General features: G+C 52.2%; 3 protein-coding genes and 2 pseudogenes across 5 annotated transcripts; all 5 read right to left on the bottom strand.

Moving 5' to 3' along the window:
- Nucleotides 1-2786: 2786 nt before the first annotated feature.
- LOC309684423 (olfactory receptor 14C36-like) lies at nucleotides 2787-3753 on the bottom strand (annotated as a pseudogene). The gene has a single exon. The product of its transcript is annotated as an olfactory receptor 14C36-like (transcript).
- Nucleotides 3754-18316: 14563 nt separating this feature from the next.
- On the bottom strand, nucleotides 18317-19252 carry LOC309684424 (olfactory receptor 14I1-like; the record flags this gene model as incomplete). Its single annotated transcript, XM_082500343.1, has 1 exon — nucleotides 18317-19252. The coding sequence occupies one exon, from the start codon at nucleotides 19250-19252 to the stop codon at nucleotides 18317-18319; it is 936 nt and encodes a 311-aa protein (XP_082356469.1).
- A 16590-nt stretch (nucleotides 19253-35842) lies between these two features.
- LOC309684425 (olfactory receptor 14J1-like) lies at nucleotides 35843-36778 on the bottom strand (the record flags this gene model as incomplete). The annotated part of the gene is made up of 1 exon (XM_082500344.1): nucleotides 35843-36778. The coding sequence occupies one exon, from the start codon at nucleotides 36776-36778 to the stop codon at nucleotides 35843-35845; it is 936 nt and encodes a 311-aa protein (XP_082356470.1).
- A 15957-nt stretch (nucleotides 36779-52735) lies between these two features.
- On the bottom strand, nucleotides 52736-53704 carry LOC309684426 (olfactory receptor 14C36-like; the record flags this gene model as incomplete). The annotated part of the gene is made up of 1 exon (XM_082500345.1): nucleotides 52736-53704. The coding sequence occupies one exon, from the start codon at nucleotides 53702-53704 to the stop codon at nucleotides 52736-52738; it is 969 nt and encodes a 322-aa protein (XP_082356471.1).
- Nucleotides 53705-63052: 9348 nt separating this feature from the next.
- On the bottom strand, nucleotides 63053-63988 carry LOC309684427 (olfactory receptor 14J1-like; annotated as a pseudogene). Its single transcript has one exon. The product of its transcript is annotated as an olfactory receptor 14J1-like (transcript).
- Between the last annotated feature and the right edge of the window lie 211 nt (nucleotides 63989-64199).

Genomic DNA, 64199 nt, shown 5'->3' on the forward strand with positions numbered 1-64199 from the left:
CTGTGTTCAGTTTTTGGGCCCTCACCACAAGGAGGACATTGAGGCACTGGAGCGTGTCCGGAGAAGGGCATCGAAACCGGTGAGGGGTCTGGAGCACATGTCTTATGAGGAGCGGCTGAGGGAAGTGGGGTTGTTTAGCCTGGAGAAAAGGTGGTTGAGGGGAGACCTTATCGCTCTCTAAAACGATCTGAAAGGAGGTTGCAGAGAGGTGGGGGTCCACCTGTTCTGTCAGGTAACAGGTGTTAGAACAAGAGGAAATGGTTCAATTTGCACCAAGGGAAGTTTCAACTGGATATTAGGAATAATTTCTTTATTGAAAGGGTCATCAGGCATTGGAATGCGTTACTCAGGGCGGTGGTGGAGTCCTCATCCCTGGAGGTGTTTAAGGGTTGTGTAGATATAGTGCTGAGGGACATGGTTTAGTGATGGGCTTGTCTGTGTTAGGGTAATCATAGAATCATAGAATCATAGAATTAGTGAGGTTGGAAGGGACCTTTAAGATCATCAAGTCCAACCGTTAACCTACCCTGATAAAAACACCACCACTTCTAAACCATGTCCCTAAGCACCTTTTCTTAAACACCTCCAGGGATGGTGAATCCACCACCTCTCTGGGCAGCCTATTCCAATGTTTAATAACCCTTTCAGTGAAAAAATGCTTCCTAATATCCAATCTAAACCTGCTCTGACATAACTTGAACCCATTTCCTCTGGTCCTATCACTTGTCACTAGGGAGAAGAGGTCAGCTCCCATCTCTCTAAAACCTCCTTTCAGGTAGTTGTAGAGGGTGATAAGGTCTCCCCTCAGCCTCCTCTTCTCCAGGCCAAACAACCCCAGATCCCTCAGTCGTTCCTCATAAGGTTTGTCCTCCAGACCCTTCACCAGCTTTGTAGCCCTTCTCTGGACACGCTCCAACACCTCAATGTCCTTCTTGTAGTGAGGGGCCCAAAACTGAACACAGTACTCGAGGTGAGGCCTCACCAGTGCCGAGTACAGGGGGATGATGACTTCCCTAGTCCGGCTCACCACACTATTCCTGATGCAGGCCAGGATGGTGTTGGCCTTCTTGGTTGCCTGGGCACACTGCTGGCTCATGCTCAGCCGGCTGTCCACCAACACCCCCAGGTCCTTTTCTGCCAGGCAGCTTTCGAGCCACTCCGCCCCCAGTCTGTAGCGCTGCATGGGGCTGTTGTGACCCAAGTGCAGGACCCGACACTTGGCCTTGTTGAACCTCATACCATTGGCCTCAGCCCATCTGTCCAGCCTGTCCAGATCCCTCTGCAGAGCCAATCTACCCTCAAGCAGATCAACACGCCCATCTAGCTTAGTGTCGTCTGCGAACTTACTGAAGGTGCATTCGATCCCCTCATCCAGATCATTGATAAAGATATTAAAGAGAACAGGCCCCAGCCTGAGAGAGAACAGATCCCTGGGGGACACCACTTGTCACTGGACACCAACTGGATTTAATTCCATTTACCACCACTCTCTGGACACGGCCATCCAGCCAGTTTTTTACCCAACGAAGAGTATACCTGTCCAGGCCATGAGCAGCCAGTTTCTCCAGGAGAATGCTATGGGAAACGGTGTCAAAAGCCTTGCAAAAATCCAGGTAGATAACATCCACAGCTTTTCCCTCCACCACTAAGTGGGTCACTTTGTCATAGAAGGAGATCAGGTTTGACAGGTTTTAATGATTGGACTATGTGATCTTACAGGTCTTCTCCAATATAGGAGTTTCTGTGATACTGGGATTCTGTGATGATGGCCCTGGGGCAACCTCGCCTGGGTGTCCAGTGGGCACAGGCACAGCCCAGACCCTGCTCGTCTGGTCCATCATGTCTCTCGCAGGAGCCCGGCTGTGCCAGGACACTGCTGTGTGTCCCCACCCTGCACACTCCCACACTTCAGCTCTTCCCTGGGGTTGTCCTCTCTGGGGCACTTCCCATCCCCACCAGCCCAGACACTCCCTGAACCTGGCTATCTCCTCCCTCTCCCCAGCACAGACCAGCGGAGCAGCCCCATTGGGACTGGTCCCACAGCAGGATGTGCAGGCCAGTGAGGCTGTCCACCCAGCCGGCATGCTGAGGAGACCTCCACCCCAGGCAGCTTGCAGCCCCAGCTGCCAAATGTCCTCCCAGGATGGCATGAGAGAATTGGCCCAGGGCACCCTCAGGAAGGTACTTTGGCCCCACGGACAGGGCAGCCTGCCCCGAGCTGCCCCACCGCAGGTAAGGGTTCCTCTTGCAACGGCTGCCCTGCACACACTCGGTGCCCTGCTCTTCTCCCGCCACAGACCATCTCCCCTCACAGCCTTTTCCCGAGAGAGCTCATCCGTGCTGGCCTGGCCAGCCGTTCCTGCACCCCCTCCCCAGGCGTCCCACAGCCCCCGAGCTGGTGGTGCGGCTCTGCAGAGCCGGGGGCTGTGGTGCCCAGGGCCATGCTGGTCAGGCTGGGAGGCAGACCCAGCTCAGATGGCTCCTGCCCCCTCCACCTCAGCACACAGATGAGGCCCCTGCAGCTATAGAGAACATCTTGGAGAATGGGTCTCAGACAAACAAGTCAGTGCAGGGCCCTTTATTTTGTTTAAACACACAGAGAGAGCAGCTCCTTATTTACAGAAAGTCTCTGCCTCACACAAGACAGGCAGATGCTGACATCGAAAAAGGATAAAGGATGGCTCTGTTCTTTTGTTGACAGCATTCATACAACCATGAAATCCAAACACCAAAGACACAAAAGGAAAAACTCTACCAAAGAGAGTCTGGGCCTGTAATGAGTTACATTATGAGTGATATGCAGAACAAGATGGGCAGTTCATTTCTGCTTCTGAAAAGAAACCAGTGATCCATTTACTTAGGGCATCCTTGAGCTCCTGGTTCCTCATGCTGTAGATGAGAGGGTTCACTACTGGAGGCACCACTGAGTACAGAAATGACACCAACAGGTTCAGGGATGGGGAGGAGACAGATGGGGGCTTCAGATAGGCAAATATGGCAGTGCTGACAAAGAGGGAGACCACAGCCAGGTGAGGGAGGCACGTGGAAAAGGCTTTGTGCCGTCCCTGCTCAGAGGGCATCCTCAGCACAGCCCTCAAGATCTTCACATACGAAAAAAGAATAAAAGCAAAACAAATGAATCCTAGTAAGATGCTAACTACCAGAAGCCCAGCTTCCCTGAGGTAGTCTGAATGAGAGCAGGAGAGCTTGAGGATGTGGGGGATTTCACAGAAGAACTGGTGCAGGGCATTGCCCTGGCAGAGGGGCAGTGAAAATGTATTGGCCGTGTGCAGGAGAGAATTGAGGAACCCACTGCCCCAGGCAGCTGCTGCCATGCGGACACAAGCTCTGCTGCCCAGGAGGGTCCCGTAGTGCAGGGGTTGGCAGATGGCAACGTAGCGGTCGTAGGACATGATGGTGAGAAAACTCTGCTGACATGAAGAAGCCGAACAAAAAGACCTGAGCAGCACATCCTGCATAGGAGATGGCCCTGGTGTTCCAGAGGGAATTGGCCATGGCTTTGGGGAGAGTTGTGGAAATGGAGCCCAGGTCCAGAACAGAGAGGTTGAGGAGGAAGAAGTACATGGGGATGTGGAGGCGGTGGTCGCAGGCGATGGTGGTGATGATGAGGCCGTTTCCCAGGAGGGCAGCCAGGTAGATGCCCAGGAAGAGCCAGAAGGTCAAGACCTGGAGCTCCCGTGTGTCTGCGAACGGCAGGAGGAGGAAGTGGGTGATGGAGCTGCTGTTGGACATCTGAACCCTTTGCTCATGAGGTTCTGCCAAAGCAGGAAAGCACACTCAGAAGTTAGGACTGCTCTGAGCAAATCTCTTCTCATTCCGTGTGTCCCATTCTCCCCTGTCCTTCCCAAACACACATTGCCTTCCTCCTTACTTTTAGGACTTCCTTTTGACTACCCCAAGTTCTGAGCTCTGCTTTGTGCTGGCCAAACACGACATGAGGAGGAGGCTTCTGCCCATGGTCTCCGGAGCAGTCACCCCTGCTCGACAGCAGTGGGCATCTGGGAAAGGTGGGGCAGCTTCTGAAAGTCGCCGTTTGCCTCATCGGTAATCCCTGTGTCATGAAGACAAGCTGGTCAGCATTTTCCAGCAGGAGAATGCCAGGGAAACTCCCACAAGTGCTCAAAGTGCAGTGATCTCAGCAGAGCCAGCTCACCCCCCAGCTCCACACTGCATTTTCCACAGCCCCACAGGTTTGGGTGGTTTGAAGGACTTTGGTCCCACGGACACAGCTGCATGGCAGTGTTGGCGTGTGAGCCACACCTGAACCCCCTCTTACTAGAGAGTATGGATGTAAGAACAAGAGCAGCATGGACAGGAGGGGAAGGTGGAGAAATGCTCCTGCTGAGAGAAGACAGAGACCCATAGAACTAAGGAGTTTCTCCTCCTTGGTGTGTGGCTGCTGAGGAGGCACCTCAGCCAGAAACCCCACAGCCTTGATGTCAGAAGCTCTGCTGGGCGAGAGAGGAGACCAGTAGAAGGCGCCCTCATTACAGGAGATGGCAGGAGGTGCCCGAATCACCCTCCCAAGGCACATGGGAGCTGCTCCCTCTCTTTCCCAGCCCAGGGCTCTGCTGCCTGGAGCTGTCCCTGCTGGGAGCTCTTTCTCTGGCAGCGCGTCTCCTCCCCAGCAGTGCACACAGAACCCATCACAGACGCTGTGTGCTCAGCTCTGTCCCGCAGACACCTCCTGGCAGCAGAACACTGCCCAGGAGCATTTCTGTGGGTGCAGGCTCTGACAGGAACATCTGACCAACGCTGATAAGGCTGGAAAGGTGATGCTGGGTGCTCTCTGTAAGCTGTAGCATATGGATTTTTCTTACTCCCTGATTTATTCACCTCTAAGTGAAAAAGGAGGCTCTGTGCCTTCTGAAGAACGGGGAGACAAATCTCCACGTCTCACTCCCCACACAAAAAAAAAAAAAAAAAGCAGAAGACTGAAAGCACAAACTCCTTCGCTTTCAGGTAGCCCCTGTCTTGAGGTTCTTCTTGAAAAGTTTCCTCTGCCACTGCCCTTCAGCTGTGAGCAGCCCTGACCCACGCAGTTCTCTCTCGGCAACACCAGGACCCTGCCATGCAAGGAGTTGATCCTTCCACACACACCTTCTCCCCACAGCACCTCCGTGGGAGGGGGAGAGCTGACCCTGGCAGGCGGCAGAGTCCCTGCCCCGGAGTGCAGGGACCCTGCTGGCAAGGACAGCCCTGCCCACCCCTGCCTGCACACCCACCTTCACACATGGCAGTGGTCCTAAGGAGAAGGCAGCCATCGTGCCCTGTCCCTCTGGAGGCACAGCAGGGTATCCCTGCTCTGGAGCACATTCTTCACCTCTACACTAGAGGAAGTGTCGGAGTCCTCCTGAAAGATCCCATAGACCATGGGAGGAGCAGCTTTTGGACATCTTTCCAGGAACTGCAGCTACAATTGCCCTAACCCAGAGACTTACCATGTCAAGGGCTATAAAGATTTCTCCCCCACAGTGAGCCCTCAGCATCCTCCCTCTCCAGACTGCCCTTAACCTCTCTCTGCCTCCCTGCTCTGCCCTCGCTACCTGCAGGCAGTGCCCTCAGCCCTGCTGCGCTGGGCAGAGGAGCTGCTCCTGGGCAGAGCTGTCTCTCTGCAGCGCTGCCCGCTTGCCAGGAGCTCCCTCCGGCCCAGCAGCCCAGCCCAGCTCAGCAGCAGAGGACCAGCCCACGGTGGCACTCTCTCTGTCCCCTCTGGGCTCCCTGGAGGTGTCCCTGGGGCTCCAGGGGAACCGCCTGTGAAAAAAACTGTTGCAATCTCTGATGTTCCCTCCCTCAGCTGCGCAGAGACACTTACTTCCAGCAGTGGTATTTCTCTCAGCAGAAGAAGAGCTGGCCATGAGTACCCCCTCTTCTTGTCCTATCAGTAGCACACACTGGGTCTTGGACTCTTGGTACCAGGATTCCTTATGGCAAGTCACCGCTTGACTGGTGCCACAGCTGGGGGGCTTCAGCCCAAACGTGCAGCAATGATCTCAGCCAGGGGCACAGAAAGGACAAGCTGGAGCCGTTCCTGTGGCAGACAGAGCTGTGACATGGTGGCAGAGCTCAGTCCACCTGATCTTCAAGGACAGCCTCCTCCAAGCTCTGCTATAGTCCAGCTCATAATTCAATCTAACCCCCAAAGGCAATTCAAGGGCACCAGAATGAGTGTTTACTCCTTCAGGAAGAGTTTGAGGAGAAACAAAGCCACTGTGTGGCCACTGCTGAGTTTCAGAGAGCGGGTGGAGCTATATGGGAGATTCTCTACATCCTCTTTGCCTCATTCTGCCCCAGCAAGGTCTCCCAGGGCTCTGAGACTCGGGGCAGGAATCTGGAGGAACGCCACCAGCAGTGGATTGTTCCCAAGTCACCTTAACTAAGACAATCCTTACCAGTCTATGGGACAGGAGGGGTGGCAGCTGAGGGAGATGACAGGGTAAGCCAATGTCCCAGCATGTCCAATGACACTCCGTAACCATTGAAAGGCCATGGAGGTTGATGGAGGGAACTCCCTGATGATTGGCAGCATCCAAATATGGCATGCTCTTTTAAAAAAATGGCCAGCGGATAAACAGGGGAAGTTGTGCCCCAGAGTGTGTCCGCTCAGAACCCATTTGTGGGTGTCTGAAACCCTGGATTTACCCAGGGCAGCTTGTGTCCCACCGTTCTCTGCTTCCTGTGATGGAAGAACAGGATTGCTCAGCGCAGGGAGAGCAGTGCTGGTCTTTTAAGTTGGAAGTCAGCAAAGTTTTCAGCATCTTCCCCCACAATATGCTTGTGCCCGAATTAGGATGTCATCGCTTGCATGGGTGCATAAGGAGATGGGTAACTAACCAGACGGCTGTTTCGGCTCAGAGGTCTGTGGTCAATGTGTGGTACTCTGCATTGAGGCATCTAGCTTGAAAGCTCCTGCGAGGGTCTGTCCTGCCACCTGCCCTGTTTAACATGTTTTTAAGGACCTGGAGAAGATGCAAGTGTTCTTTTTCATAGGATTTGCAGACATTACCCTGGCGGGAAGAACTGCCATGCCAAAGGACATAGACAGGTCAGAGGGATGGGCCAAAAGTAATATCATGATGTCCGATAAAGAGAACTCTGAAGTCCTGCCCTTGAGGTGCACTAACCCCGTGCAATGACAGAGGGCAGGGGCGGTGTGGCTGGGTGGCAGCTTTGCAGGAAAGGCTCTCGTGGTCCTTCAGTTTCATTAGGCCAAACAGGAGCCAGGGGCAAAGAAGGCCAACAGCATCCTTTGCTTCTCTTTCCATTCCCTGAAATCCCGAGTGCTTCTCTTTTATTCTCCTAATACCCTCCCAAAAGAACAGCCCACCTGTGCTGGTTTGAGGTGAAACTGAACCCATTTTGTGTTCAGTAATTTGACTTTGCAGCCAAGCCTCCTCGAACTAACTGAACTCTCTCAAATTTAATGCATATTGTCCGTAAGCTGTTGGCTCTCAGAGTGACAAAACCTGATTATCTATAATTTATGCCAAGGCATGGTATGCAGAGAGGCTCTTGTTTAGACTTTTTGCTATAACAACCAAGGGCAGCTCACTTTGTTATATGCCCCGTTGGAGGGTCGGAAGCCGAAAAGTGTAGAGGGGTCGCACCTTCGGATAGGATCAGAGAGGACAGGTGACCCCAAACTGACTAACTTATCTAAACTGACAAGTCCTTTCTCTCTCTCCCTCCTCTCCTTGGAAAGAGAGGTGAGGGAGAGCATCTGTCGTTTGTCGCAGTGGCCAGGCCGGCCCAAACCACGACAAGAGTGAAGGAACTGCACTGTTGGACTAAAGGCAGTCCTTGCTCCTGCACACAGAATTCCAGCCACAAATAGCTCTGTGCTCATTTAATATTTGGTTGGCTGCCTCGAGGAATTGTCCCCAACACATCCTTGGCTGGGCTCAAACAGCATTTTGTCTGGGAAGCTCTCCTAATGAACAGCCTCATCCCAACTTCATTGCCTGGTCTGTAAACGGAGAGGCAAGCCCTGCAGTCAAAGTGGAAGGTTTGTGGGTGATGGTGGTGACTGAAATGACCCACACTGCATCTTTGGTGTGGCTTTCTGAGTTCTCAAAACCAATGGACCTCTGAAGGAAAGTCAATCTGGAATTGGAGCTTACGGAAAACACATTTAAAACTCTTTTCTACTGAGTCGCTTGGAGCAGCAAAATTCCTGTTAGTGTTTGCCTGTGTAAAGGCTGTATGGGAAGTGCACAGCATAAAACAGACCACGCAGCTTGAGCTAAAATATATGTTAAGGAGGAAAAGGATGTTACAAACTCAATAAGCAGGTGATTGAACCAGGGCAATGCCCTAGGAGATCCCACTGTCTTAAAGTAGCAGATCCCACTTCTCCAGCCTGTCAAGTTTACGTTAGTCATTGCAAAGTGAAAAAGGAAGCCGGTGCCATTGGAACCCTGTGGTGTGCCATGTATGATTCACAGGATCTCCTGAGAGAAATGGATGACGAGGTAAAGAATGTGAAAAAAAGACACCCATAAATTGAAGGAGGAGGAATTTCCCAAAATAAAGACAATCATCTTAATCAAAGTTTGAGAGGAAGATCTCAGGGTAAACAGGCATAGACCCTGGTTACAAATTAAACAGCTGGACTTAGAAGTTGGACAAGCACAAGATTTAGAAACAGAACTAAAGGTTTTAGAAAATGAGCTACAGTAAGCTGGAACAGCAGCTCAGCTTCCAGCAGAGTAACATATAGTCATGAACAGAAGTCACAACCAATGCAGCGTACTCCCATCAGTCTGGGAATTCAAGAGTATGTCTTGGACAAGATCCATAGGGTCTACTGGGAAGGCCCAGGTTCTTGTGGGCTGGCACCAGGGATCCTGGAATGCTTGCCAGCAGATTCTCACACATCGGAAGTGGCCATTGGGAATAGGAGAAACTTGGCCCTCTTATTAGCGGACACATGAGCATGCACAAACACTCTTCATGTATGGCAAACTCAGGCTGAATAACTCCAGAGTAAGACACTTGGAGTAGCTGTGAGAGAGCCCATCGTCTTGACCCAAGGTGGGAAAATGTCATCTTCCAAGCAGGGCAATGAAAGGGATTAATGTGAAAAGACCCATCAGGTCAACCTGCAACGTAAGGGAAAGCAAATTTCCCTTTTCTAAAACGGACAGAAGCCCCTCCCCCTTTCGAAACCAACATAGTTGCCACCACTGCCATTCTGCAGTTTTAACTGCTCCACACCGTAGAGTCTGATCTCAGCACTGACTTTATCACAATAACTATGCATGAGCACTGCAAAGCTTAAACATAAGATGTGCCACCCTGTCTCTGTCAACCCGTGGGGCAGAGGAGAGGGAAAAGCCAGTAACGGGGTTTGGATGTTGAAGGTGGGGTCCAGCAGAGATGAGGAGTCAAGGGAGTGGATGGGGAGAGATAGGCAAAGGTGAGACAAGTTCTGATTTGATTGTGAGGCCACTACTGTTGTAGTAGCATGACTGGCCAGCAGCTGGCCCCAGCAATTTGGGGACAAGAGGTTTATCACAAAACCGCTCTTCCCAGCAGAGCCAAGATAGGGTCAGAGGGAAAGGGGAGTGGCAGGCCAAGGGGAGATGGCTGGCATGGTGATGATTCTGAGGGCACTTCCACAGCAGCAGCCTGGTTGGCCCTCAGGAGGCTGGTTGGCAGGCTGAGGTCATCCAGCGCATCAGAGACCCCACCCAAGAGGAATTCCGTCCTTGGGGAGGGGAGGGGGTGAGGCAGGTGGAAGAGGCCCACCTGGGTTCTGATCCTGGGGGCACCTCTGTTACAGCAACCTGACCAACCATGGCAGACAGAAGGGCAGGCAGGGCTCATGGCCACCTGGCTCAGGGCGAGCCCTGACACTGGCGGAAAACCTTCTCCTTATCTCCAGGTTGAACATCCCCTCTTTCACCCAACACTTGTCTTTCATCCTCCTAATATGCACCAGAGGTGGAGAGCCTATCTCCATATTTTATGACCTCCTCCTAGGTTCTGACAGGCTGCAAGGACGTCCCCCTAAGCCTTCTTTCTGCTCTTGACCTTCCTTGCAACCATTGGCTCAAGGCGAGCTTTGCCTTCCTAAAAACAATGACGTCAACAGAGATAAGTTTCTTCCTTGTAAAGTCCTTGCTGTCACCTCCGGGCAGCTGCTTCATGGCCCCTGTCAGAGTCAGCCTCATCCCTCTACTCACCCAGCCTCCCTGCCCTCCCCCCCCCCCCAAATGCATCCTCATCACGGATGCATGAAGAGGTTTCTAGGGCAATCAAAACCACAGTCAGTGGAGAGAGGGAAACAAGGGTGGGCTCTTTGTGTGCTGTATTATGTTAGTGTAAGATATCTACCCATATAGACACACAGCAAAAACGGATCCTTCCAAGAGCTGGTCTGACACCTTCCATCTATCCAGAACCTGGCCCCGGGATCCCCTCGTCCCCCTGATCCCCCCCAGGCACAGACAAGCACACGCTCACACAATAGCTCTCTCCAGCACAGAGTCAAAGAATCATTGAGGCCAGAAGCCAGTCAGCGTCCACCTTCTCTGGGCTGCCCCTTCATGCTTCATTTTAGTCAGGACCTCCTTTCTCACCCATGCCAGGCTCCTGCCAGCTTTGACAGAATTCCTGTATGATGGGGTGGACTGTTCTGGAGCTGCAAGAGTTGATTCTTGACTATCAAAGAGCTCTCTGCCCCCCTCTTCTCCGCAGGGCCATATCCCATGGGATTCTTCTGATCAGGTCCCTCAGAAGGCCAAAGCCTGCTCTCCTGAACTTCTGCTCTTGGCCTTGTTCCCTTCTTTCAGGAGCCTCAACTCTACCTTCTCACCCCTGACTGTGACATCCCTGACATTGGGAGATAGGAATTTTTTTTTCTCCACTCTGGAGCAGGCACGGAGACCTCAGTTCTGGTTAGCGTTTGTCTGAGCCTCTTCTTATCCTCTTGGCACGCAGAGATGTCCCTGGGCAGTGCCCTGCTGCCAGGAGGGATCTGCAGGGCAGAGCTGAGCACACAGCGGGAGGGATGGGGTCAGTGAGCACTGGCAGGGAGGAGATGTTGGGACAGAGAAACAGCTCCCGGCAGGGACAGCTCCAGGCAGCAGAGACGTGGGCAGGGAGTCGGAGGGACCTGCTCCCACAAACACCCTGGGAGAGAGGACTTGGGCACCCTCCCTGCCATCCCCTGCAGTGCAGACACCCACTCTGAAGGAACGCCCTGGTCTCCTCTTCCACCCAGCAGAGCCCAAAGTTACAGTTACTGCAGCGTACATATTATTCTCTTTAACTTTTAATACATGAAAAAGGAAGAGGAAAACACCCACGAGTACCCATTTTAAAGAAAAGATTGTTGTAAGAGTGTCACAGAACGACCGGCGGGAGGGGCGGGGTTGGGGGGAATTTAATGTTTAAGGAATGAAAACACGTTCCAGGTCTTTCTGTTTCTGAGAAGTCCCATCCCCAAGTCTTTAATCACATTCAAATTTATCAAGACGGCAGATTACCAAACTGAAATATCATACTGGGTAATACAAAACCGTTATGATCTCTGAGAATCAGGCACCTTTGACTAGATTTAAAAGAATTTAAGACTTCTCTAAGAACATTGCTTACATATATTCACCATAAATGTTCTACCGTAAAACTTCAGTACTGCCCTGATATGGTTAACTCGTAGTACCAGGGAAAAAAATACAGTTAGAAATGAATGATGAAATGATGCTCAGTAGCACCTGAATGACAATTTCTTTGGTGTAGAAAAGAAGTCACGTTAAAAAGAGATTCCAAATTGTCATTTAGATAGGGAGAAAACTCCTGTGCAAGATGGCTTTCAAGGGCCTGCGTAGATTATACCTCACAGATACACTCTTGATCCAAAATGTTGCTGGTGAGCAGTTTCTGCAACTGCCACAAAACCAGTTCTCCGATGCAGTGGAGTAAAACAAGTTGAAGACAACATTAAGTCGCCCAAACCACTTTTTCCTCAAATTGCCCTTCCGTTCTGTTTCTGTCCCTTTCAGCGCTCTCCACCAGCTTTCAAAGACATCTGGCAAGTTTGTTCTTATAAGATATCCTCCCACATTTCCTCATCGTTTTACCTGGCTGAGCCCAGCGTGGCCTCTGCTCCCTCTCTGGCACGCAGCGCTGCCAGGCCTGACCGGTCACTATGGCCACGGGGACACGGCACGCCACCCCCGCCCCCCCCACCTCACACGCATTGTGACAAAAGGCCTGTCGCCGCCCCAGGCCGCTGCTGTCCCTGCTGTCCTGTGACCTGTCCCCGATGGGTCTCCTGTCCCCCCAAGTCTCTGGTGTCCCTCCTGTCCCCCCTGGGGCCTTCATCACCCGGCGTCACCTCCCGGCAGCCCCTGGGCCAGTGCTGGCTCTCCCCACAGCGCAGGGCCCATCCTGCCACCCCCGACGCCTCTCACCTCCTGCTGACCCTCCTGTCACCCCCTGGGCTGTCACCCCCTGGGCTGTCACCCCCGCTGTCCCCTCCTCTCCGCAGCCAGCCGGGGCAGATGCAGCGGGCTTTGCCCTGGGGTGCCCAGCTGACCATGCTGCAGGGCCAGCCAAGGCAGGGGACATCTTGGGGACTCTGAGAGGACCTTGGGGCAGGGACAGAGAGTTCAGCCAAAGAGGCCAACAACCACCTCTGTTTATTGCCATAAACCAATGCACTTCCCAACCGCGGCACACACACAGTTGCTGTTGAACTTTGCGGAGGAGGACGAAGGAGTCAAGAATGAACCATCAGCATCAGGATGTGCCCCAGGAGACCATTTCTTGCTCTCTCAATCACCACAGCTGCTGCTGACACAGCCCTAGTGCATGGAATCCTGCCTTGAATGACGAGGTCTAGCTCTGCTGGTTGATACGCTGAAGCTTGCAGACGTTTCTGGGAACACTGCTGATTTCTCAGCCTTCGTTCCTAGGAACGATGCTGCAACCCCTTAAATCAGCTTTGGGGCACTTTGCTGGAAGTCCTTTAGGAGGTCAAGAGCTTCCTTGCACTGGGGAGCCGAGCACTGGACACAGCACTGCAGATGTGGCCTCACCAGTGCTGAGGAGAAGAGAAGGATCACATCCCTCCAGCTGAAGACAACACTTTTCCTATCACAGCCCAGGAACCTCTTGGCCTTTGCTGCAGCGGTGCATTGATTTTGGATGTTTGTGCAATGCCTCACACAACTGTGGCCTGGGCACTCATAGAAAATAGATACCTGATCATTTCCATACAGTCAGTGTCAGTGTGTGTGCCTTCAGAAACCATGCACGTGCTAACAAGCAATGGGATTTGGGTGAGTCATGTGTTTGTACAATGAATATGAACTACAAATTCATAGAATCATAGAATCATAGAATTGTCTAGGTTGGAAGAGACCCTTGGGATCATCAAGTCCAACCATCTACCCTACTCTACAAAGTTCTCCCCTACACCATATCCCCCAACACCACATCTAAACATCTCTTAAACACACCCAGGGATGGTGACTCAACCACCTCCCTGGGCAGTCTATTCCAATGCCCGACCTTGCGACATTCATACTCTTGCTTAGGTAGGATTTCAACAGTTTCAAGCAAAGTCTTAACTGTCAACAATGTTGAGTTTATTTTTTTCTAAACTCAGAATACCCTAGACTTTCTTTTTTTTTTTTTTTTATACATCCCCTGTGTCCCCCCTTCCACTCTTGCTCGCCCAGCAAGACTGCAACCTGCTGCCTCCTGTTCTGCGGGTCGTGAGCCATCCATTGCAGAATGGCCTTGAACATGGCCCCTTCTTTCCCACTGAGATCCTCCTTCTGCAGGACGCGCTGGAGCTCGTTGACAGAGAGCTCCAGAAACTCTCGATACCCTGGTCACCCTTTCCAAGTGAAGGGGGATGAACGCGTGGGCTGCTTCCCGCAGGTCAGAACAGTAGTAATACTCGGTGAATCTCCAGATGCCGACGCAGTTCTCCAAGCACAGCTGGGACTTTAAGAACTCGCAGCACAGTCTGACGATGCCCATGACGTTGAACTGGTCGGCTGCTATCAGCAAACGTTCAACGTTGATGGCCTTGACCGGTACTGTGCCGGTGTAGGCGTACTCGATAATGAGCCACATCATTTCAGGTGAAGTGCCGGGGATTTTACAGACGACCTTCCCACCATTGCTCCAGCGGGTGGAAAACAAAGCCCTGAAAAAAGCAAAGCAGTGCTGGGGGAAAAATCATCTTTGCTGCATTAAACCCGGACCCTGTTATCCCCTGTGCCTCCTTTCTGGGCACCAATTTCGGCACACGCAGTAGCTACACTGGGAGGCTGTGGGGTTTATTAATTTATTAATTCATGTGTTATGAGCCGGTTGTTTTAACAAGGAGTCACCGCCTCCAGCTGTGCACAGAGAGCCACAGGGCCAGTGCCCTCCTTGCTTCAACAAGACCACCAGAGAATGGCAGTGTGTGGGGAAGGAACACCTCCCGCCCCACGGCAGACAAGCCCGGCTGGCCACACTCCAGCCCTGCACCACATTGGGGGGTTCGTCAGACACCGCTTCCAGTGCTGCTGTGAGATCTTGGGTTGGGGATGAATTCCGGTGTCCATGGAGGCACCAGGACTATGGGGATGTGCTGGAGGAGAGTTTTGGGGCTGAGGGAAGCACTGGAGGGACACTAAGGCAGCGTGACACAGCCTCGGAAATGCTGTGTGTCCCCATCCCCTCTTGTTCCAAGCACTGACCTGAAGTATTAACTGCAGCTACAGAGGATGTTCTTGTGACCACTGAACTCAATGTCACCCACGCTGATAACCACATCGCAGAGTTTCTCCTCCAGGCAAAGCTCACTGAAGACGGTGCAAAGCACAGCACTCATCTTCCTCTCCCTGGGTGAGGATGTGTCGCTGGGAGCCAAGCTATCGCCCATGTCACAGCCTGCAGCAGTGGATGGTGCTTCTCCCGGAGGTGCCACAGCGCTTTGTCGTGCCCTCCCTCCAACACCGTCTCCCAACCCCTGCCTGTCTGGTGGCTCTGGAATGTGCCCCAAAGTGAAATCACAGGTGCAGGGGTGACCCTGGACCAGCTGGGAGCCCCCTCGCAGCCACTGGGGTCCTGGTCCTCCCAGGTCCACATTCCACAGCTGCCCTCAGCCTTCACCACAGCTCAGAGTCCGCCAGACACTGTACCGAAACCCTGTTGGTGGCTGCTCTGAGCAAAATAGCCTCATGATTCCCCTGCAACTTTTTAGTATTATTTGGCCAGGATACAAAGCTCCCCAAATGTAAGCACCGACTGCTGCTCAAGTGCCTTTGTAACAGCTCCCACAGGAGAACTACTACTAAGCACAAAATATAGATTTTGAGAAAGAATATGAAGTTCACAAAGATAATTTACGCTTAATTAGAAGAAAATCAGAAAACATACTCTTGTCCTTAGGAATTTATATCTACCCATAGTATTTGCAGCAAAACTATTCAATAGAGGGACAGCATTTTCTGAAATGTACTGAATGGACTGAAAATAAAAGTGATGCAAAATGGTGAGTCTATTTGTATTGTTCAAGATGACTAACAGATACAGTCAGGATTCTGTGCATTGTTCTAAAAATATCAAAGTACAAACTGGGTCACTTGGGCCCCTCCGAGTAAAGCCTGTGCCACGTCCCAATAGAAACAGGATCTCCTAATCCCCTTCCAGTACAGACCGGTCCACCTAAGGTACAAAGTGGATGCCCTGATACCCTGCCAGTATTGACTGGATCTTCTTTTAATCACCTTTGGGCGATGTGTTGCCATTTCATTACCACCCCCATGGCAGAGCAGCAGTGGGTAACAGTCAGAGGGCTGTGCCAGGCTGGGAAGTTTCCTCGTGTGTGGAATCCTGCATGAGGAGTTGCAGAAGCCACTGAAGGACAAGGTGAATCGAGCCAGTTTGCAGAGGTGACAGCCATCCAGCTGGCTTTGGACATTGCCGAATGAGGAAAATGGCCGGTGCTTTACCTCTATACTGATTCATGGGTGGTGGCAAATGGTCTGTGGGGGTGGTTACAGCAGTGGGAGCAGAGCAACTGGCAGTGCAGAGGTAGACCCATCTGGGCTGCTGAACTGTGGCAAGACATTGCTGCCCGGATAGAGAATCTGGTGGTGAAAGTACATCACGTAGCTTGCCATGTACCCAAGGGTCAGGCCACTGAGCAACGTCAAAACAATCAGCAGGAGGATCAGGCTGCTAAGATTGAAGTGGCTCAGGTGGACCTTGGCTGGCAACAGAAGGGTGAATTATTCATACCTCGGTGGGCCCATGATGCCTAAGGCCATGAAGGATGAGATGTGATGTAGAAATCGACTCGTGATCCAGGGGTGGGGATGACCATGGAACTGACACTATTGCACAGGTTATCCACGAATGTGAAACATGTACTGTAATTAGGCAAGCCAAGCAGTGAAAGCCTCTTTGGTATTGGGGATGATGGCTGAAATATCAATATGGGGAGGCCTGGCAGATTGGTTCTATCACACTCCCTCAAACCCGCCAAGGCAAGTGCCACGTCCTCACAAGCAACCACAGGATAGCTGGAAATATATCCCGTGCCCCCTGCCACCACCCAGAATACTGTTCTGGGCCTTGAAAAGCAAGTCTGATGGCAACATGGCACCCCAGAGAGAATTGAGTCAGACAGTGGGACTCATTTCCGAAACAGCCTCATAGAAACCTGGGCCAAAGAGCATGGCATTGGGCGGGTGTATCACATCCCCTACCACACACCAGCCTCCGGGAAAATCAAACGATCCAACGGACTGCTATAAACTACACTGAGAGCCATGGGGGTGAGACCTTCAAACGCTGGGATGCCCATTTAGCAAAGGCCACCTGGTAAGGTAACATTAGAGGATCTGATATCGAGCTGTCCCTGCCCAGTGAGAACTTTTCCATACTGTGGAAGGAGATATGTTCATGAAGACAGTTTGGGTTATTCCTGACACAGGCAAAGGCAAACCTATCTGTGGGATTTCTTTTGTTTAAGGCCCTGGGTGCACTTGGTGGGTGATGCGGGAGGATGGGGATGACCGATGTGTTCCTCAAGGGGATTTGATTTTGGTGAGAACAGCCAATGAATCAAATTATATGATATTTATTGCTAAATTACCACTATATGTCATCACTACTACAGTTGCTATATGCTCTATCTATGGCATTACAGTGAGAGTGACCTAAATTAATGAAGAATGAACTTTGATGAAACTGAGCAAAGTGCAGAAGTGATGGAACCAGAATTGGCTGCAGCAACTGGCACCTGGGAATTGTCTTGAGATCGACATCTTCAACCCACAGATGATGGGCATGGGCCATGCCGCCTACACCAGCTGTGAGCTCCAGATGCAGCACTCAACAATTCAACACCACACACCACGTCTCCTGCCGGAAAAGACAGTTACAACAGATGGAGCCCAAAGTCATGGACTAAATGAACTCAAGGGACATTTCAGTGGGATGGGCCATGGACTAGGGGAATGATATCTGTGTGCATATATACATATATGAAAGACAGGAAAATGGTGGTGATTTATGGAAAAGTGTAAGACTTGGGCATGAGGTAGATGGTATAGAATAAGGGGCGGACGCTGTCCTGGTTTTGCCTGGGATAGAGTTAATATTCTTCCTGGTAGCTGCTGTTTTGGATTGACTATGAGAATAACATTGCTAACTCATATTGTTTTAGCTGTTGCTGAGTGACGCTTGTATTAAGTCACGGACTTTTTCAACGTCCCGTAGAATGTGGGGGGGCACAGATAATACAAGCTGGCCAAAGGAATATTCCATCCCATAGACGTCATGCTCAGTAAGTAAATGTGAGTCAGCTTGGGAGCAGGGATCGGTGATTACTTCTCCAGACAGGCGGGGCAAATAATCATTGTGTGGTGACAGCAATTTGTTTTGCATCACTTTATTCTAGATATACTTTATTATTATTATTATTACTATTATTATTATTATTATTACTACTATTATTATTATTGTTACTGCTACTGCTTTTATTTTCTGTTACTGTTCTATTAAACAATATTTATCTCAGCCCATGGTTTTTTTTTTTCCCTGCTTTTCCCTTTTCTCGCTATTCTACCTGAGACATCCCGTTTCATTTAAGAGCTGTTATCTGTCAAGCCACACCTGACGCAGTGTTGTGCAAGAGTCAGAGACAGTAGGATCAAGCCTCAGAACAAGCAGTATAAACCCAGAAAAATATCAATAAGCAGGATTATGACAAGAGAAAAATTAGGCTCATGATCTAAGATAAACTCTGGGCAATGTGCAGAGAAGGGGTAGCAGGTTATTTTCGGTGAAACAGCGTCCATTGGGCTTGTTTCCATAGGGCATCCTTGAGCTCCTGGTTCCGCATGCTGTAGATGAGGGGGTTCACTGCTGGAGGCACCACCGAGTACAGAAATGATACCACCAGGTCCAGGGATGGGGAGGAGATGGAGGGGGGCTTCATGTAGGCAAACATGCCAGTGCTGATAAAGAGGGAGACCACAGCCAGGTGAGGGAGGCACGTGGAAAAGGCTTTGTGCCGTCCCTGCTCAGAGGGGACCCTCAGCACAGCCCTCAAGATCTGCACATAAGACACCACAATGAAAACAAAACACCCAAAGGCTAAACAGGCACTAACCACAAGAAGCCCAACTTCCCTGAGGTAGGAGTGTGAGCAGGAGAGCTTGAGGATGTGGGGGATTTCACAGAAGAACTGGTGCAGGGCATTGCCCTGGCAGAGGGGCAGTGAAAATGTATTGGCCGTGTGCAGCACAGCATAAGGAAAAACACTGCCCCAGGCAGCTGCTGCCATGCGGACACAAGCTCTGCTGCCCAGAAGGGTCCCGTAGTGCAGGGGATGGCAGATGGCAATGTAGCGGTCATAGGCCATGATGGTGAGAAGAGAAAATTCTGCTGAAATGAAGAAGCCAAACAGAAAGACTTGAGCAGCACATCCTGCATAGGAGATGGCCCTGCTGTCCAAGAGGGAATTGGCCATGGCTTTGGGGAGAGTGGTGGAGATGGAGCCCAGGTCAAGAACAGAGAGGCTGATGAGGAAGAAGTACATGGGGGTGTGGAGGCGGTTGTCGCAGGCGATGGCGGTGATGATGAGGCCGTTTCCCAGGAGGGCAGCCAGGTAGATGCCCAGGAAGAGCCCGAAGGTCAAGAGCTGCAGCTCCCGTGTGTCTGCGAATGCCAGGAGGATGAAGTGGGTGATGGAGCTGCTGTTGGACATTTGCTGCTTCTGGGCAGGGGGACATGGTAGAGGTCTGTTACCAGAGATTTCCCTAAGGAAAATGAAAGCCATTTCCCATAGACTTTGCCCCTCCTGTAATACGCCCTTTTCCTTTTCCAGGAGACATTCCTCAGCTTCCTGACTCGAGCTCTGGTTTACTCTTGCTGATTGTGCTGTGAGGAGGGAAGAGTTCCTGGGAAGAGTGAGGACCGGGGTCCGTGCCGATGTTCTACCTGTTCTGATGGAACCACCTACAATGCAGAAGGGCTTGTCAGCATCTGCACATGCACTGCTAAGGAACCAGGATGGCAGAAGGCAGTTGGAGAGGCTTTGGGTATTTTACAGCTCTCCCACCTCCCCTGAGCATTGTTCTGGGATGTCAGAAACCCTCAGCATTTCTGCTGCACTCCAGGACAACGGAGTGAGTGCTGTGAGACATGAGGATTGCCTGGGGCAGACAGCAGAGTCAAGGGAGATGGTTTGTCCCTCCATCTTGCACCGTCATGAGATGGAGGGGGATTCCCCTCTTGTATTATGCAATCAGACAGTGCTGAGAGCAGAAGGATCCATCTCAGACTATGAAATGTCTCACCCTTTCTCAAGGTCTCAGCAGCCCACCTCTAGCCAAGGACACACATGACTCATTTCACCCACCCAACAGCATTTCCTCAGCCACAGAGTCTCTGTTTCTCTGTGGGGCTTTGCGATAACACAAAGGTGCTATGGGACAGGTTGGCATCCTGGAGGGCAGCTCACAGCTTCCATGGACACCCAAAGGACATACCCAATTTATGGGATCTCAGTGAGAGAAAATGGACTCCTTCCCCACCCACACAACCTGCACTGCCCACAGCCCCAGAAGTCAGAAGAAAACTTTGACACTGGTTCCCATGGACACACCGGCAGGAGTGGATGAACAATATCAGTGTGGGACTCTGCAGCTGAAATTCCCATCCCCAGGGAGGCTGACAGCAATAAAAAGATAACTTTAAGGAGACTTGTGGACAAACCAGGAGAAATGCCGTGAGGGTCTGACTGGGAAAGTCACGGGGAGAGGTAGCCGGGCACTCAGGGCAGCATTACCCTCACCCTGCTGGGCACACCACCGCCCAGACACTGATCATGCAGGGCAGGTGCCCTCAGCCCCACCACTGGGCAGCAGCAATGGGGCACGTGGCAGGAGGGATGCCCTTCGCCTCTCCTGCTGCTCTGCCGGGCACAGAGCTGACTCCCACCCCAGAGCCCATGGCCGTGAGGGCTGAGGGCTGTGCTGGGTGGCTCAGGGAAGGCATCTGCACTGCAGGGGTAGCTGGAGGTGCCCCTATCTCCCCTGCAGCAGGGCTTCCAGGAGCAGTCTCCCTCCTTCCCTGCCCATCTCCACTGCCTGGAGCTCTCCCTGCCAGCAGCTCTTTCCCTGCCCCCACGTCTCTTCTCTGCCAGTGCTCACAGACCCCATGGCAGCCCCCGTGTGCCCAGCTCTGCCCTGCAGCCTCTGCGTGTGTGCAGGGGCTAAAGGGCAGGTGCCACAGACCCTGGTGAGACTGGAAAGGGGATGCTGGTGCTGTCTGTAGCCCCCAGAGCTGGAAACCGAAGACACGGACTCCGGAAAGCTCCTTATCTCTACAGGGATCCCTCCTTTGACCTTTCTTTTAATGTCCCATTGTACATCTGCCACTGCCCACCCAGCCAACCAAGATGGGAAACATCAAAAGACAGACCCTCTACTGTTCAGGGAACTCAAACATGAAATGTGCCCTCAGGAATGCCCAGAGGTGATCAGGAGGTGTAAACAGTCCTGACCCACACATGTCCCTCTAAAATACAGAATGACCCTTCCCCACCAGGGGTTGCTCCTTCCACCCACAGCTTCTCCCCACAGCACCATGGGAGCTCCCCGGGCAGGCGGAGAGCTGACCCTGGCAGGCGGCAGAGTCCCTGCCCTGCACACAGTCCCCGGAGTGCAGGGACCCTGCTGGCAAGGACAGCCCTGCCCACCCCTGCCTGCACACCCACCTTCACAGCCCTTTGACCATTCCTGGGAGAAGGCAGCTGTCATGCCCTGTGCCTCTGATGGTGCAGCAGGGAAGCCCCAATCTAGAGAATGTCCTCTTCTTCCACAGCAGAGAAGTTGTGAGCGTCCTCCTGAAAGATCCCACGGGCTGTGGGAGGTGCCAGCTGTTGGAGATCTATCCAGCTACTGCAGCTGCTCTGCTTTGGGAAGAGTTCTCCCCCCACTCGCCCTCAGCATCCTCCCTCTCCAGACTGCCTTTAACCTCTCTCCGCCTCCCTGCTCTGCCCTCGCTGCCTGCAGGCAGTGCCCTCAGCCCTGCTGCGCTGTGCAGAGGAGCTGCTTCTGGGCTGAGCTGTCTCTCTGCAGCGCTGCCCGCTTGCCAGGAGCTCCCTCCGTCCCAGCAGCCCGGCCCAGCTCAGCAGCAGAGGACCAGCTGTGTCTTTCTCTGCCTCCTCCCCACACTGCCCCAATCCCTCGAGGTGTCCCTGCGCCTCCAGGGCTGACAGCTCCTCCAAGGCAGCGGGGTCTCTCCTGGGGAGCAGAGTTTGAAGCACAATGAAGTCGTCACTGACTGTCTCTTTCTGAACCCTGGACGGACTGATTCCTGTGGTGGGAATTGCTCTGCCAGATTGTGCGGACCTACAGGAGGTTTCTGTGTTCCCCTCTGGAAACCCCCATTCCTGCCCCATTGCCAGGCAGGGCACGGAGGCAGTGACGGGCTGGGGATCATTCCCACCGGTGCAGGGCAGGGATTGAGCCAAGTCAATGAGGCATCTCAGCTCTCAGCAGTGTTCCTGAGGCCGGAGGGACATTCAGCTTCTCCAGTGCACCGCACAGACCCACCAGAGGGAGGATTCCTCTTGCCTCAGCTCAGCTGCCCTAAATCGGAGTGAGCTCCTTCTCTGAGCTGCCCTGTGAGTAATGGAGACAGAGGCCAGGAGGGAGCTTTTCCAATGCAAACACCGGGTGGCATTTGAGGTGCCAGAGGTGGTTCAGGACACGTGCAGGGAACTGCAAGCTCTAATGGAGCAATTGTGAGAGACAGGGCAGCATCCCTGGGCACTGGTGGGGAATCCCTTTGGCCAACGGAAAACATAGAAGATCACAGAATCACAGGATCACAGAATCACAGAATGGTAGGTGTTGGAAGGAACCCTTGGAGATTGTCTAGTGCAACCCCCCTGCCAAAGTAGGGTCACCTACAGCAGGTTGGACAGGAATGCAGCCGGGAGGCTTTTGAATATCTCCACGGGAGGAGACTCCACAGCCTCTCTGGACAGCCTCTTCCAGTGCTTTGGTGCCCTCAAAGTAAAGACATTTTTCCTTGTGTTCAGATGGAATTTCCTGTGTTCCAGTTTGTGCCCGTTTCTCCTTGTGCTGTCACTGGGCAGCACAGAAAAGAGTCTGGCCCAATCCTCTTGACACCCTCCCTTTAGATATTGATAAGCATTGAGGAGATCCCCTCTCAGCCTTCTCTTCTCCATGCTCAACAGACGCAGCTCTCTCAGCTGTTTCTCATAAGAGAGGTGCTCCAGTCCCCTGAACATCTTTGTAGCCCTCTACTGGACTCTTTCCAGTAGTTCCCTGTGTTTCTTGAACTGGACACAGTACTCCAGATGTGGCTTCACCAGGGCAGAGCAGAGGGGAAGGATGGCCTCCCTCCATCTGCTGGCCACGCTCTTTTGTAATGCACCCCAGGAGACCATAGGCCTTCTTGGCCACCAGGGCTGGCTTATGGTCAACTTATTGTCCACCAGGACTCCCAGGTCCCTCTCGGCAAAGCTGCTTTGCAACAGGTGAACCCCCAACCTTTACTGGTGCATGGCATTTTTCATCCCAGGGTGCAGGACTCTACATTTGCCCTTGTTGAATTTCATTATGTTCCTCTCCACCCAACTCTCCAGCCTTTCCAGGTCTCGCTGACCAGCCTGCCGTTTCCTGGGTCCTCCTTCTTGCCCTTTTTGAAGACTAGCGTGACTTTGGCTTTCCTCCAGTCCTCAGGCACTTCTCCTGTCCCCTGTGACCTTTCAAAGATCATAGAATCATAGAATGGTTTAGGTTTGAAAGGACCTTAAAGATTATCAAGTTCCATCCCCCCTGCCATAGCAGGGACATTTCTCACTAGAACAGGTTGCCCAAGGCCACGTCCAGCCTAGCCTTCAACACCTCCAGGGATGGGGCCTCAACAACCTCTCTGGGCAACGTGTTCAAGTGCCTTACCACCCTTACAGTGAAAATCTTCTTCCTAATGTTCAATCTGAACTTGCCCTCTTCCAGTTTAAAGCCAAGATGATGGAGAGCACCTTTGCAATAATATCTGCCAGGTCCCTCAACACTCCCGGGTGCATCCCTTCAGGGCCCATGGATTTGTGGGTGTCAAGTTTGCCTAAATGATCTCTAACCCTATCCACCTTGACCAAGGGAAAATCTTCCCTTTTCCAGGCTTTTTCTCTTCCTCCAAGGTCTTGGATTGCTGAGGGCCGGCTTCAGCCTTCCTCGCTCCATCCCTACATACTCTCGCAATTTTTATATACTCCTCCCAAGTGGCCAGTCCCTTTTTCCACTTTCTGTAAACTTCCCTCTTGCACCTGAGTTTTTTCCAGAAGGTCCTTGCAGATTTTCTGCCTCCTCTTCCCGATTGCTTATTCCTAGGAATGCACCGATCTTGAGCTTGGAGGAAGTGGACCTTTTCTATTAACCAACTCTCCTGCACCCCCCTTCCTGCCAAAGCCTTTGCCCATGGGATTCCTCCAAGTATGTCTTTGAAGTGTCCAAAGGCAGCTCTCCTTAAGTCCAGTTCTACTTTTTGCCCTGCTTCTTCCACACAGGATTCGGAACTCCACCATCTCATGGTCACTGCAGCCAAGGCTACCCCCAGCCTTCACATCCCCAACTAGTCCTCCTTTATTTGTCAGTAATATGTCCAGCAGCGCACCTCTCCTCGTTGGTTTCCCCACCAACTGTGTCAAAAAGTTCTCATCAATGCTCTGCAGAAACCTCTGGGACTGTGTGTGACTGGCTGTGTTGTTTCTCCAGCAAATACCAGAATGGCTGAGGTCCCCCATGAGAACCAGGGCCTGTGACCAGGAGGCTATTTCCAGCTGTCTGTAGAAGGCCTCATCAATTCAGGCATTTCAGAGAGGTCATCAAGCATGCAGGTTTTCCTGGAGGAGAGCGAGAGGATCCATCACAGTCGTACGCACCGTTGAGGTGGTTGGCTTTCTGGATATCACCTTGGGAGTCCACCTAGGAATATTTGTCACTGTTCTGGTTGGCCGGGCTTATTCCCCAGTAAGCTGTGATGGCATGAGCATTGTCCCCTTCACCCCAGCCCCAAGTCTTTTGGATTCAAGCCCGCCTCACCAAGCTGGCCAGCCTGCTGCCAAAGATGTAGTCTATGCAGTCTAAATCGACCCTCTTTTGCCTTAAAACCTCTACCCATTGCCCTGTCGCAGCAGGCACTGCCCAAAGGGCAATGAGGCCACGCTTGGTTTGTTCCTGCGAGCTGTCAGCAGGCAGTGCTCGGAGCCAGGCGCTGCTGCCTGCCACAGGGCCTGCACACCCTCATCCCACAGGCAGAGCATTCAGCTGGGTCTCTCGGGGGTGTCCCATCCCAGCTTCTGCCTCCCCTCCTGCTTGGAACCCCCCAGGCTGCCCCTCCTTCCCTTTGAGAGCCCACCGTGTCCAGTGCCCAGAACCAGCGACTCTGTGACATCAGCCCCGGGAACAAGGGCACCGCAGGCACTGTGAGGACTGTGGGCACTGCGTCAGCTGCTGCACTGGTGGTGACGACCCCTCAGCTCTTGCGGCTGCCACGTGCCGCCGCTGACGGTGATGAATGTGCTCCCTGGCCTCGTCCTGCTAGCCCTGTGCTGGGCTGTGAACAGCACATGGGCAGCAGTGGGTAAGGTGCCCGCGGTTCTGGGAGGGAGTTTGAGCAATTCTTAGGGGCTTCACTGGAGGTCCCGCTTGTCCCCTGTGGCGACTCCACAGCTTCCGAAACCCAATGTGGGAGCCTCAGACCCTTGCCAGCACCCAGGATGCTGGCCCAGCTCGCCTGTGAGGCTCAACCAGAAACAGAGGCAGGCATACGCATGCCCCACAGGGTTCCTTGGCCCTACTGTCCATGCAACACCTTGTGGGGAGGGGAGATGGCTGACCTTCAGCCTGAACCGCAGCAAGCCATCGAGAAGGGCAGTCATGAGTTCCTAGTGAAAGAGGGACCTGCAGGCTCTGGCCCATGGGTTCCGGCTATGGCACGTCGCACGTGGTGGGTGGCACAGATGCCCGGCCAGGCGCCTGGCCCTACATTACCAGCATCCAGCCTGGAGAAGAGAAGGCTCTTTGGGAGACCTTATAGTGGCCTTCCAGTATCTGAAGGGGGACTACAGGAAAGCTGGGGAGGGACTTTTTACAAGGGTAAAAGGTATGTTTAAAAAAATTAGGGATAGGACGAGGGGGAATGTTTTCAAGCTGGAAGAGGGGAGATTTAGAATAGATATTAGGGAAAAAAACATTCACATGAGTGTGGTGAGCCCCTGGCGCAGGTTGCCCAGGAAAGCTGTAGCTGCCCCATCCCTGGAGGTATTCAAGGCCAGGTTGGACAGGGCTTAGAGCAACCTGGTCTAGTGGGACATGTCCCTGCCCAGGGAAAGGAGGTTGAGACTTGGTGATCTTTATTTTCCTTTCCAATCTAAACTATCATATGAGTCTGTGATTCTACCGTTCTACTCACACCGCTCAAGCTGCACCATCTATTTGATGCTGTGCACTTCACATACTGCCTCCACAGGGGCAAACACTCACAGAAATTTTACTGCCTCAACCAGAAAAATCATTTTTACTGTGTTTTCTGTAAGCTCCAATTCCAGATTTACTGCCCTTCACAGTTCCGTTGGTTCGGAGCATTCAGAGAGCCAGACCAAAAGCTGCATGGCGGGTCATTGCAGTCACCACCATCACCCACGAACCTTCCACTTTGACTGCAGAGAGTGTCCCTCAGTTTACAGACCGCGTAATGAAGCTGGGATGAAGCAGTTGCATCAGATAGCTTACCAGAAAAAATGCTGTTTGAGTCTAGCCAAGGGTGTGTCGGGGACAATTCCTCGAGGCAGCCAACCAAATATTAAATGAGCACAGAGTTATTTGCGGATGGAATTCTGTGTGCAGGAGCAAGGACTGCCATCAGTCCAACAGTGCAGTTCCTGCTCTCTTGTTGTAGTTATGGCTGGACTGGCCACTGTGACAAACAACAGATTGTCTCCCCCACCTCTCTCTCTCTAAGGAGAGGAAGGAGAGAGAGCAAGAAACTTGTGAATGTAGGAGGAACTCAACTGCTTGAAGGAAATATTAATAAAAAAATAATAAAAAGATATAAAGAAATAGATACTAATCTGGATCAAGCTCCCAGGATGATGATCACGTCACCGGCAGGCATGGGGAAAACCCAATACTTGACTCAGGGACGGATGGGAATCGGATTCCAGATCTGCATTCAGGAATTCACAGATCGGGATCAAAGGCAGACAAACAGCCAGAGTCCTCCTGGGACACAAACCACTGAAGGAAGAGAGGTGACCCTTTGATCCCTCAGCTTTTATACTGAGCATGAAACAGATGGGATGAATTACCCTGATGGTCAGTTTGGGGTCACCCGTCCTGTCCGCTCCTCCCGACAGGTGCCACCCCTCTATGCTCTTCTGCTTCTGACCCTCCAATGGGGCAAAGAACCAAGTCAGCTGGCCTTGGGGGTTATACCAATAAGTATGAGAAAGAGAATTCTGCATACCATTCCTTGGCATACATTACAACTAATCAGGTTTTATCACTCTGAACAGTGTCATCACAATATGCTGTTAATTTCAGAGAGTTCAGTTAGTTCGAAGAGGCTCAGCTGCAAAGTAAAGTTGCTGAACAGAAGAGGGGTTCTGTTTCACCTCAAACCAGCACAGGTGGGCTGTTCTTTTGGGAGGGTATGAGGAGAATAAAAGAGAAGCACGTGTGATTTCAGGGAATGAAAAGAGAAGCAAAGGATGCTGTTGGCTGTCTTTACTGATGGCTCCTGTTGTACCAAATGAAACCCCAGGACCACCAGAGCCTTTCCTGTGGAGCTGCTACCCAGCCACACAGCCCCTGCCCTCTACCATTGACAGCGATGGAGTCACTGCAAAGGTGCAGTAGAAGAAATGAAACAGTTTCTGGTGCTGCAATGGATGGGCACATAGTTCTCAGTACAGACAGGCTGGAAGGCTCAGGGGTGGGGTTCCCTCTTGTGGCTCCATCTCTGGAGACAGAGGAGCATTAGGAGGGCTTTGGAAGAAGCTGCACAGGTTATGGGGAACTCATTGGCAAAAGCTCAGAAAAACACGGCTTTGTGTTTGAAGAATTAGTGAAGACAGAGAATCATCAGTAAAGCTTGGGCCAGCACGGGGTGGGAGTGAGGTGGGGAAGCAGGGGTGGTGGTTGAAATCTGCAGAGAAACAGGCACAGGCAGAGGAAAGTGTAGGACAACCTGTGGTCAGGATGCCCCCCCCAATAAAACTGAAATCCTTGTCCTTTCCACTATGGCTGCGGACTCTTCCACTGGAGCCCCTGAGAGCACTCCAGTTCCTCACACACACACTGCTTCGCTGCCTCCTCCCCCACCCTCCAGACAGCCCGAGACGTTTCCTACACACACCCCCTCATCTCACTGCTCCCAGAAGGAGCCCTGAGCATCCCTTGAAGGAAGAAGTCCCCATTGTCAGGGTGTGGGGGTCAGCGCTTGAATATCCTGCTTGATGAGACACATCAAGGGCTTTCACAGACACTTTCACATTTCATTTCCAACTGGAAGCAGTGCCTCTGGCTTTCTGCTTCAGGGACAGTCAGGGATGGCCCTCAGTGGGGACCGCTGACGCCCTCAGAACCTTGGAGGCTGACTTGCACTGCTCTAGAGACCACTTCAATCCACCCTCAGTACCTGCAGTTCAGGAACTGGGCACCAGAGGGCTCATTAACATGCAAAATGCCATAACGAGCCACGGCTCTGGGCATAATTTTCTTATTATACAATTCTGCTGTAGTTAATTAAAGAGATTTCAGAAGAGGAAAGGTTTCAATAGTAAATAACAAGAAGAAAGGATTTCTTTTTCTTTCTTTTTCTTTATTTCTCTGCTTCATTCATGTGTCTGTCTTCATTGATATCAGCAATTTCCAAATGACACTGAAACTGGACCTCTCCAAACAGAGTCTGACTGAGTAGGGCAGTCAAGACCCTGTATGTCAGACACTCTGTGGGCAGCCTTTGTCCCCACCTCCAACCCCGCCTTTCTCTCATCAGCCACCTGGGACTTACAGCACCTTTCCTCAAATCTCAGCTTTCTCTGCTACACTCTGGAGTTGCAGGTTTCAGCCCTTTGGCACCAGTTTCCACCTGTTTCACTTGGGGAATGAACTGCACCCAGACACAGAATTTTCTTTGTTGCCAAAAAACAAGACCGAAGGAAAGCATGGTTCAATAGAAAATAAAATACTCTGTTGTACATTAAGTCCACCTTTCCTCCTCTGAAGTCCGCTCTCCACAGAGGACAGCCTTAGACCAAAGGCAAACACATTTCTGTGCCAAGCACGGATCCCGAGAACCCCCAAAGCACTCCCTGCCCCAGAGTCTCTTGGTTCATATGCGCTCACAGCGAGGCACACGCTGAAGTCACGAGCTCCCTCCATTCACAGAGGGAAGCAAAGAGACAAAGTGAACGGCGTGCTCTCTTTGGAATGGCCAAAGGTGCACTAACCCCAAGGGGTCTGGGTTACAGGAGCATCTTCAAGCAGGGTCTGCAGCATCCACACTCACTCCTTGCCCATACTCCTCCAGCGCTAGACAGCTTGGGTGCAATTGCCCAGGCTTCCTTTTCTCCTGGAGGGAGAGAAATCTGTTGTCTCCACTCAGATGCTTTGCCCTACCCTGCCTGTCCACCAGCCGCAGCTCCACAACTGCTCCCATCAGCCCGGGGTCACACTTCCCAGTCCCACATCGCGTGTTCAGCTATGCCTGGGAATCTGGGAGGCAGTGGGCACCTCTGTGGGCATCAGCCCCTGAATGACGAAGTGAGGCAGAAGGTGAAACATATGCAGAAAAGACCTCAGTGTAATAAGTGTGTCAGAAGTCTTCATTTTCAGAACTTTGATACTGTTCTGTAAATTGTCGGGTTTTTTTTTTTGCATATGTCCTGGACAAAGACCAGACAGCTGAGGACACTTTGTCTCCCTATGGCTGTTTACCTCTGGAGTCTTGCCTTGAGGAACAGGGGCTGAGAAGAACTTGTTTTTGAAACATGAGGCAAAGAGGGTGTGAAGTATACATCTGTCTCCACCTACTCTTTCTGAAATAAGCTGTGACCAGACATTATCTTTATTTCTTCTTCAAGTGTTCCTGAAATAATGTTGAGTTCTTGAATTCTCTTCCATGTTTCAAGCAAATTTTGATAGACAAGCTTGCTGTGTTTGGAGGATGCTGTCCTTGAAGACCAGGTATACCTAGCTGTCCTGCCCACCAGTGCTGCTGACCATGGGATACTGGCTACCTCTCCCCAAAATAAGCCAAAATCTGCTCCACTGACGACCAGCATCTGCAGTCTTCTATTCTCCTTTCTCCCTCTCCTCAGGAGATCGTGCCGCACATTTCAGTGTCACAACAGACCGTCTTCACATCCCTGAGCAGCTCTTGCTTGCTTGCAAGTATCAGATACTGGATTGCATGACCCTTGTTGGCCCATCTGGCAGCTGTGCTCAGAAGCTGTCCCAAAACTGCCTGGACTGTTTGCATCCTGCGGTGTTGCCCTTCCAGAAAATGCCAGGTCATTAAAGTCCCCATGGAGGACCAGGCTTCTACACCCCGAGACTTCTTTGGGGTGCTTAGAAAAGACTATGCCAACTGCCCCACCCTGACTGTGGCTTCCTTATCTCCCACCACAAAAGCCCCGTTACTGACACTTCCTCTGACCTCCACTCACAAGGGCTCACCCAATTTGTCACTTGCCCCATGAAGGAACTCCATACATCCAAGCAATTTGTTCCCTTTGAGGGAACCCACCCCCGATCCTTCCAGCCTGTCTGTACTGAAAACTATGAACCCATCCATTGCAGCACCCCAAACTCTGTGACTTCTTCTACCACGCCTTGGCAGTTACTCCATCGGTGTCAAAAACCAGAGGCTCCAGCTTGTCCTGGCTGAGGGCGTCAGTGCCTGTAAGGGGTGTAGCACCTCAGGTGTAGCACCAGGCCAAGCTCTGACTGAGAGAAACCTGGGACCAAGCGTTCCAGACCCCCTATTTGCAAAGGCTTTGCCTCAGAGAATAGCCATGCCAAAGGGGATGGAAACCCAAAGTTGAAATGATTGGATGTCAAGAAAGTGAGCAAAGCCTGCCGTCCCCAAGGACAGAGAGAAACAGGGCTGGGAAGTGCAGCCCTGGCAATATACAGGGGTTCTATCAATGCTGTCTCTGCTGCTCCAGAAGGCCTTCCGTGCACGTGAAGGCTATCTCTATGAGCAACAAGGTGCTGCTGAGCACCCCACTGTGAAAATTGTCGTTCTGTTCCTTGACTGTGTCTTCAAGGGGGTGAGTCAAGCATGGGAGAGAGAAAGCCCACAATTCTGAGAGCGTAGGCCCACGTGTGATTTGCCTCGTGTTCCTGCACTGCCCTATGTCTACTGAATGGAGAAGGGACAGACCTTGCCACGCTGTGGTGGGGGCAATCCGTGGCTGGCACAAAGGCACTGAACCTGTCTGCAGGGCTGTCTGGAGTGTCTGTCCCACACTCACTCGGAACGGGGATGGCTTTCCTGTGCGGTACTTGCCGGCCACATGTAGCGATGTGTGAGAGCCTTGGCATCTCGCAAAACTACAGGCTTCTGTTGGGACATGAAAGAGAGGAACTGCCTGGAATCTATTTAGGCAACATGGGGATGAAAACCATCATCGTAGTCAATGGAGATCTAGTCAACCCAGCTGATGGAAAAGAGACAAAGTGAGCTCTCCCTGTGGTACAGGACACCATTTGGGTAGATGTCACATAGGCTGCAAAGGAAACAGTAAATAGGGACAGATGCAGTTCTCTTCCACTGTCCTTGGACAACCTCTGTCACTCAGATGTCACCAGGTGTTTCATCTGAACAGCCAGCTCCTGCCCTACATCTTCATTCATTACCATGGCAGCTGAGACAAGGAGCTCACATGCAGGTGGCTATTTAATGCCCGCCTGAAGTGAGGCAAGAGGAGTGCCACCGCCTGTGGCTTTGTGACAGGCATGGGAGGGAGCTGAGTCCCCTTCCGGTGCTAGCAATAGAAACGCAGGATGAGATGCCTCCATTGACTCAGCTGAGCCCTATCCCCCACCAGGAGTAAAGAAGGTCCCTGCCTGCCATTGTCTGCATGTCCTGCCCAATAATAAGACAAGAAAGTAGTCTGAGTATCCTGGACAGGTCTTCCAGAGCTGGCACATGCCATGGCTGAGAGGAGCTGTCACGGTGTCTGTCTTGGCTTCTCTGGGGTGGAGAAGGAGGACGTGCTGCAGAGCAGGGCTTCCCTGCTGCACCGTCAGAGGGAAAGGTCATGATGGCTGCCTTCTCGTGGGGATGGCTTCAGGGTGGGAAGCTGCGGGTGCAGCTAGGGCTGCCCCGGGCTGTCCTTCACAACAGGGTCCGCGCACTCCAGGGAGCCCCCTGTGTGCCAGGGCAGGGACTTTGCCCCCTGCCAGGATCCCCACTCAGCCTGCCCACAGAGCTCCCCACGCTGCTGTGGGGAGAAGCTGTGAGTGGAAGGAGGGATCCCTTTAAGGGGAGAATCACAGACTCATGGAATGGTCAGAGAAGGAAGGGACTTGAAGATCAACTAGTTCCACCCGCCCTGTCTTGGGCAAGGGCACCTCCATCTAGATCAGGTTGCTCAAAGCCCTGTCCAACATGGCCTTGAACACTTCCAGGGATGGGGCCTCAACAACCTCTCTGGGCAGCCTCTTCCAGTGTCTCACCACCTCAGAGTGAAGAATTTCTTCCTAAGACCTAATCTAAATCTACGCACTTTCAGTGTAAAATGATTATTCCTTGTCCTATCGCTGCACTCCTTGATAAAGAGTCCCTCTCCAGCTTTCCTGTAGGCCCCGTTTAGGTACTGACAGACTGCTATAAGGTCCCCACAGAGCCTTCCTTCTCCAGGCTGAACAACCCCAACTCCCTCAGTCTGTCTTCACAGGAGAGGTGCTCCAGCCCTTGATCATCTTTGTGGCCCTCCTATGCACATGCTCCAACAGGTCATAGAATCACAGAACATTAGGTTTGGAAAGGACCTCTGGAGATCATCTAGTCCAACCCGCTGCCCGAGCAAGGGCACCTACAGCAGTTGCACAGGACGGCATCCAGCTGGGTTTGGAATATCTCCAAAGTGGGAGACTCCACCACCTCTCTGGGCAGCCTGTGCCAGTGCTCTGACACCCTCAAAGTAAACAAGGTCCTTCTCATGTTTAGAGGGAACTCCCTAGCCTGCAAGACTGTGATCTAATCGGCATCATGGAGACATGGTGAGATGGGTCCTATGAGTGTAGTGTTGGAAAGGATGGGTACAGGCTCTTCAGGAAGGGCAGGGAGGGGAGACGAGGAGGGGGTGTCACCCTCTATGTCAAGGACCAGCTGGAGTGCATGGAGCTCTGCCTGGGGACGGATAAGGAGCTGACCGAGAGCTTATAGGTCAAGATTTAAGGGAGAACACAGAGAGGTGATGTTACAGGGGGGTTCTGCTACAGGCCCCTGACCAGGAAGGCCGAGTGGATAAGGCCCTCTATAGACAGATTGGAGTAGGCTCATGTTCACAAGCCCTGGTCCTCAGAGGGAACTTCAACCACCCTGATATCTGTTGGAAGGAAAACACAGCAGCACATAGGCAATCCAGGAGGTTCCTGGAACGCATTGATGATTACATCCTTCTCCAAGTGACAATGGAGCCAACGAAGAGAGGTTCCATGCTGGATTTTGTTCTCACCAACAAAGAGGAGGCAGTGGGGAATGCCATGGTCAAGGGCAGCCTTGGCTGCAGTGACCTTGAGATCATAGAATCATAGAATCATAGAATCAGTGAGGTTGGAAGGGACCTTTAAGATCATCAAGTCCAACCATTAACCTACCCTGATAAAAACACCACCACTTCTAAACCATGTCCCTAAGCAGCTCATCTACCCTTTTCTTAAACACCTCCAGGGATGGTGAATCCACCACCTCTCTGGGCAGCTTATTCCAATGTTTAATAACCCTTTCAGGGAAAAATTGCTTCCTAATATCCAATCTAAACCTTCCCTGACATAACTTGAACCCATTTCCTCTTGTCCTATCACTTGTCGCCAGGGAGAAGAGGTCAGCTCCCATCTCTCTAAAACCTCCTTTCAGGTAGTTGTAGAGGGTGATAAGGTCTCCCCTCAGCCTCCTCTTCTCCAGGCTAAACAACCCCAGATCCCTCAGTCGTTCCTCATAAGGTTTGTCCTCCAGACCCTTCACCAGCTTTGTAGCCCTTCTCTGGACACGCTCCAACACCTCAATGTCCTTCTTGTAGTGAGGGGCCCAAAACTGAACACAGTACTCGAGGTGAGGCCTCACCAGTGCCGAGTACAGGGGGATGATGACTTCCCTAGTCCGGCTCACCACACTATTCCTGATGCAGGCCAGGATGGTGTTGGCCTTCTTGGCTGCCTGGGCACACTGCTGGCTCATGCTCAGCCGGTTGTCCACCAACACCCCCAGGTCCTTTTCTGCCAGGCAGCTTTCGAGCCACTCCGCCCCCAGTCTGTAGCGCTGCATGGGGTTGTTGTGACCCAAGTGCAGGACCCGACACTTGGCCTTGTTGAACCAATGGCAGAGTCTGAGATGGCAGAGTCTGAGATTTTTAAGGTGGCGAGGAGGGCATACAGTAAGCTCGCTACCCTGGACTTCAGGAGATAGACTTTGGCCTCTTCAGGGATCTGCTTGGTGGAGTACACTGGGACAAAGCCCTGGAAGGAAGAGGGGCTCAAGAAAGTTGGCTAATATTCAAGGGCTACTTCTGCCAAGGTCAGGAGCGATACATCCCGGCAAAGAGGAAGTCAGGCAAAGACAGCAGGAGGCCTGTGTGGATGACCAAGGAGCTCCTGGTCAATCTCAAAGAGACAAAGAAAGCCTACAGAAGGTGGAAGCAAGGACAGGTAGCCTGGGAGGTATTTTCTGAGCAGCCAAGTATCAGGTTAGGAAAGCTAAAGCCCAGGTAGAGGTGAATCTGGCTAGGGGCATGAGGGGCAACAAGAAAGCCTTCTATAGGTATGTGGGTGACAAAAGGAAGACTAGGGAACACGTGGGCCCATTCGGGAAGGAGCCAGGAGACCTGGTCACCCGGGACATGGAGAAGGCTGAGATACTCAGTGACTTCTTTGCCTCAGTCTTCCCTGGAAAGGGCTCTAACACTGCCGTTGTCCTCTCCCAGTCACTTTCCAGCACTCCCCAGCCCCTGCCCAGCTCTGCCCACCTCCCCTGCCCTCTTCCCAGGACAGCCCAGCCCAGCAGCCCAGTCTGGGCTGGCCCCACAGCACTGCCCGCCGCAGGCTGATGCAGAGCTCTGGGCACTCACCGCACAGCCCCAGCTCCTCCCAAGGGCACAGCAGCTCCTGGGGGGCAGACAAGGAGGTCAGCCTGCCCATCAGCCCCGGGGCTCATGCTGGCGCCGAGGAAACGAGGAAAAAGAGGCTGGTCACTCTCTGCCTCTCCGGAATTCATGTTGTGCGTGATCCCCAGCCCTGACTGAATTTGCCCCCTTCTCTCCCCAGTCAGCCCCATCCCCCAGGACAGCACAGCAGTCCTGGCCCTGGGGTCCCCTCAGGCACAGTGTGTCTCCCCACTCTCCCCTCCCTGTGCTTGATGAGTCCCTGCTGACTCCCTCGGCACTGCAGCGTCCTTGTGCATGGACACATTGATTCAGTGCTTTATATTGGTGGACTTCACCTTGGAGGGTGTTTTACCTTTGGAGTCTCCATCCGTTCTAGTCGAAGTGCAAGTGTTGAGTCCCTAATCCCGCCTCTCCTCCCCCATAAAAGATTCATTTCCAGAACATTCGGTATATGCCATTAGTCCTGTCATACATGAAGAAGACTGAGGAGAGAATGGGAGCTCATGGACCGTCTCCCCTTCCATTGGGCACCAAGAAGAGCGCTTTTAAATCCAGAATATTTGGTGCAGTGGAAACCAATAGTACCATCAGCTTAGCTCCAGAAATATTGAAAACACAAGAAGAGACTCATTAAAATATTGATTCCTTGAACGTGTTTTTTGAAGGAACTTTGGAGGAACAGCCCATCCTTTAGGCACTGCACTTGGGAGGTGCCCTTTTATTGAAGAGCTGTTATCTGTCAGGTCACACCTGACACAGTGTCAGGTCAGACACAGCAAGGGTCAGACACAGTAGGATCAAGCCTAAAGACAAGCAGTGTAAACTCAGAAAAATATCTATAAGCAGGATTATCACAAGAGAAAAAAGCAGACTCAGAGCCTAAGATAAGCCTTGAGCAATGTGCATGGAAGGGGCGGCAGGTTATTGTCGGTGAAACAGTGTCCATTGGGCCTGTTTGTGTAGGGCATCCTTGAGCTCCTGGTTCCTCATGCTGTAGATGAGGGGGTTCATTGCTGGAGGCACCACCAAGTACAGAAATGACACAACCAGGTCCAGAGATGGGGAGGAGATGGAGGGGGGCTTCAGGTGGGCAAACACTCCAGTACTGATAAAGAGGGAGACCACGGCCAGGTGAGGGAGGCACGTGGAAAAGGCTTTGTGCCGTCCCTGCTCAGAGGGGATCCTCAGCACCGCCTTCAAGATCTGCACATAGGACACCACAATGAAAACAAAACACCCAAAGGCTAAACAGGCACTAACCACAAGAAGCCCAACTTCCCTGAGGTAGGAGTGTGAGCAGGAGAGCTTGAGGATGTGGGGGATTTCACAGAAGAACTGGTCGAGGGCATTGCCCTGGCAGAGGGGCAGTGAAAATGTATTGGCCGTGTGCAGGAGAGAATTGAGAAACCCACTGGCCCAGACAGCTGCTGCCATGCGGACACAAGCTCTGCTGCCCAGGAGGGTCCCGTAGTGCAGGGGATGGCAGATGGCAACGTAGCGGTCATAGGCCATGACGGTGAGAAGGCAATACTCCCCTACAATCAAGAAGACAAAGAAAAAGAGCTGGACAACACATCCCCAGTAGGAGATGGCCCTGGTGTTCCAGAGGGAATTGGCCATGGCTTTGGGGAGAGTGGTGGAGATGGAGCCCATGTCTATGAGGGAGAGGTTGAGGAGGAAGAAGTACATGGGGGTGTGGAGGCGGTGGTTGCAGGCGATGGCGGTGACGATGAGGCCGTTTCCCAGGAGGGCAGCCAGGTAGATGCCCAGGAAGAGCCCAAAGTGCAAGAGCTGCAGCTCCCGTGTGTCTGCAAACTCCATGAGGAGGAAGTGGGTGCTGGAGCTGCTGTTGGACATTTGCTGCCTCTGGGCAGGGGCACCTGTCCATGGATGGAAACAGAGTAAGTCAATGCAGACTTCTGTAAGAAAAATGAAAGCCATTTCCCGTAGGCTCTCTCTGCATTGCCCACAGCCCCACAGGTCAGAGGAAAGCGGGGACACTGGTTCCCATGGACACACCGGCAGGAGTGGATGAACAAGATCAGTGTGGGACTCTGCAGCTGAAATTCCCATCCCCAGGGAGGCTGAGAGCAATAAAAAGGTAACTTTAAAGGAGACTCGTGGAGAAACCAGGAGACATCCCATGAGGGTCTGGCTGGGAGAGGCACGGGGAGAGGCAGCCGGGCACTCAGGGCAGCATTACCCTCACCCTGCTGGGCGCACCACCGCCATGACACTGATCATGCAGGGCAGGTGCCCTCAGCCCCACCGCTGGGCAGCAGCAATGGGGCACATGGCAGGAGGGATGCCCTTCGCCTCTTCTGCTGCTCTGCCGAGCACAGAGCTGACTCCCACCCCAGAGCCCATGGCCGTGAGGGCTGAGGGCAGTGCTGGGTGGCTCAGGGAAAGCATCTGCACTGCAGGGGTGGCTGGAGGTGCCCCTATCTCCCCTGCAGCAGGGCTTCCAGGAGCAGCTCCCTCCTTCCCTGCCCATCTCCATTGCCTGGAGCTCTCCCTGCCAGCAGCCTTTTCCCTGCCCCCACATCTCTTCCCTGCCAGTGCTCACAGACCCCATGGCAGCCCCCGTGTGCCCAGCTCTGCCCTGCAGTCTCTGCGTGTGTGCAGGGGCTAAAGGGCAGGTGCCACAGACCCTGGTGAGACTGGAAAGGGGATGCTGGTGCTGTCTGTAGCCCCCAGCGCTGGAAAACAAAGACACAGCCTCAGGAAAGCTCCTTATCTCTACATGAACCCTCCTTTGATCTTTCATTTGAAAGTCCTCTTGGACATGTGCCACTGCCCACCCAGCCAACCAAGAGAAGAAACAGCAAAAGAAATTTACCTTCATATTAAGGGAACTCCATCTTGAAAAGTCCCTCCAGGAATGACCACAGGTCATCTGGAGGTGTAAAGAGCCCTGACCCACACAGCACCCTCTTCAAAGCAGAAGGACATTGCCCAGCCAGGGGTCACTCCTTCCACCCACAGCTTCTCCCCACAGAAGCTACGTGGGAGCTCCCCGGGCAGGCAGAGAGCTGACCCTGGCAGGTGGCAGAGTCCCTGCTCTGGCACACAGCCCCTGAGGTGCAGCGACCCTGCTGGCAAGGAAAGCCCTGCCCACCCCCTGCCTGCACACCCACCTTCACAGCCCTTCGACCATTCCTGGGAGAAGGCAGCCGTCATGCTCGTGCCTCTGATGGTGCAGCAGGGAAGCCCCAATCTAGAGAATGTCCTCTTCTTCCACAGCAGAGAAGTGTGAGCGTCCTCCTGAAAGATCCCACGGGCTGTGGGAGGTGCCAGCTGTTGGAGATCTCTCTGACTACTGCAGCTGCTCTGCTTTGGGAAGAGTTCTCCCGTCACTCACCCTCAGCATCCTCCCTCTCCAGACTGCCTTCAACCTCTCTCTGCCTCCCTGCTCTGCCCTCGCTGCCTGCAGGCAGTGCCCTCAGCCCTGCTGCGCTGTGCAGAGGAGCTCTCCTGGGCAGAGCTGTCTCTCTGCAGCGCTGCCCGCTTGCCAGGAGCTCCCTCTGGCCCAGCAGCCCGGCCCAGCTCAGCAGCAGAGGACCAGCTGTGGCTTTCTCTGCCTCCTCCCCGCACTGCCCCAATCCCTCGAGGTGTCCCTGCGCCTCCAGGGCTGACAGCTCCTCCAAGGCAGCGGGGTCTCTCCTGGGGAGCAGAGTTTGAAGCACAATGAAGTCATCAACAACTGTCCCTCTCTGAACCCTGGATGGACTGATCCCTGTGGTGGGATTTGCTCTGCCAGGGTGTGCAGACCTACAGGAGGTGTCCGTGTTCCCCTATGGAAACCCCCATTGCTGTCCCATTGCCAGGCAGGGCACGGAGGCAGTTACGGGCTGGGGATCATTCCCACCGGTGCTGGGCAGGGATGGAGCCAAGTCGATGAGGCATCTCAGCTCTCAGCAGTGTTCCTGAGGCCGGAGGGACATTCAGCTCCCCCTCTACTGGACTCTCTCCAACAGTTGCCTGTCTTTCTTGAACTGGGGTATTTAGAACTAGACACAGTACTCCAGATGCAGGGAGAGAGCAGAGGGGAAGGATGGCCTCCCTCCACCTGCTGGCCACACTCTTTTGTAATGCACCCCAGGAGACCATAGGCCTTCTTGGCCACCAGGGCACATTGCTGGCTTATGGTCAACTTATTGTCCACCAGGACTCCCAGGTCCCTCTCGGCAAAGCTGCTTTGCAGCAAGTGAACCCCCAACCTTTACTGGTGCATGGGGTTTTTCCTCCACAGGTGCAGGACCCTACACTTACCCTTGAACTTTATTATGTTCCTCTCCACCCAGCTCTCCAGCCTTTCCAGGTCTTGCTGACCGGCCTGCTGTTTCCTGGGTCCTCATTCCTGCCCTTTTTGAAGATAGGCATGACTTTGGCTTTACTCCAGTCCTCAGGCACCTCTCCTGTCCATCGTGACCATTCAAAGATGATGGAGAGCACCTTTGCAATAACATCTGCCAGGTCCCTCAACACTCCTGGGAGTGACCCTTCAGGGCCCATGGATTTGTGGGTGTCAAATTTGCCTAAATCATCTCTAACACGATTCTCATCCACCAAGCGAAAGTCTTCCTTTTTCCAGACTCTCTTCGCTCCAGCGTCTGGGATTGCTGCGGGCCAGCCTTAACAGTAAAGACTGAAGCAAAGAAGGCATTCAGTAACTGCACCTTCTCTGCATCCTCCGTCACCAGGGCACCCACCTCATTCAGTAGCAGGCCCACATTTTCCCTGGTCTGCCTTTTACTACTGATGTACTTGGAGAAGCCCTTCTTATTGTCCTTGACATCCCTGGCCAGGTTTAATTCCAAGTGCGCTTCAGCCTTCCTCGTTGCATCCCTATGTACTCTCGCAATGTTTATATACTCCGCCCAAGTGGCCAGTCCCTTTTTCCACATTCTGTAAACTTCCCTCTCGCACCTGAGTTTTTCCAGAAGGTCCTTGCTTATCCATGCAGATTTCCTGCCTCCTCTGCCTGATTTATTACTCATAGGCATGCACCCATCTTGAGCTTGGAGGAAGTGGAGCTTTCCTATTAACCAGCTCTCCTGCACCTCCCTTCCTGCTAGAGCCTTTGCTCATTAGATTCCTCCAAGTATGTCTTTGAAGAGGCCAAAGTCAGCTCTCCTGAAGTCCGGGCTTTTGATTCTACTTTTTACCCTGCTTCTTCCATGCAGGATCCGGAACGCCACCATCTCATGGTCACTGCAGCCAAGGCTACCCCCAGCCTTCACATCCCCAACCAGTCCTTCTTTATTTGACAGTAATACGTCCAGCAGCGCACCTCTCCTCGTTGGTTTCCCCACCAACTGTGTCAGAATGTTCTCATCAATGCTCTGCAGAAACCTCTGGGATTGCGTATGCCTGGCTGTGCCGTTTCTCCAGCAAATACCAGGGTGGCTGAGGTCCCCCGTGAGAACCAGGGCCTGTGACCATGAGGCTATTTCCAGCTGTCTGTAGAAGGCCTCATCAACTTCCTCTTCCTGATCTGGTGGTCTGTAGTAAACACCCACAGCAGTGTCTCCCACATCGCCTGTCCCTTAATTCTTAACGATAAGCTCTCAACACGTTCTTCATCCAGCTGCAGGCAGAGCTCAAGACATTCCAGTTGCTCTGTCTTGTAGAAAGCAACTCCACCACCTCACCCTGCTGGCCTGTCTTTCCGAAACAGTACATAGCCGTCCGTGACAGCATTCCAGTCCTGCGATCTATCCCACCATGTCTCTGTAATTGCAATGAGACCATGGCCCTGTGGCCATCATCCCCTCTGGAAGGGTTTTGTGGAAAGGAAGGCTGGGACACTGTGTCAGGGTTTTCACTGAAGGAAGTATTGACCCAGAAGCCTCATCATTTTACTGCTGTCCTTCAGTCTTTGTGCCTAACACATGTCCTTCAGACACATGTCCTTTAACACATAACCTCCCAGAAATGGAGGAAAGTATGCCAAAGAAAAAGAAGTCATTATCGGGGGATTTGTTGGGAAAGAGCACAGGATGGGCTCAAAGATGTCTCCCTTAACTTGTCAATGTCTTCTTCTCTTTCAGCAGTGCGCCATGCCCAGAGTAGCTGTTCAATAGCAGCTCCATCACCCAGTTCCTCCTTCTGGCATGTGCAAACACTCTGGAGCTGCAGCTCTTGACCTTCTGGCTCTTCCTGGGCATCTACCTGGCTGCCCTCCTGGGAAATGGCCTCATCATCACCGCCATCGCCTGCGACCACCTCCTCCACACCCCCATGTACTTCTTCCTCCTCAACCTCTCTGTTCTTGACCTGGGCTCCATCACCACTCTCCCCAAAGCCATGGCCAATTCTCTCTGGGACACAAGGGCCATCTCTTACTCAGGATGTGCTCTTCAGGTGTTTGGTTGTTTTATTTTTTTTTTCTTTTTCTGTGTGGCAGCAGAGCTTTCTCTTCTCACTGTCATGGCTTACAAACACTACATTGACATCTGCCAACCCCTGCACTACGGGACCCTCCTGGGCAGCAGAGCTTGTGTCCGCATGGCAGCAGCTGTCTGGGGCAGTGTTTTTCCCTATGCTGTGCTGCACACGGCCAATACATTTTCACTGCCCCTCTGCCAGGGCAATGCCCTGCACCAGTTCTTCTGTGAAATCCCCCACATCCTCAAGCTCCCGTGCTCAGACACCTACCACAGAGCAGATGCAGTACTTGTGATTAGTATCATTTTTGGATTTGGCGGTTTTGTTTTCATTGTGCTGTCCTATGTGCAGATCTTCAGGGCTGTGCTGAGGATCCCCTCGGAGCAGGGGCAGCACAAAGTCTTTCCCACATTCCTCCCTCACCTCCTCATGGCCTCTGTTTGTCAGCACATCAGCATTTACCCACCTGAAGCCCCTGTCTATCTCACCTCCCTATCCCTTGACCTGGTGGTGTCAGTGCTGTACTCGGTGGTGCCTCCAGCAGTGAACCCCTCATCTACAGCATGAGGAACCAGGAGCTCAAGGATGCTCTGAGAAAAATGATGGTTGGATGTTTTTCAGAAACAACAGCGTGCCCGTTTTCTTCTGCACAGCATTCACAGTGTAACTCTTTACAGGCCCAGACTGTCTTCTCAGGTTTTTGCTGTGTGTGTGTGTGTTTCTTTGTTTTTCTTGTTATAATGTTGTGCTCAGCAAAATTTTATTATTCTTCCCACTTCTAATTCATTGTGTACCTGTAGAATTTGACCCACTGTCCTGGTTCCGGCAAGGATGGGGTTAATTTCCAAGGAGCCGGCAGGGGAGGCACGTATTCCATACCACGTGACCCATGCCCTGCTATAAAAGGAGCTAGCCGGGGCGGGGGAGTCAATCGCCACTCCGGGGCGGATTGCGGAGGTACGGGTCCGGTCGGTGCGGTTCGCGGCGGTACTGTAATCGCGTTCTTGTATTCCTTTACTGGTTTTATTCTTTTTCTTTCTTTCTTTTCTTTCTTTTTTCCCTTTGTCTGTTCTGTTAAATTATAATATTTCAACCCATGAGTTTTGCCCTTTTCTGCTGATTTTTCCCACGGCTGTGGGAGTCGAGTGAGTGGCTGTGTGGTTCTCTGTTGCTGGCTGAGGCCAAACCACGACAGTCCTTTTTGGCGCCCAACGTGGGGCTCGAAGGGTTGTAATAACGACAGATCTGACCAGAGCTTGTTAAAACGGATTTCTTATATGTATTTCTCCTATTAGTTAAATAGTTGCCGGTTACAATGTTGCTTCGTTTGTTTACATGGCTGTGTTATGTAAATTCTTATATGCTGTATGTACTCCCTGTGATGCTGTTTGTTATCTCAGGGAGAGGGATCAGGACTATAATTTTGCTGTCCTGTGCAATATCAGCTTATGATATGGCAACATCACTATTCAAGTGGCTTTGTTGGGGTTTCTGTGTAGTATTGCTGTCCTGTCCATACCTTGGTTACCGTCTCTCAGAAGTTATCAATAATCACACCCAATCTATGGGAGAAACAGGGGGAGATACTTTCCCCAGCTCTTTTGCCTCCTTTTTCTCCTTTGGGCCAGGTGTAACACCTCTTGAGAATTTTGAATATCCTTGGGATGCTCAAACCAGCGTGTTCCTATTGCTATGTCTCCTGAATGTTTTTCAAGTCTTTTTTAGGGTAAAACAGCTGTTTAAGACTCAGAAATCTGTCCCAAGGCCAGATAGTCAGGGGTGGCATGGGATGTGGGAGAACATGGGCAGGTATCTAGAGAACTTCTCACCTCCAATGGTTTGGGACTTCACCCTTGAACAACTACAGGACCCTGATAAAGTAATAGAATATTTCAAAGGAAAATGCTGTGGCTATTCCAGAGAGGCACAACTTATGGTACTGTGTTGGGCCCTGGCCAGTATCTACCAAACACTGCTCAGTACTATGCAGGACCCTCAGGGGAAAGAGGGGAAAGCCAGACCAGCAGACAAGGAGCCTACTCCAACTCCAGTGGCAGGCACTATGCCTACTCCAACTCTGGTGGCAGGCACTGAGCCTACTCCAACCCCGGTGGCAGGCACTATGCCTACTCCAACTCTGGTGGCAGACAATGAGGCTACTCTAACTCCAGTGGAAGGCACTGTGGCTACTCAAACCTGGTGACAGGCAATGCAGCCACTCAAACCCCAGTGGCAGGCACTGCAGCTGAACCGGACAACCAACCTGTGCCAGTATCGGTTGCTCCTATACAGAAGAAGAAATACACCAAGAAATCAGTTCGCATAGTAAAGGATGATGATGAACCAGGGCCATCAAAGGAACAGGAGGAAGAGACAGAACCAGAGGTAATAACCCGATCCCTATCCCTGAGTGAGCTGCGAGATATGCGAAAAGATTTCAGTCGACTTCCTGGTGAGCACATTGTCACCTGGCTGCTCCGATGCTGGGATAACGGGGCCAGTAGCTTGGAATTAGAGGGCAGGGAAGCTAAGCAGCTGGGATCCTTGTCTAGGGAGGCAGGCATTGACAAGGCAATTGGGAAAAAGACACAAGCCCTCAGCCTCTGGAGGCGACTCCTGGCAGGTGTAAGGGAAAGGTATCCTTTCAGTGAAGATGTTGTATGTCGTCCAAGCAAGTGGACCACCATGGAAAAAGGTATCCAGTACCTAAGGGAATTAGCCGTACGAGAGATGATTTACTTTGACCCAGATAATGCGCAGTTACCCACAGATCCTGATGAAGTCCAGTGCACAAGGCCCATATGGCGGAAGTTTGTACGGAGCGCACCATCATCATATGCCAACTCCTTGGCAGTGATGGAATGGAGAGGTGAAGAGGGACCAACGGTGGATGAGGTGGCTGGACGACTCCGTCAATATGAAGAAAGCCTATCTTCCCCCCTCGTTTCAGCTGTGGAGAAACTGTCCCAGAAGGTCCAGCAACTTGAAGAGAGTATGTCCTACTCCCCACCTGTACAGGCCAGCATCTCAGCTATTAGGAGCAGGCGTTTCCCTACTCAAGAGGAAGAGTATAGGGGGTACACACAACGAGGCACCCTGTGGTTTTACCTGCATGACCATGGAGAGGACATGAGGAGGTGGGATGGACAACCTACCTCAACACTACGGACACGGGTACGTGAGCTGCAAAGAAGAACAAACACAAAAGGGGATCCCTCCAGAAAAAGTGCAGCTCCTGTTTCCAGCAGACAGTTCCCCAGACAGAATGGAAGGCCTGATCTAACCTCCGATCCTCTTGAAGGGACTTCCAAATTATTTTTGCAACAAGTGAGTAATGTATACTATGATCAGGATTAGAGGGGCCCTGCCTCCAGCCAGGTGGGGGAAAGGGACAACCGGGTTTATTGGACTGTGTGGATTCGATGGCCTGGCCCATCTGAGCCACAGGAGTATAAGGCTCTGGTGGACACTGGTGCACAATGCACCTTAATACCATCAAATTACAGAGGAGCAGAACCCATTTGTATTTCTGGAGTGACAGGGGGATCCCAAGAGTTGACTGTACTGGAAGCTGAAGTAAGCCTAACTGGAAATGAGTGGCAAAAGCATCCCATTGTGACTGGCCCAGAGGCTCCATGCATCCTTGGCATAGACTATCTCAGGAGAGGATACTTCAAGGACCCAAAAGGATACCGGTGGGCTTTTGGCATAGCTGCCTTGGAGACAGAAGAAATTGAACAGTATCCACCTTGCCTGGTCTCTCAGAGGATCCCTCTGTGGTAGGGTTGTTGAGGGTCAAAGAACAACAGGTGCCGATTGCTACCACAACGGTGCATCGACGGCAATATCGTACTAACCGAGACTCTGTGATTCCCATCCATAAGTTGATTCGTCAACTAGAGACTCAAGGAGTGATTAGCAAGACTCGCTCACCCTTTAATAGTCCCATATGGCCAGTGCGAAAATCTAATGGAGAGTGGAGGCTAACAGTGGATTATCGTGGCCTGAATGAAGTCACACCACCACTGAGCGCTGCTGTGCCAGACATGCTAGAGCTTCAATACGAACTGGAGTCGAAGGCAGCCAAGTGGTATGCAACGATTGATATCGCCAATGCGTTCTTCTCAATCCCTTTGGCGGCAGAGTGCAGGCCACAGTTTGCTTTCACTTGGAAGGGCATCCAGTACACCTGGAATCGACTGCCCCAGGGGTGGAAACACAGCCCCACCATTTGTCATGGACTGATCCAGACCACACTGGAACAGGGTGAAGCTCCAGAACATTTGCAGTACATCGATGACATCATTGTATGGGGTGACACAGCAGAAGAAGTTTTTGAGAAAGGGAATAAAATAGTTCAAATCCTTCTGAAAGCTGGCTTTGCCATAAAACGAAGTAAGGTTAAGGGACCTGCACAGGAGATCCAATTTTTAGGAATAAAGTGGCAAGATGGACGCCGTCAGATCCCAATGGATGTGATCAACAAAATAGCAGCTATGTCCCCACCGACTAGTAAAAAGGAAACACAAGCTTTCTTAGGTGTTGTGGGTTTTTGGAGGATGCATATTCCAAATTACAGTCTGATTGTGAGCCCTCTATATCAAGTGACGCGGAAAAAGAATGATTTTAAGTGGGGTCCTGAGCAACAACAAGCTTTCGAACAAATTAAGCAGGAAATAGTTCATGCAGTAGCGCTGGGGCCAGTCAGGGCAGGACAAGACGTTAAAAATGTGCTCTACACTGCAGCCGGGGAGAATGGCCCTACCTGGAGCCTCTGGCAAAAAGCACCAGGGGAGACTCGAGGTCGACCCCTGGGGTTCTGGAGTCGGGGATACAGAGGATCCGAAGCCCGCTATACCCCAACAGAAAAGGAGATATTGGCAGCATACGAGGGGGTTCGAGCTGCTTCGGAGGTGGTTGGCACTGAAGCACAGCTCCTCTTAGCACCTCGACTGCCAGTGCTGGGCTGGATGTTCAAAGAAAGGGTCCCTGCCACACATCATGCAACTGATGCTACGTGGAGTAAGTGGATTGCACTGATCACCCAGCGAACTCGAATGGGAAACCCCAGTCGTCCAGGCATACTGGAAGTGATCATGGACTGGCCAGAAGGCAAAGATTTCGGAATATCACTAGAGGAAGAGGTGACGCATGCAGAAGAGGCCCCACTGTATAATGAACTGCCAGAAAATGAGAAGAAACATGCCCTGTTCACTGATGGGTCCTGCCGAATTGTGGGAAAGCATCGAAAGTGGAAGGCTGCTGTGTGGAGTCTGACACGACGAGTTGCAGAAGCCACCGAAGGACAAGGTGAGTCGAGTCAGTTTGCAGAGGTAAAAGCCATCCAGCTGGCTTTGGACATTGCTGAGCGAGAGAAATGGCCGGTACTTTACCTCTATACTGATTCATGGATGGTGGCAAATGCTCTGTGGGGGTGGTTACAGCAGTGGAAGCAGAACAACTGGCAGCGCAGAGGTAAGCCCATCTGGGCTGCTGAACTGTGGCAAGATATAGCTGCCCGGATTGAGAATCTGGTTGTGAAAGTACGTCATGTAGATGCCCACATCCCCAAGAATCGGGCCACTGAGGAACATCAAAACAACCAGCAGGTAGATCAGGCTGCTAAAATTGAAGTGGCTGAGGTGGATCTGGACTGGCAACGTAAGGGTGAACTATTCATAGCTCGGTGGGCCCACGATGCCTCAGGCCATCAAGGAAGAGATGCGACATATAGATGGGCTCGTGACCGAGGGGTGGACTTGACCATGGACACTATTGCACAGGTTATCCACGAATGTGAAACGTGTGCTGCCATTAAGCAAGCCAAGCAGTTAAAGCCTCTTTGGTACGGAGGACGATGGCTAAAATATAAATACGGGGAGGCCTGGCAGATTGATTATATCACACTCCCACAAACTCGCCAAGGCAAGCGCCACGTGCTCACAATGGTGGAAGCAACCACTGGATGGCTGGAGACATACCCTGTGCCCCATGCCACCGCCCGTAACACTATCCTGGGCCTTGAAAAGCAAATCCTATGGCGACATGGCACCCCAGAAAGAATTGAGTCGGACAACGGGACTCACTTCCGAAACAGCCTCATAGACACCTGGGCCAAAGAGCATGGCATTGAGTGGGTATATCACATTCCTTATCACGCACCAGCCTCGGGTAAGATAGAACGATATAATGGACTGCTAAAGACTACCCTGAGAGCCATGGGGGGTGGGACCTTCAAACATTGGGATACCCATTTAGCAAAAGCCACCTGGTTAGTTAACACTAGGGGATCTGCCAATCGAGCTGGCCCTGCCCAATCGAAACTTCCACGTACAGTAGAAGGGGATAAAGTCCCTGTAGTGCATATGAAGAATATGTTAGGAAAGACAGTCTGGGTTAGCCCTGCCTCAGGCAAAGGCAAACCCATCCGTGGGATTGCTTTTGCACAAGGACCCGGGTGCACTTGGTGGGTGATGCGAGAGGATGGGGAGGTCCAATGTGTACCTCATGGGGATTTGATTTTGGGTGAGAATAGCCAGTGAATAATTTTATGATGTTAAATGTTAAATAACCTTGCTGGTGTATGTTATCATTATTATTGCTATCAATGGTATTACAGAAGAATCGCCCAAATCAATGACAGATGGACTTTGATGAGACTGAGTAAAGTGCGTGATGATGTAATAAGAACTGATCTCAGTATCTGGCGCCCAGCAATTTTCCTTGAGTTCGACATCTTCAACCTGTGAACCGTGGGCATGGACTGTATTGCATTCCCCAGTTATGAGCTTCAAATACAGCACCCACCAGTTCAGCACTACACATCATCTTATGTGCCCTGAGAGACTGTTCTCACTGCTGGAGCCTACCGTCATGGACTACGTGAGCTTAATGGACATTTTTAAGGGATGGCTCATAGACTATGGGAACTGAAAGATCTGGGCATGACATAGATGGTATGGAATAAGGGGTGGATAATGTCCTGGTTCCGGCAAGGATGGGGTTAATTTCCAAGGAGCCGGCAGGGGAGGCACGTATTCCATACCACGTGACCCATGCCCCGCTATAAAAGGAGCTAGCCGGGGCGGGGGAATTAGTCGCCACTCGGGGGCGGGTTGCGGCGGTGCGGGTCCGGTCGGTGCGCTTCGCGGCGGTACTGTAATCGCGTTCTTGTATTCCTTTACTGGTGTTATTGTTTTTCTTTCTTTCTTTTCTTTCTTTTTCCCTTTGTCTGTTCTGTTAAATTATAATATTTCAACCCACGAGTTTTGCCCTTTTCTGCTGATTTTTCCCACGGCTGTGGGAGTCGAGTGAGCGGCTGCGTGGTTCTCTGTTGCTGCCTGAGGCCAAACCACGACACCCACTAGACCAGATTGCTCCAAGCCCCATGCAACCTGGCCTTGAACACCTCCAGGGATGGGGCAGCCACAGCTTCCCGTGGCAACCTGGGCCAGGGGCTCACCACCCTCATGTGATTATTTTATTTTTTTCTAATACCTATTCTAAATCTCCCCTCTTCCAGCTTGAAAACATTCCCCCTTGTCCTACCCCTACATTTATTTAATGTACCTTTACCCTTGTGAAAAGTCCCTCCCCAGCTTTCCTGTAGTCCCCCTTCAGATACTGGAAGGCCGCTATATATGACTGACATAAAAACCCCAGCAGCTATTACTCAAGAACACACCTACTCTGTCCTGTACTTCTAAAAGGTGCTCTAGAGCTAAGCCATTCTATATTACCATTTTTTGATAATAATTTGATTTCTTCCTATAAGGCTGTCATACTGCCTGCCTCTTCATTAATGGCTTTTTCTAATTCTCTTGGCACATTCGCAGTAGCCCTTTCTAGTTTTGCAGTCCCTCACTGTGGGATAAAATCTGATACAGACAAGTGGAACTCAGTGCCACATTAGCAAAGGCATTTGTGAAAGGCAGGTCCTGCTTGACTAACCTGATCTCCTTCTACAACGTGGTCACGCGCTCAGTGGATGAGGGAAAAGCTGCGGATGTTGTCTATCTGGACTTTAGTAAAGCCTTTGACACTGTTTCCCACAGCATTCTCCTGGAGAAACTGGCTGCTCATGGCTCGGATGGGCACACGCTTTGCGGGGTAAAAAGCTGTGTGGAAGGCCGTGCCCCGAGAGTGGTGGTGAACGGAGTTAATTGCAGTTGGCGGGCGGTCAGGAGTGGTGTCCCCCAGGGCTCAGTGCTGGGGCCAGTCCTGTTTAACGTCTTTATCAATGATCGGGATGAGGGGATGGAGCGCACCCTCAGTCAGTTTGCGGATGACACCAAGCTGGGTGGGAGTGTTGATCTGCCTGAGGGTAGGGAGGCTCTGCAGAGGGATTCGGACAGAATGGACCCATGGGCCAAAACAAACCATAGGTGTTTTAATGAGGCCAATTGCCGCATCTCACACTTTGGCCACAACAACCCCCGCCAATGCTACAGGCTTGGGAAGGAATGTCTGGAAAGCTGCTCATCAGAGAGGGACCTCTGTTGGTTGACAGTAGCTGAACGTGAGCCAGCAGTGTGCCCAGGTGGCCAAGGCGGCCACCATCATCCTGGCCTGTATCAGGACTAGTGTAGTCCTGATTTTCCCCCTGTACTGGGCACTGGGGAGGGCGCATCTGGAGTGCTGTGTTCAGTTTTTGGGCCCTCACCACAAGAAGGACATTGAGGCACTGGAGCGTGTCCGGAGAAGGGCATCGAAACCGGTGAGGGGTCTGGAGCACATGTCTTATGAGGAGTGGCTGAGGGAACTGGGGTTGTTTAGCCTGGAGAAAAGGTGGTTGAGGGGAGACCTTATCGCTCTCTAAAACGATCTGAAAGGAGGTTGCAGAGAGGTGGGGGTCCACCTGTTCTGTCAGGTAACAGGTGTTAGAACAAGAGGAAATGGTTCAATTTGCACCAAGGAAAGTTTCAACTGGATATTAGGAATAATTTCTTTATTGAAAGGGTCATCAGGCATTGGAATGCGTTACTCAGGGCGGTGGTGGAGTCCTCATTCCTGGAGGTGTTTAAGGGTCATGTAGTTATAGTGCTGAGGGACATGGTTTAGTGATGGGCTTGTCTGTGTTAGGGTAATCATAGAATCATAGAATCATAGAATTAGTGAGGTTGGAAGGGACCTTTAAGATCATCAAGTCCAACCGTTAACCTACCCTGATAAAAACACCACCACTTCTAAACCATGTCCCTAAGCACCTCATCTACCCTTTTCTTAAACACCTCCAGGGATGGTGAATCCACCACCTCTCTGGGCAGCCTATTCCAATGTTTAATAACCCTTTCAGTGAAAAAATGCTTCCTAATATCCAATCTAAACCTGCTCTGACATAACTTGAACCCATTTCCTCTTGTCCTATCACTTGTCACCAGGGAGAAGAGGTCAGCTCCCATCTCTCTAAAACCTCCTTTCAGGTAGTTGTAGAGGGTGATAAGGTCTCCCCTCAGCCTCCTCTTCTCCAGGCCAAACAACCCCAGATCTCTCAGTCGTTCCTCATAAGGTTTGTCCTCCAGACCCTTCACCAGCTTTGTAGCCCTTCTCTGGACACGCTCCAACACCTCAATGTCCTTCTTGTAGTGAGGGGCCCAAAACTGAACACAGTACTCGAGGTGAGGCCTCACCAGTGCCGAGTACAGGGGGATGATGACTTCCCTAGTCCGGCTCACCACACTATTCCTGATGCAGGCCAGGATGGTGTTGGCCTTCTTGGCTGCCTGGGCACACTGCTGGCTCATGCTCAGCCGGCTGTCCACCAACACCCCCAGGTCCTTTTCTGCCAGGCAGCTTTCGAGCCACTCCGCCCCCAGTCTGTAGCGCTGCATGGGGTTGTTGTGACCCAAGTGCAGGACCCGACACTTGGCCTTGTTGAACCTCATACCATTGGCCTCAGCCCATCTGTCCAGCCTGTCCAGATCCCTCTGCAGAGCCAATCTACCCTCAAGCAGATCAACACGCCCCCCTAGTTTAGTGTCGTCTGCGAACTTACTGAGGGTGCATTCGATCCCCTCATCCAGATCATTGATAAAGATATTAAAGAGAACGGGCCCCAGCACCGATCCCTGGGGGACACCACTTGTCACTGGACACCAACTGGATTTAATTCCATTTACCACCACTCTCTGGACACGGCCATCCAGCCAGTTTTTTACCCAGCGAAGAGTACACCTATCCAGGCCATGAGCAGCCAGTTTCTCCAGGAGAATGCTATGGGAAACGGTGTCAAAAGCCTTGCAAAAATCCAGGTAGATAACATCCACAGCTTTTCCCTCCACCACTAAGTGGGTCACCTTGTCATAGAAGGAGATCAGGTTTGACAGGTTTTAATGATTGGACTATGTGATCTTACAGGTCTTCTCCAATATAGGAGTTTCTGTGATACTGGGATTCTGTGATGATGGCCCTGGGGCAACCTCGCCGGGGTGTCCAGTGGGCACAGGCACAGCCCAGACCCTGCTCGTCTGGTCCATCATGTCTCTCGCAGGAGCCCGGCTGTGCCAGGACACTGCTGTGTGTCCCCACCCTGCACACTCCCACACTTCAGCTCTTCCCTGGGGTTTTCCTCTCTGGGGCACTTCCCATCCCCACCAGCCCAGACACTCCCTGAACCTGGCTATCTCCTGCCCTCTCCCCAGCACAGACCAGCAAAGCAGCCCCATTGGGACTGGTCCCACAGCAGGATGTGCAGCCCAGTGAGGCTGTCCACCCAGCCGGCATGCTGAGGAGACCTCCACCCCAGGCAGCTTGCAGCCCCAGCTGCCAAACGTCCTCCCAGGATGGCATGAGAGAATTGGCCCAGGGCACCCTCAGGAAGGTCCTTTGGCCCCAGGGACAGGCAGCCTGCCCCGAGCTGTCCCACCGCAGGTAAGGGTTCCTCTTGCCATGGCTGCCCTGCACACACACAGTGCCCTGCTCTTCTCCCGCCACAGCCCATCTCCCCTCAGAGCCTTTTCCCGAAACAGCTCATCCGTGCTGGCCTGGCCAGCCGTTCCTGCACCCCCTCCCCAGGCGTCCCACAGCCCCCGAGCTGGTGGTGCGGCTCTGCAGAGCCGGGGGCTGTGGTGCCCAGGGCCATGCTGGTCAGGCTGGGAGGCAGACCCAGCTCAGATGGCTCCTGCCCCCTCCACCTCAGCACACAGATGAGGCCCCTGCAGCTATAGAGAACATCTTGGAGAATGGGTCTCAGACAAACAAGTCAGTGCAGGGCCCTTTATTTTGTTTAAACACACAGAGAGAGCAGCTCCTTATTTGCACAAGGTCTCTGGCTCACACAAGACAGGCAGATGCTGACATAGAAATAGGATAAAGGATGACTCTGTTCTTTTGTTGACAGCATTCATACAACCATGAAAAGCCAAACACCAAGGAAACAAAAGGAAAAAACTTACCAAAGAGAGTCTGGGCCTGTAATGTATTACATTATGAGTGATATACAGAACAAGATGGGCAGTTCATTTCTGCTTCTGAAAAGAAACCAGTCATCAGTTTCCTTAGGGCATCCTTGAGCTCCTGGTTCCTCATGCTGTAGATGAGGGGGTTCACTGCTGGAGGCACCACTGAGTACAGAAATGACAGCAAGAGGTTCAGGGAGAGGGAGGAGATTGAGGGGGGCTTCAGGTTAGCAAACATGGCAGTGCTGAGAAAGAGGGAGACCACAGTCAGGTGAGGGAGGCACGTGGAAAAGGCTTTGTGCCGTCCCTGCTCCGAGGGGATCCTCAGCACAGCCCTCAAGATCTGCACATAGGACACCACAATGAAAACAAAACACCCAAAGGCTAAACAGGCGCTAACAACAAGAAGCCCAGCTTCCCTGAGGTAAGCATCTGAGCAGGAGAGCCTGAGGATGTGGGGGATTTCACAGAAGAATTGGTTCAGAGCATTGCCCTGGCAGAGGGGGAGTGAAAATGTATTGGCCGTGTGAAGGAGAGCATAGAGAAACCCACTGCCCCAGGCAGCTGCTGCCATGTGGACACAAGCTCTGCTGCCCAGGAGGGTCCCGTAGTGCAGGGGATGGCAGATGGCAATGTAGCGGTCATAGGCCATGATGGTGAGGAGAGAAAACTCTGCTGAAATGAAAAAGACAAAGAAAAAGAGCTGGACAGAACAGTCTGCATAGGAGATGGCCCTGGCGTTCCAGAGGGAATTGGCCATGGCTTTGGGGAGAGTGGTGGAGATGGAGCCCAGGTCCAGAACAGAGAGGTTGAGGAGGAAGAAGTACATGGGGGTGTGGAGGCGGTGGTCACAGGCGATGGCGGTGATGATGAGGCCGTTTCCCAGGAGGGCAGTCAGATAGATGCCCAAGAAGAGCCAGAAGATCAAGAGCTGGAGTTCTCGTGTGTCTGCAAATGCCAGGAGGAGGAAGTGGGTGATGGAGCTGCTGTTGGACATCTGATCCCTTTGTTCATGAGGGTCTGCCAAAGGAGGAAAGCACACTCACAAGTTAGGGCTGCGCTAAGCAAGTCTCTTCACATTCCCTGTGTCCCATTCTCCTCTGTCCTTCCCAAACACACATTGCCTTCCTCCTTCCTTTTAGGACCTTTTGATTTCCCCAAGTTTTGAGCTCTGCTTTGTTCTGGCCAAACACGACATGAGGAGGAGGTTTCTGCCCATGGGCTCCGGAGCAGTCACCCCTGCTTGACAGCAGTGGGCATCTGGGAAAGGTGTGGCAGCTTCTGAAAGTCACTGTTTGCCTCATCGGTAATCCCTGTGTCATGAAGACAAGCTGGTCAGCATTTTCCAGCAGGAGAATGCCAGGGAAACTCCCACAAGTGCTCAAAGTGCAGTGATCTCAGCAGAGCCAGCTCACCCCCCAGCTCCACACTGCATTTTCCACAGCCCCACAGGTTTGGCTGGTTTGAAGGACTTTGGTCCCACGGACACAGCTGCATGGCAGTGTTGGTGTGTGAGCCACACCTGAACCCCCTCTTACTAGAGAGTATGGATGTAAGAACAAGAGCAGCATGGACAGGAGGGGAAGGTGGAGAAATGCTCCTGCTGAGAGAAGACAGAGACCCATAGAACTAAGGAGTTTCTCCTCCTTGGTGTGTGGCTGCTGAGGAGGCACCTCAGCCAGAAACCCCACAGCCTTGATGTCAGAAGCTCTGCTGGGCGAGAGAGGAGACCAGTAGAAGGCGCCCTCATTACAGGAGATGGCAGGAAGGTGCCCGAATCACCCTCCCAAGGCACATGGGAGCTGCTCCCTCTCTTTCCCTGCCCAGGGCTCTGCTGCCTGGAGCTGTCCCTGCTGGGAGCTCTTTCTCTGGCAGCGCGTCTCCTCGCCGGCAGTGCACACAGAACCCATCACAGACGCTGTGTGCTCAGCTCTGTCCCGCAGACACCTCCTGGCAGCAGAACACTGCCCAGGAGCATTTCTGTGGGTGCAGGCTCTGACAGGAACATCTGACCAACGCTGATAAGGCTGGAAAGGTGATGCTGGGTGCTCTCTGTAAGCTGTAGCATATGGATTTTTCTTACTCCCTGATTTATTCACCTCGAAGTGAAAAAGATTTGGAGGCTCTGTGCCTTCTGAAGAACGGGGAGACAAATCTCCACGTCTCACTCCCCACACAAAAAAAAAAAAAAAAAAAGCAGAAGACTGAAAGCACAAACTCCTTCGCTTTCAGGTAGCCCCTGTCTTGAGGTTCTTCTTGAAAAGTTTCCTCTGCCACTGCCCTTCAGCTGTGAGCAGCCCTGACCCACGCAGTTCTCTCTCGGCAAAACCAGGACCCTGCCATGCAAGGAGTTGCTCCTTCCACACAGACCTTCTCCCCACAGCACCTCCGCGGGAGCTCCCTGGGCAGGCGGAGAGCTGACCCTGGCAGGTGGCAGAGTCCCTGCCCCGGCACACAGCCCCTGGAGTGCAGGGACCCTGCTGGCAAGGACAGCCCTGCCCACCCCTGCCTGCACACCCACCATCACACATGGCAGTGGTCCTAAGGAGAAGGCAGCCGTCGTGCCCTCTCCCTCTGAAGGCACTGCAGGGCATTCCTGCTCTGGAGCACATTCTTCACCTCTACACTAGAGGAAGTGTCAGAGTCCTCCTGAAAGATCCCATAGGCCATGGGAGGAGCAGCTTTTGGACATCTTTCCAAGAACTGCAGCTGCAATTGCCCTAACCCAGAGACTTACCATGTAAAGGGCTATGAAGGTTTCTCCCGCAGTAAGCTCTCAGCATCCTCCCTCTCCAGACTGTCTTCAACCTCTCTCTGCCTCCCTGCTCTGCCCTCGCTGCCTGCAGGCAGTGCCCTCAGCCCTGCTGCGCTGTGCAGAGGAGCTGCTCCTGGGCAGAGCTGTCTCTCTGCAGCGCTGCCCGCTTGCCAGGAGCTCCCTCCGGCCCAGCAGCCCGGCCCAGCTCAGCAGCAGAGGACCAGCTCATGGTGCCACTCTCTCTGTCCCCTCTGGGCTCCCTGGAGGTGTCCCTGGGGCTCCAGGGGAACCGCCTGTGAAAAAGGCTGATGCAATCTCTCATGTTCCCTCCCTCAGCTGCGCAGAGACACTTACTTCCACCAGTGGTATTTCTCCCAGCAGAAGAAGAGCTGGCCATGAGTAACCCCTCTTCTTGTCCAATCAGTAGCACACACGGGTTCTTGGATTCTTGGTACCAGGATTCCTTATGACAAGTCACCGCTTGCCTGGTGCCACAGCTGGGGGGCTTCAGCCCAAACGTGCAGCAATGATCTCAGCCAGGGGCACAGACAGGACGAGCTGGAGCCGTTCCTGTGGCAGACAGAGCTGTGACATGGTGGCAGAGCTCAGTCCAGCTGGTCTTCAAGGACAGCCTCCTCCAAGCTCTGCTATAGTCCAGATCGCAATTCAATCTAACCCCCAAAGGCAATTCAAGGGCACCAGAATGAGTGTTTACTCCTTCAGGAAGAGTTCAAGGAGAAACAAAGCCACTGTGTGGCCACTGCTGAGTTTCAGAGAGCGGGTGGAGCTATATGGGAGATTCTCTACATCCTCTTTGCCTCAGTCTGCCCCAGCAAGGTCTCCCAGGGCTCTGTGACTCGGGGCAGGAATCTGGTGGAACACCACCAGCAGTGGATTGTTCCCAAGTCACCTTAACTAAGACAATCCTTACCAGTCTATGGGACAGGAGGGGTGGCAGCTGAGGGAGATGACAGGGTAAGCCAATGTCCCAGCGTGTCCAATGACACTCCTTAATCATTGAAAGGCCATGGAGGTTGAGGGAGGGAACTCCCTGATGACTGGCAGCATCCAGATATTGCATGCTCTTACCTAGTCTTTCTTTTCTCGCTGACATACTTAAAGAAGGATTTTTTGTTTGTCTTGATGCCCCTGGCCAGATTTAGTTCAATCTGGGCTTTAGCTTGCCTAAACTGATCCGGGGCTGCTTGAACAATTTCTCTGTATTCCTCCCAGGCTTCCCACCCCTGTTTCCACCCCCTATAGGACTCCTTTTCACTTGTGAGCATGTCCAGGAGCTCTTTGTTCATCCATGCAGGCCTCCTGGCTTTTCTGCCTGCCTTCTTCTTTGTAGGGATGCATCACTCCTGAGCTTGGAGAAGGTGAGCCTTGAATATTAACTGGCTTACTTGGGCCCTTCTTCCCTCCAGCGCTTCATCCCATGGCACTATACCAAGCAGATTCTTCAAGGAGCCACAGTCAGCTCTGCTAAAGCCCAGGGTGGTCAGCTTGCTGCGCACCTTCCTCGCTGCCTTGATGATCTCAAACTTGACCATTTCATGGTCACGGCAGCCCAGGCTGCCCTTGAGCTTGACACTGCCTACCAGCCCCTCCTTGTTGGTAAGGACAAGGTCCAGCAGAGCTCCTCTCCTCGTTTGCTCCTCTACCACTGGGAGAAAAACGTTGTCAATACAATCCAAGAACCTCCTGGACTGCCTATGGCCTGCTGTGTTACCCTTCCAACAGATGTCAGCAAACTTGCTGAGGGTACACTCTGTGCCCTCATCCAGGACGTTGATTAACATGTTGAACAAGACTGGCCAGTACTGACCCCTGGGGAGCACTGCTGCTGACAGGCCTCCAACTAGACTGTGCGTCCAACACTATGCTATCAGCCTCATTCCCCACAGTATTCTTGTGTCCAGTTAGGACATTATGGTCTGATTGGGTGGATAAGTAGATGGGTAATAACTGAGATCAGTACTCGGGCTTGAAGGAACTTGGTGAACGCATAGTGTTCTGCCCAGAGGGATGTATCTAGTCGGGTTCCACCATGTTTCAAGGGCTTTTAATTACACAAAGGAGATGACAAAATCCTTTTTTTATACCATTTGTAGATGACACCTCAATGAGGAGAGCAGACACTATATTAGAGGGCAGGGGTGCCATCCCAAGGGACTTAGACAAGGACAGGCCACTAGTAACATCATGTTATCCAACAAAGACAGATCTAAAGTTCTTTCGCTGAGGTTGACTAAGGGCCTGAAGTGACAGAGGGCAGGGACTGCCTAGGTTGGTATCAGCACTGCAGGAAAGGCTCTGGTGGTCCTTCTGTTTCATTAGGCAAAACATGGAGCCATCTGCAAACGCCAAAAGCATCCTGGGCAGTATGAGCAGGAGCACAGCCAGTGGGAGTGATTATAGCCCTGGGCTCCGCACATTTGAGAACAGATCCAGAACACTCCCCCAGGTTCTGACCCGCTGCAATGCCTGAGAGACACTGGTAAACTGGATCCCGTTCAGTGGAGGGCCACCAAGGTCATGGTTGGAGCACTTGTGCTGTGAGAAGAAGCTGAAAAAGCTGGGCTTGTCCAGCTGGAAGAAAGGAAGATCTTGGGGGAACATGCAGCAGCATGTCCCAGTGGACAACAGGATGCCCATGAGCCAGCAATGTGTCTTGGTGGCCGAGAAGGCCAATGGCATCCTGGGGTGCATCAAGCAGAGTGTGGCCAGCAGGTCGAGGGAGGTCATCCTCCCCCTCTACTCTGCCCTGGTGAGGCCTCATCTGGAGTACTGTGTCCAGATCTGGGATCCCCACTTAAAGAAGGACAGGGAACTGCTGGAGAGGGTCCAGCAAAGGGCTACGAAGATGATGAGGGGATTGGAACATCTCTCTTATGAGGAAAGGCTGAGGGACTTGGGGCTTTTTAGTCTGGAGAAAAGGAGACTAAGGGGGGACCCTATCTATGCTTATAAATACCTAAAGGGAGGGTGCCAGGGGGATGGGAACAGTCTTTTGTCAGTGGTGCCCAGTGATAGGACTATAGGGAACAGGCACAAACTTGAATGTAGGAAGTTCCATCTTAACATGAGGAGTAACTTCTTTCCTTTGAGGGTGGCAGAGCACTGGCACAGGCTGCCCAGAGAGGTGGGGGAATCTCCCACTCTGGAGACATTCCAAACCCGCCTGGTTGCCATCCTGTGCAACCTGCTGTAGGTGACCCTGCTCTGGGAGGGGGCTTGGACTAGATGATCTCCAGAAGTCCCTTCCAACCCTGACCACTCTGTGATTCTGTGAAACTGGAGAGACATGGATATGAAGGGTGGACTGTTCGGTGGATGAGGAACTGGTTGGATAGTCCCATCCAGTAGTGGTCAACGGCCTCACATCCAGATGGAGACTGGTGACAAGGGGTGAACCTCAGGGGTCCATACTGGGACCAGTACTGTTCAATATCTTCATCAGTGACATAGGCAGTGGGATCGAGTGCACCCTCAGCAAGTATGCTGATGACACCACGCTGAATGGTGCGATTGAAACTCCCAGCGGACAGGATGTCATCCAGAGGGACCGGGACAGGCTCAAGAACTGAGCCCGTATGAACAGCATGAGGTTCAACAGGGCCAAGTGAAGGGTCCCGCACGTGGGTCGGGGCAATCCCTGATATCAGTACAACCTGGGGGATGAAAGGATGGAGAGCAGCCCTGCCGAGAAGGACTTGGGTATACTGGGGGGTGAAAAGCTGGACATGAGCTGGCAATGTGCGCTCGCAGATCACAAAGCCAACGGTATCCTGGGCTGCATCAAAAGATGCATTACCAGCAGGTCGAGGGAGGGCATTCTGCCCCTCTGCTCTGCTTTGGTGAGACCCCACCTGGAGTGCTGCTCCAGCTCTGGAGCCCTCAGCACAGGACAGACATGGACCCGTTTGAGTGGGTCCAGAGGAGGCCACAAAGATGCTCCGAGGGCTGGAGCACCTCTGCTGTGAGGAAAGGCTGAGAGAGTTGGGGTTGTTCAGCCTGGAGAAGAGAAGGCTCTGGGGAGACCGGAGCGGGGATTCCTCTTGCCTCAGTTCAGCTGCCCAAAATCAGAGTGAGCTCCTTCTCTGAGCTGCCCTGTGAGCAATGGAGACAGACGCCAGGAGGGAGCTTTTCCGATGCAAACATCGGGTGACATTTGAGGTGCCAGAGGTGGTTCAGGACACGTGCAGGGAACTGCAAGCTCTAATGGAGCAATTTTGAGAGACAGGGCAGCATCCGTGTGCACTGGTGGGGTATCCCTTTGGCCAACGGAAAACATAGAAGATCACAGAATCACAGGATCACAGAATCACACAATTGTAGGGGTTGGAAGGAACCGTTGGAGATCGTCTAGTGCAACCCCCCTGCCAAAGTAGGGTCACCTACAGCAGGTTGGACAGGAATGCAGCTGGGCGGCTTTTGAATATCTCCACAGAAGGAGACTCCACAGCCTCTCTGGACAGCCTCTTCCAGTGCTTTGGTGCCCTCAAAGTAAAGACATTTATCCTTGTGTTAAGATGGAATTTCCTGTGTTCCAGATTGTGCCCATTTCCCCTTGTCCTGTCGCTGGGCAGCAAAGAAAAGAGTCTGCCCCCATCCTCTTGACACCCTCCCTTTAGATATTGATAAGCATTGAGGAGATCCCCTCTCAGCCTTCTCTTCTCCAGGCTCAACAGACGCAGCTCTCTCAGCTGTTTCTCATAAAAGAGGTGCTCCAGTCCTACATTTTGCCCTGCTTCCACGCAGGATCCGGAACTCCACCATCTCATGGTCACTGCAGCCAAGGCTACCCCCAGCCTTCACATCCCCAACTAGTCCTCCTTTATTTGTCAGTAATATGTCCAGCAGTGCACCTCTCCTCGTTGGTTTCCCCACCAACTGTGTCAGAAAGTTCTCATCAATGCTCTGCAGAAACCTCTGGGACTCTGTGTGCCTGGCTGTGTTGTTTCCAGCAAATACCAGGGTGGCTGAGGTCCCCCGTGAGAACCAGGGCCAGTGACCATGAGGCTATTTCCAGCTGTCTGTAGAAGGCCTCATCAACTTCCTCTTCCTGATCTGGTGGTCTGTAGTAAACACCCACAACAGTGACTCCCACATTAGCCTGTCCCTTAATTCTTAACGATAAGCTCTCAACACATTCTTCATCCAGCTGCAGGCAGAGCTCAATGAGTTCCAGTTGCTCTGTCCCATAGAGAGCAACTCCACCACCTCACCCTGCTGGCCTGTCTTTCCAAAAAAGTACATAGCCATCTGTGACAGCATTCCAGTCCTGCGAGCTATCCCACCATGTCTCTGTAATTGCAATGAAACCATAGCCCTGTGACTGCACACAGATCTGTACTTCTTCCTGTCCATTAACCACACTGCGTGTGTACAGCCGTTTCAGAGAGGTCATCAAGCATGCAGGTTCCCTGGAGGAGAGCGAGAGGATCCATCAGAGTCGTACACGCCCTGGAGGTGGTTGGCTTTCTGGATATCACCTTGGGAGTCCGCTAAGGAATATTTGTCACTGCTCTGGTTGGCCGTGGTTATTGTCCAGCTGGATGTGACAGTTTCAAGCCTGCCTCACCAAGCTGGCCAGCCTGCTGCCAAAGACTCCCTTGCCTCTTCTAGACAGGTGGATCCCATCCCTCTCTAAAAGGCCATGTTCATATTTTATTGTCATAAAAGCAAAAACCCTCATGATAGCACCAGCCACGTAGCCAGGAGTTGACATGCATTATGAGTCCGTTTCTGGCTGCTCCCTTCTCTACCTGGTAAAACAGAGGAAAAGACTTCTATGTAGTCTAAATCGACCCTCTTCTACCTTAGAACTATTACCCATTGCCCTGTCGCAGCAGGCACTGCCCAAAGGGCAATGATGCCACGCTTGGTTTGTTCCTGCGAGCTGTCAGCAGGCAGTGCTCGGAGCCAGGCGCTGTTGCCTGCCACGGGGCCTGCACACCCTCATCCCACGAGCAGAGCATGCAGCGGGCCAAAGAGCATGGCATTGGGTGGGTGTATCACATCCACTACCATGCACGAGCCTCTGGGAAGATCAAACGATCCATCGGACTGCTATAAACTACACTGAGAGCCATGGGTGGTGGGACCTTCAAACGCTGGGATGCCCATTTAGCAAAGGCCACTTGGTTAGGTAACATTTGAGCATCTGCTATGGAGCTCTCCCTGCCCAGTGAGAACTTTTCCATACTGTGAAAGGAGATAAAGTCCCCATAGGGCACATGAAGAATATGTTCGGGAAGAAAGTCTGGGTTATTCCTGACACAGGCAAAGGCAATCCTATCCGTGGGTTTTCTTTTGTTTAGGGCCCTTGGTGCACTTGGTGGGTGATGCGGGAAGATGGGGATGACCGATGTGTTCCTCAAGGGGATTTGATTTTGGTGAGAATGGCCAATGAATCAAATGATATGATATTTATTGCTAAATTACCACTATATGTCATCACTGATACGGTTGCTATATGCTCTATCTATGGCATTGCAGTGAAAGTGACCTAAATTAATGAAGAATGAACTTTGATGAAACTGAGCAAAGTGCAGAAGTGATGGAACCAGAAGTGGCTGCAGCAACTGGCACCCGGGAATTGTCTTGAGATCAACATCTTCAACCCACAGATGATGGGCATGGGCCATGCCGCCTACACCAGCTGCGAGCTCCAGATGCAGCACGCAACAATTCAACACCACACACCATGTCTCCTGCCAGGAAAGACAGTTACAACAGATGGAGCCCAAAGTCATGGACTAAATGAACTCAAGGGACATTTCAGTGGGATGGGCCATGGACTAAGGGAATGATATCTGTGTGCATATATACATATATGAAAGACAGGAAAATGGTGGTGATTTAAGGAAAAGTGTAAGACCTGGGCATGAGGTAGATGGTATAGAATAAGGGGCGGACGCTGTCCTGGTTTTGCCTGGGATAGAGTTAATATCCTTCCTGGTAGCTGCTGTGTTTTGGATTGACTATGAGAATAACATTGTTAACTCATATTGTTTTAGTTGTTGCTGAGTGATGCTTATATTAAGTCACGGACTTTTTCAACTTCCTGTTGAAGGTGAGGGGCCACAGACAAGACAAGCTGGCCAAAGGAATGTTCCATCTCATAGACGTCATGCTCAGTATATAAATGGGAGTTAGCAGGGGGGCAGGGATCGGTGATCACGTCTCCGGACAGGCTGGGGAGTTAATCATAGGGAAGTGACAGCAATTTGTGTTGCATCACTTTATTTTGTTTATTATTATTATTATTAGTAGCAGTAGTAGTAATAGTATCTTTTCTGTTACCGTTCTTTTAAACAATATTTATCTCAGCCCGTGTCTTTTTTTTCTGTTTCTCCTTTTTCTCCCTATTCTACTTGGGACATCCCATTAAATTTAAGAGCTGTTATCTGACCAGCTACATCTGACTCAGTGTTGTGCAAGGGTCAGACACAGTAGGATCAAGCCTCAAAAAAAGTAGTATAAACCCAGAAAAATATCAATAAGCAGGATTATCACAAGAGAAAAATTCAGGCTCGTGGTCTAAGATAAATTCTGGGCAATGTGCGGAGAAGAGGCGGTAGGTTATTGTCGGTGAAACAGCGTCCATTGGGCCTGTTTCCGCAGGGCAGCCTTGAGCTCCTGGTTCCTCATGCTGTAGATGAGGGGGTTCACTGCTGGAGGCACCACCGAGTACAACACTGCCACCACCAGGTCCAGAGATGGGGAGGAGATGGAGGGGGGCTTCAGATGGGCAAACACTCCAGTGCTGATAAAGAGGGAGACCACGGCCAGGTGAGGGACACACGTGGAAAAGGCTTTGTGGCGTCCCTGCTCAGAGGGGATCCTCAGCACAGCCCTCATGATCTGCACATAGGACACCACAATGAAAACAAAACACGCCAATGCTAAACAGACACCAACCACAAGAAGCCCAACTTCCCTGAGGTAGGAGTGTGAGCAGGCGAGCTTGAGGATGTGGGGGACTTCACAGAAGAACTGTGCCACGGCATTGCCCTGTCAGAGGGGCAGTGAAAATGTATTGGCCGTGTGCAGGAGAGAATTGAGAAACCCACTGCCCCAGGCAGCTGCTGCCATGCGGACACAAGCTCTGCTGCCCAGGAGGGTCCCGTAGTGCAGGGGATGGCAGATGGCAACGTAGCGGTCATAGGCCATGATGGTGAGGAGAAAATACTCAGCTGAAATAAAAATGAGAAAGAAAAAGAGCTGGACAGCACATCCTGCATAGGAGATGGCCCTGGTGTTCCAGAGGGAGTTGGCCATGGCTTTGGGTAGAGTGGTAGAGATGGAGCCCAGGTCAAGAACAGAGAGGTTGAGGAGGAAGAAGTACATGGGGGTGTGGAGGCGGTGGTCGCAGGTGATGGTGGTGATGATGAGGCCGTTTCCCAGGAGGGCAGCCAGGTAGATGCCCAGGAAGAGCCCGAAGGTCAAGAGCTGCAGCTCCCGTGTGTCTGCCAATGCCAGGAGGATGAAGTGGGTGATGGAGCTGCTGTTGGACATTTGCTGCCTCTGGGCAGGGGGACCTGTCCAAGAAGGAAAAGGCAGTCATAAACTGGGAGAGACTTCTCTGAGGAAATCCCAATGCCATTCCTCACAGAAATCCCCCTCCCACAGCTGAATGAGGAATGATGCAGCTCATTCCCAACCCCACAAACTCATTGACACTCTCACTTATCGGGTAAAATACTACTTCGTCACCTACTTTCCATGA

This window comes from Vanellus vanellus (assembly GCF_965231255.1).
Source record: "Vanellus vanellus genome assembly, contig: HAP1_SCAFFOLD_70, whole genome shotgun sequence".
In the NCBI taxonomy this organism is placed as follows: Eukaryota; Metazoa; Chordata; class Aves; order Charadriiformes; family Charadriidae; genus Vanellus; species Vanellus vanellus.